Source organism: Pinus tabuliformis, chromosome 7 (assembly GCF_031772625.1).
Source record: "Pinus tabuliformis cultivar Carrire ecotype Pingquan chromosome 7, CPIR1, whole genome shotgun sequence".
NCBI lineage: Eukaryota > Viridiplantae > Streptophyta > Pinopsida > Pinales > Pinaceae > Pinus > Pinus tabuliformis.
Genome location: NC_142293.1, coordinates 1,666,197,180 through 1,666,269,268, shown reverse-complemented (window position 1 = coordinate 1,666,269,268; position 72,089 = coordinate 1,666,197,180). Strand labels below are relative to the sequence as shown.

The window sequence follows — 72,089 nt, the reverse complement described above, 5'->3', positions numbered from 1 at the left end:
AAAGAATATAGCTGAAAACCCCACACTATTTGTATATTAATGATTGAGAACATCTAACAATACATATTACAATACTCCTCACAAGTATCCAACACACTCTCCACCTGTTACACACAAAACTAGCTCAGATCCGAACAAGTCACAGGTTCAAATCTCCTCTGTTGCTTTGCCTGCCTCCACTGCACAATCATGCAAGAGAATCACGTGAGAACATGCTACAATTTCCTTGATATTGGCCCACACTGTGCAATCCTCATTGGAATTACTCAATCCATGCGTGTGCAAAGTCTCATGCACAACTGATAGTCACAACTCACCCTTTCACTTACCTCTAACACCTGTCTTTGTTGAATTGTCCATGCACTGAGTTAACTGATGTATTCTTTAGTTTCTTTATGAGTTAATAATTAGTGAATTAATTAATATTTAATTCACACAACTCATCACTAGTGTATTCTTTAGTTAGACTAAATACAACTAGTTCAACTAAGTCAAACTGAACACAACTCCATCAACTCCACATCCAACTCCATAGAACTCACATGCATGGGTTCTAACTGAAGTCCTCCATGCAATAGCTCAACTAACACATAAGAAACCACATGATTACTTTTTTCAGCTGCATGTGCCACATCCATAGCTCGAACTGAAGTGCTCCAAGAGAATAAGATAATGTTTAGATTCCAAATATTACTAAGGGCTAATAATATTTGATTGTTTCTATTTTTAGCCTGGCAGTCTAAAAATAGACTCTGATCACTCCGCTGTGAACCAAAAATAGAAGTCCATCTATTTTTCCCAACATGACCAATCATCCATAAATAGCATCCTGCAACTCATAGACCATGATCCATATGTCTAAAAATAGACTTTGCGCCAAAAATACCCTGTGGACCCACTTAGTGAAGGCAAATCATTTCCACTAAGCTCCATCATCTTGTTGCATTCTCAACAACAGGGAACAAATAAAGACTTGAAACAAATGGAATGGGCTCAAATGGGGTGAAGGGTAGTTAAGAAATCCTTCAACCTATTTAAAGAGGGAAATTGGATGATCACTGATAAAGAGCAGTGAAGTATTCTTTAACAAATAATCAACATGAAAGAATTAGGAAACATGAGCAATTAAGATTTCACTGCTTATCCTAATTCTGAAGAAAACACATAGAACAATAATGACTGAAAATAGAGTGCAATCAAGCATATTCTGAAATTAAAATTTTTCTTTATCATTCAGATTGTGAAACACAGATGATGGAATAAACTAAGAAAAATTTAAAACACAAGATATAGAGGACTTATTGATCTAGTGGTTGATTCAAGAGGTCTGTGACAAGTCCTCTGCTTCAATTCTTCATCTAGTAGGTCATGCAACAGTTGATTCCAACAACTCTTTATTCCAAAAAATCAAATTACAGCAAAGTCTAGGAATCCACCCCCAATACTCCAATTGAGGGGGTATTTATTTAGAAAATTATATAAGAAATATCTCATAACAGAGTGAGATAATATCTAGGATGAATAAAAATAGTTTCACAAGTAAATAGGAACAACTAGCCTTGAAAATAGGGAAAAGATAAAATGATGTTGTGTTGGTCTTGTTTTTGTTGAATGTGCTAGAGGCAGGCCCTATAATTTGGCTGGCAGCTGTCTTCTTCGGTAACTCTGTGTTGGCTGCCCTGTTCTTACGGATACTCTTTAACTACTTTGATACTCTTCGACCTGTTTTGACCCTTGCTCATCGCTGTTTGGTAAATTTCTCAATCTGGTAAACAGCTCCATCTGGTGGAAATTTCAGCCGAGAACGAAATTGCAGGGTTTCATGGCAAATTGGGTAAATATCTGCATAAAAGAAGAAAACCATACAAATGTAGGTCGAATGGCCGGTTGCAGAGCTCATGCTGTAGTTTTTCTGGTTGGGTGCCAATTTGAAACTAAACTACTAGCCTTGGTCGTTGTTCTGTATGAGAGCTCGGGGCACAGTGTATAATAATAAAAAATCTGTTTTGCCCATTTATTTCAAAAAAACAAAGGTTGGCGGGGTTTTTTGCATTTAATTAGGTGAATGACGTCAGTGGATGATGTGGGCGGATGATGTCGGCAGATGACATCAGCGGAGGGTGGATGACGTCAGTGGAAGGCGGTAAGCGGTTTGATCGCACCGCTTTTGGGGTCGGGGTGGTTTTGGACGGAGGGCGAGCGAGCACATTGGATGAGCGACGCGTGGCAGAGGTATGGGCGGAAAACCGCCGGTGATCGCGAGTTAACGCGCGGTCAAAAGGTGGTCGCGATATCGCCATCGACCGTTGAATGTGAAGGCGGAGATCAGACGACGGACGGACATGGAACATGGCAGAGAGTTAAGCAGCGGGGTCGTCACAATAAAATAATGTTTAATCATATCGAGCGCTATTTTGATTGATCAGGATTGGTTATTTAACTAACCCAAATGGTTAATCAATTCCTTTGTCGTGCAGCAGGGAGGTTATTAATAAACTACAGATTAGTTTATTAATCCTTGTTTAAATGTATGATTATGGTCGTAATCGACCGGGGGTGGGAAATGTATTATATCGGGGTTTTTAATATATTTATATAATACGGGATGGGTAGTAAGGCAGGATTTATATAATAAGAGTTAAAATTAATATGACTTCAAAACGAAAGCGCTAAGCTAAACTTACATTTAAACTTAGGCTTTGAAGGGGAAAAAGGGTTTATATGAGAATATTTGCCATTTTCCTAAGTAAAATAGGAATTCACTTAGGCAATCTTTATGAAATGGAATGAGTGGTTTTATGAGTGATATTAAGCACTTAGTCTTTTCACAGACCTGAATACTTAGGGGAAATTAGTGAATGATTAGGGAAAAGTATGAAGGGGAGTTAGTTATTTACCCTCGCCTTGTTTGAGTTGCATCAAGTATAATGTTTGTCGGGCACTTGTGATAGAGATAAAGATTAACATTTTTAGAGACATAATCTATCACAAGTATCATTCTGCAACACCATCTACCTACCCTACCTACTTTGGCCTAGCATTTTTTCTTCTTTATTTAGGTGCACTTAGACTGGCAAACCCTTATCAATCTTCTTTTTCTTTTCATAGCAAGCCTACCTAAGTCTGAACTTATTACATCCAAGGGCTCAGATTAAACTGTTGAGCTCCTTTTTATTTACTCTACCTATCTACTTATCTGCCAAGATTAAACAGTTGGGTCAGATTTTATTATGTATCTCTAAAACAGGAAATTCAAATATGAACTAGCCAAGATTAAGTTGTTTGGCCATTCATCAATTGTGGCATAAATTAACAAGCTGCACACAATGCTTATTACAAAAGATGAAAAATTAGTGGCATTTTGGACTAGCACACTTTCCTGGTCTATTATTCTTTGGGGTTCATTTCTTTCATTTTTTTGCCCATTTTATTTATTTTTTTACCCTTTTATTTTTCTTTTAAGGCATACCCTCTTTACATTTTTTACATTTTTTGATTTTTTGATAATATGGAAAACCATTGGAACATGGAAAGGAATGAACATATTACAGAGCTCATCAAGTCAATCATGAAATATGACACCTATTGGTATAGGAGTATAACAGTGTTGACATGGTTTGTGGGTCCGTGCCGCCCTCCTCTTCCTCTATTCCTGCCCATGAGAACGCAAATTTTGGTCCTTGCACGCCTTCTCGGCTACCTCCTATGCTGCTGCTATTGCTGCGGCCTTTTTCTGTTCTACTGTTGTCTACGCAGCATCTCGCACCTCCTGTGATTTTGCTGCCGCTACTTCTTGCCTTCTCTTCTTTGCCAACTATGCCATGTGCAGTTTGGCCTCCTCTTTCTTCTTCTGCGCCGTAGACTTCTTTACCGCCGCGATGTCTAGGGCACACCACTTCAGCGGCCATGTCTCTAGTACATCGAAAATTACATCATCTATGGCTATGAAGGGTAGCTCGATCCATTTCTTAGTCGGGTCCTTGCGCACTCTGATATATATGTTGTGGAGGTCCACATTAAATTTTGCAAAACTCTGCAGGCTGTTGTAGACAGTGGGTGATAACCAGAGCTTGCGATTAATCCCCATACTAATGTTCATTTCCATGAACACCCAGAATATCTTGCTGTCATGGATCCAGTTTGTGTCTTTCGTGGCCCACAACGAAGCATAATTGGCGGCCTCCGGTAGATCCCTGTCAATTGTGGGTAACTGACTATCCTCCGGCAATTCCCCTACCACGAGCACTATGGATAGCAAAAGCCATGCATAGTGGAATGTTTTTCCTTATTCCTAGGCCTCGCGAAAATTTTCCAAGAACTCTTTACATAAGAACTTAGACAAGTTAAACTAGACCCCCTTCATGCACTGCTCAACAAGGGCCACCATCGGCGTGGGTACCTCGTCTGCGTGACACTTGCACATAAATTTACTCGCCAGTATCTAGGTGCCACTTTAACTGCTTTGTTATTAATGATGGATATGGCCTAGCCCCTTTTCTTCTTCTCCAACTTGTATTTCTTCTTCATGGCCTCCGCGATGGCCAAGTCACTACTCTTCCCCTCTGATATGTCTGCGGGGTCCTCTCCTTTGCATGGGAGCCAGGTAATGTGGTGGATTAAGTGGTCTGTGATGGGGATGGGCTCCTCCAACCACAAACACCCACCATGCACCAGGCAGAGCAGCTACCCGATGACGAATATTGTTATTGGGGCACAGTGGAAATGCAAAACCCAGAGAAGCTTTAATAACCCTTCCTTTTCCACAATGCGTAACCACTCTCGCGTCTCCAATTCGATAACCCCTTCCGCGGTGCTATGCTTGGGCTTCATGAACTGCGTGGTCTCTAGATGAGTGAACTTCTCATGGTCATCAAGATCCCAATCTTCAAATTTCAAGTTAGGCACCCGCCCCAGGTGCGTGCCCTCAAAGATGATTTTGTCCGGGAGGAGCAGAGTCTGGAGAGAGCTCTTGCTCTTGTCGAGATCCTTTGGCACTTTTTCCTTCCCCTTCCACGGGGGGATATAGGCGGGAAACTTTGTTGGAGGGTGCACAGGATTAGTTTCTTTCTCCATGCCTTCGTCTTCATCTTCTTCAATTATAAGGTCCTCCAGGTCTTCCTCCTCCTCGTCGATTTCAAAGTTAATTGCTTTCCCTTTCTCCTCCATCTTTAACTTGGTGTGCAACGAGTTTCGAGGGGACACACGTACAGGAATAATCAGCTGTTTGTATTTCTTCAGCCTCAGCGTGCGCGGTGATTTAGGGATTTCGACCACAATCCTGGTGCCTTCAGGGGCATCCCCCACAGTCAGGGCCTATGCGGCCTCTTCAATGGTCATCTCTACAATTTCCCTAACTTCTTGTGACGCTTCCATCTTGTGGGTCCAAAAATATTTTAATCGCGGACTCAAGGGCTCAATCAACACTCTACACAGGGCAAACAGGTCTCGGCTCAGAATACACGGGGCATACAACAACTCTATTCACAAATGACCAAGTGTTGTTTGCTGGGCAACCCTTTGTAATCTATAACACCTTTTGAATTTGAATTCGACCGTTCCCCCCAAATCTGGTTCATTAATGCTCCCTTGGCGGTAGATTTTCCAAACTTTTGCCCATAAAGCATGTCTTAAATGCTTTTCACCCGCTCCATTTAGTCTCAAGTCGAGAATCACATCATGAATAGTGACTCCAACGACACTTTTTGGCCAACCCGCACGGCAGCGCAACCTCCCTTACGTGGTCACGGTCCTTGTGACACTTTTCTTTTACGTGCAGCTCCAACATTCCACAGCTTCCGGGCAGAGTATTTTATAGTCTCGCGCTTCCTTTCAACTACCTGGAGCGCTAAGACTGTACTTCCCACGGCTAGTCAGGTGGCTGTGCCACCTATATAGGGTTTCATCTAGTCATCCATTACTTTTCTTGGAAAATACCCTCCTTTTATTGTTAGTGGCTGCGTCACACACGTTATCATCTATAGCGCGCCACCATGGTTGACCCGTTTAGTAATATGTGGTCCAATCCAAGGCATCAGGCTGATCAATTCTCGACGATAGTCCCCAAATTCATTGATGTGATTGTGTGCTCCCTATTTTATCACCCTGGTCTTCTTATCAAGAAAATCTACCTTTATCTCATCCTCAAGCTTCTTAACTTTTGCTTCTACCAGATTGCTTTTCCCCCTTAATCACACCCTTTCTTTCATAAGTTCTTGGAGCCTAAAGTCACCCTGTCAGATTTCTTTGTTGGGTCCCAAGTGTTCTGCTTCATTCAGCTGCACTACCCCTTCTTCCAAGGTTCCGAAAATTTTCGTATCTGTCAGTGCTGCCATCCACGGACTAGGCATTTTATGCTCTATGAGGATTACAACGTTCGTTCCATCCTCTAGCCTCGGAGGTGCCTACGCCGTTAGTTTCTTGCACGTGGTTCTATAAGCCCATAGAATCGCTGGTACACGTAGGTCCCAATTAGTCTGCTGCGCATTATGTACCTTGTTCAGCGCTTCACATACTTCGTTAAAGGCTTCTGCACGGATAACCTTCTGTGCACTTGGTCTTTCCATACTTTGTGGTTCCAACTGGGGGGGTCATTCGCGCCATTGCCTTGCCCGCACTTTCTTACTAATCGTGTCTCCTAATGCGAAGATTGTGTGCATCTGCACAGGTTTTGTACCACATGCTTGTATCCATCTGAACAGGTGGGCGCACAGACCATTTCGTAGGGCAATGTTGTTTTTTAATCGCATCTGAGGCTTCCCAAACCGTATGTGCATTATTCTCCTGCATTCGCGCCAGTCCCTGAAGCTTCCTTGGTGCGTACCCCACCACCTCGCAAGCACAGCGTGCAGTACCCATTTCAAAGCTTCGAGACGTTATTGTTCTGACACCTCTTTTTCAAATCTATTTAGGAAGTCGTCTACCTCTCTTAACCCATCATACATAGGTAGATCCCTTACCTCCATTGATACACAACTCAATGATCTTATCGTCATGTTACAATTCAGCGTGGTTACCTCGTGTAATCAGTTCTGCCATCGTTTTATCTCCTTGTCAGAATCCGAGGTGCAGGAGCCTTCATGGTCCCATGAGATTCGTCCATCTACGGTTGGATTTAACTAGTCTTTCTCTCACGCGGTTATCTTGTAGATGCAGTCCAAGTCGTTGTCGCTTTCATAGTCGCACATTGGCTCTGTGTAGTGCGATCCTTCTGCAGGGTCCAAAGGTGCAACTACGTGCAAAGACTTTTTTCTCAAAAATCATCTTGCGCTTCTTTAGATTTATCATCCCATTCATGTCAGTGGTCCAATCTATTCCTAATAGCACGGGGTAGGGATTGCTGTCATCAACAATCTCTATCACTTCAAAATCTGCCAGCACACTCGCCCCTTCAATATCCACTGTAAGACTTCGTAAGTGTGAAACCCGTACGGATATTGGAGTCCCAGACAAATTAAAGCATAACGAGCGAAATGAAGTTTTGATAAAACACAAGTTCCAGACAGCGAGGATAGAGTGAATAAACACAGGTACTTCCTAAGTAATGGAACCTTTTTTCATTTATTCATAAAAAGAAATAATACAATCTCTATCAAATATAAATTACAGTTCATACGGAATTTAATGCTGTCCAAGTTCAACAAGTTCACAGTGGGAAACGGGTTGAAAAACCCTAACATGTAAACCCTACAGTCACAACTATAAACTGTAACAATGCAAGCCTCAGGCCTACAGTAACGCTACACAAAATGTAAGGATAGAGAACTATATGCCTAAACCTAACCAGGCCATCACTTAAGCCAATAACAACAGAAGTAACCAAAAAAGGCAAAGTTATCAAGGAGCGACCATACTAGGTCATGCCAGCATGCGTTGTAGGGTGAACTAGGGTCTTCAGAGCGAATCCACCTGCAATCATTCACCAGAATAGAGTGTAAGAACTACGTGGAGAAAAAAAAAGGACTGAAGGAACAAAACACCAGAAAGTCTAGGGTTTGGAACTTACCAGCAAAGAAACGGAGCTTCGAGGTCGTGGTCACCAAAGGGTTTCTCTGCTCACAAGGAGCAACTAAGTCAGTTAATGGAGTAAAAAGTAGGAGCTGATGATAGCATAGAATAGTGACTTACCTCGTTGTTGTGGACGGAGCTGAAGCCATAAACCCCGAGACCACAACTTGCAAATGCAACAGAGCAGCATAACCTGATAAATTTCAAGAGCAACTGAATGAAAGAGACTGAGGAAAAGAGCAATCACTAACATATAGGCGAAACAACCAGCTGAGAATGTATACAAAGGAACTGAAAGCCTCCACGACAAGCTCATTTTCCACAAAGTGATAGAGCTCGTCAAGCGCAGAGGCAGAGGAACAAAATAAGCACAAAACATCGAGCATACTTACCAACCAGTAGAGCCTAGCACGTACCCAGGCCAAGGTCGAACAAAAACAATAGTAACAACACATTCACATAGAGAAACCACACCAGAGGAAAAAAAGTAAAACCCTCAAGCCAACATAGAACAACGCACAAATGACCAAGTGAATAGGGTTTGTGAACATTAACCAAGGCGGGAGTGTGTTTACTGAGGAAGGGACACATGTCCATCATCCAACGACAAAGGTACAAGCAATAAAGACCAGAACCAAAATATCTGTGCAAATCATTGTAATCGCCCATTGATTAAACTAATCACACAATTAATCACCGTCAAAATCATTACATTAATCCATATCCATTTTATAAAGTTTGTTAAGGGTAAAGAGGGGGCTGGACCCATCAATCACTTAATTTGTTTGAATATTTCTATAATATTTGTATTTTTTGTTATATATATATATATATATATATATATATATATATATATATCTTAAAAATTCTACTCTCTATAAAAAGTAGCTTGAATAACATGCAATAACTTTGAAATGTATATGCAAATTCATCTTAACTTTATTCAATAACTTTGAAATGTATATGCAAATTCATCTTAACTTTATTCAATAACTTTGAAATGTATATGTGAATTCATCTTAACTTTAGATTTATAGTTGATTATTTTATGATAACATCATCTTAAACAATATCCTTATGGTTCAAATTAGCATGTTAATTGTTAGGAAAAAAATTCCCCCAACAACAAGCTAGAATCATTTAATGGCAAGTCCCCATTGGACTTGCTCTCATTTGGTATAGTTTCCACCTAAAATGTTGGAATAAATTTAATATCAATTAAATTAGAAAAATAACATTATAATTTATAAAATTTAACTATCTGTATATGTTAGAAATATTATGTCTAATTACCTATCCTAACTGGAAACATGTGCATTGAGATAAAACACAAGAAAAAAAATTAATTACAAAATTAAATTAAATAATTAATAAAATCAATAAAATATTGAGCACAAAAAATATATTAATATTTAAAAAACATATTTTTATTTAAAAAATCACATACATATTCTTGTATCCAATATGAAATATTAATTGAAAAATAAATTTATTGTGAAATATAAGAATATGGAAATCTTAAACCTTGATAGAAATACAAAATATATAACAACACATTGCCATAGAAGTCTTCTCCAAAGATATATGACGTTTCAATTTATCATTAAGAAATTTATCAGTAAGAGTTGATAAAATTATACAAGCCTCTCGAATCTAAATTTTCGATCTCCTTGTTTCTCAAAAGAACATCCTCTTAAATGGGATACTTAATAAAGTACATTTATTAAGAATTGATAAAATTATACAAACTTTGGAATCTAAATTTTCGTTCTCTTTGTTTCTGAAAAGAACTTCCTCTTAAATGACATAATTAATAAAGTACATTCAATTTTATCTTCTTTTTGTTACAACAAATTCCACTTTCGAAGTCTAATTTTAATATTTCTTATGAAAAATGTTTGATAAAAGCATACGATTGTTCCTTTCAAACAATGATGTCGATATAATTTTCCATTTTTAAAATTCTTATGGTTAGTAACACATTGTAATTTGTTATAAGGATATTTGTATTTGATTCAAGATTTTGAATATGTCATAGTGTTTATTTGTATGCAAGTAGGTTTTTTTCTCCTTATTTTTCTATTATTTATTTTATTCTCTTATTCTTTCTATTTTCTTTATCATTCAGATTATTTCGGTCTTGAAAAGATTTGCCAAATGTACAAAAGTAATAGCTAGTATGTTTTTTTTTTTTTGTAAGCTCGGGCGGGATTCTCTAATTTACATGTCCATTGTGTACCCCTCTACGGGGGAGGGGTAGCCCAAGATTTGAACCCAAGACTTCCGGTTCGGTGAGACATCATTTCCACGGCTCTTGCCGCTTGAGCTACCCCATGTGGACAAATAATAGCTAGTATGTTAATAGTTAAATAATTATATATTTACGCAAGTAATCATAAACAAATAATAGATTCCAATATTAATCCCATATTCATTGGGTGAAATGGTTACAAAGAGTTTATAAGTTATCCTTCACCTAACATAATTCATTTGCACAATATTATGCAATATGGGCTACAATGTATTCTTTTAATCTCAATCATATACTAGACTAGTATACAAAAATTTGGGATATGAAAATATGTAATGGATAGCAATACTATGGTAGATGACACGTCAGCAAAAGCATGCCAGTGTCTAGTAGATTCCATACATGATTATCTCTAATAATCCATTGGTTAGCCCACGAATAGCTGAGTAGTTTAATCTAACATGGAGAAGAACTTCACAAGTAACATGGACTAAACAAAACAATCTGAATGTGAGAAACAAAGTGGATACCTCGGTATCCATAAGACTTTTATAAGGCCTATAAAATTTAATCCATATATGTATTGTCAATATCCAAATACTTATATAAAATTCTTGATCCAGGTACTTGAAGTGGAAATGAATATTATGGAATTAGGAAGAATGAAGTGAGAAAATAAATGATCGGGATCCTTATACAAATAATACATATGAAAAAATTCAAAACAAATTCATAGTTCCATATAGTTAGATAGAAAATAAAATTTAGAATGCATAACACCACAATAAATTCCATTAAATCATTACTTATCCAGATACAATGAATTCATGAAATGTGAATACTTTTAACACCTATGTCAAAACTACCATGTCAATGTATATGTCATCATACCAAGTCATTAGTATGCTTAATAAATTAAATCAGTCATTGGCCATATGGGATGACATGTAATATGACATGTCAACATGGCATGTCATATTACATGTCATCATAAATGCACTAAAAATTTGGTAAGATTCATTTCATTGTCCACCATGTTATTTCAAATCTATGAAATATTAGGTGAAAGAAAGATTTGGATTTGGATATCTAGTATCAAGGATTTGGAAATTTCAAATAATGATATATTAAGTTTGATCCAAATCCTAATATATATGATCTAAGTTATGAAAGTTTTTTTTAAGACATAATTTATCTTATCCAGATCCAAATACAAATAATATATCAACAATTCCTCTATATCTAGATTTAAGGAATTGAGAGCTCATAAAATTATATTAGCAATGTGTATACATGATCCAGATTCAAATTTCTTGCATCTGAATTTAATCAAAATCTTTAAAAACACCCATATGATCAACGCTTTGAACTCTTTGATTTGGATCTCGTTACCAAGAATTTTTCAATAATTTTTTTGGCACTTTTATGAAATAATAGGAAACAAATTAGATCAAATGATATGAAAAATAAATAAATTTCGAATGGAAATAATTGTCATCAAATTAATTGGAAACTATGCATATACAATCAAATAAAACAAAATAAAAGATAAAAACATTTACAAACTATATCAAATCAATAATAAATTATATTGTAGAGAAAACAAAGGGAAATCTATAGGAGGGTGTGGCCATATAGAGGAGTTGTCTCGTTTAGTTCTATCGTCTCTATTAGGAAGTTCGTTAACACTAGGAGCGAGACATGTGTTGGTTGGAAACACTTGAATGGACCATAGTGGTTGTATAATACAGGAAGTGCAAGAAGTTGAATGAACCATGTACATGAAGGGACATCGTAATGAACCAAAGTACAATGGTTGGGTACCCATGAAATCTAGTGGATGGTTGTTTCTCTATCTAGATGTCATTTTAGCAATGTCTACATGATGGAGTTACAAAGTAAAAGCGTTGGTTTTGAATTGTGTGTAAGTAATTAGTATATGCTCCCCCATCTTAAGAATGTCTATTTATTTATCACATACATATAATTTTATACACAGTGGTGATATCAATATACATTCTTTAAAAAACATAATCTAAACACAAACCAAAGTCTATATTTCATAATGCTGATATAGTCTAATGTTTGTTATATGATATCTATGAATTCCCAACCTATATTCAAGTGGTCCATCTCTCCCTACTTATATTTTGTACTTGAACCCTATTCTTGAAATTTCTATATCAGTACTAAATCTCTATTTTCCCATCTTAACAAAGAATATTTCTTTATCACAATATCTATTTCTTTGGCACAATACATATACTTTTATACAACATTTATATCACTTGCATATTTTGTAAACTAAACACAAATCAAAATCTATATTCCGTAATGCTCATATACTCCAATATTTGTTGTAGGATATCTATAAATTTCCAACCTATATTCAAATTATCCATCCTCCCTACTTGTATTTTAAAGTTAAACACCATTAAAAAAAATTATAATATATTCATATTATTTAAAACAAATATACATTATAACCAAGTGCAAATTTCCGGCTCGTGCAAGTCAAGAGCAATCTATACATTAATAAACAAATAAATCCTATGATCACACATTCCCTATATGCTCACATATATAACACGATGGCACAGGATCTTCCGAGACTCTCATACACCATGTTCTTCTATGCTAATATCACTGCTATTTAAAAATAGAAGAATTTTCAATCTGCATATGGGATCTAAGATGTAAAAACAAGTCTTCAATCTGATTATAGGATTCAACAGGATGAAATGAAACAAAACAATTCTGGAGCCCAGAAGTACCAAAATTCATATATATTTCCATCGACTCAGATTTGCATATAGAATACAGACTTAGTAAAAGATATTACTAGCATAACTTTTTGAACTTAAGTCCGTGATTCCATGCTGATGCTGTGGATCTTAGCCAGGACTCCCACAAGAGGATCATTGATATAAGTTGTGGGCTCAAGCTTGCACGAATCGGCCCTGTTATGTCGATTATTCCATGATGTTGTTGTGGAGCTTAGCCAGGACTCCCACGAGAGGAGCATTGATATACGTCGTGGGCTCAAGCTTGGTGGAATCAGCCCTGCTATCCTCAAACCCGTCATAGCGATCAGGCCCTCCCACAACTGCACCTGTTAATTCATTTGGGTTTGGTGCTTCTCTGTTGAACCACAAAGTGAAACCTTCGGTACATGATATCTTTCTGGAATCCTCGTATATCGAAACTATGGAGGACCCTCTGTGGTGAGCTTGTTGTGGATATTTGTCACCAAAACCCACCATGAAAGACATACCAGCAGGATTCTTTCCCAAAATGTAATCCACCTGCAATTTACATATACAAAGTGGATTTGTTAGCTACTACTTTGCTGGTTTTTTCAAATTATGATATGAAAAAACAAATCAAATTTATTTAACTTTGAATCTCTTATACTCTGAGAAAGCTGGAATGGATATACAAGTGTGCTCAATTCTTCTCCTCATTAATTAAATATTTTGCAACACTTAAAAAATTATAATATGTATGTGTACTTGTTGTTTGGCAAATGCAATAAGAATGCTTGGTTCATATGTTTGATCGCCACATTGCAGGTATTGCTTATATCGTGACAGTAAGTCACTGTAAACTGATACAAGGAATGATGTGCCAGTAGCATATTGTGTATTTGCACCATCTCTGACAAACAACAAACCTCCTGTACAAGTGAAACAGATACAAACACTGTTAATGAGCTTAATTTTGAAACTCAATAGATACAAACACTGTTGATGAGCTTAATTTTGAAACTCGGAGCATGACAGGGAGAAACTTCCATTTACCTGGTGTGATGGAATTTTTGAATTGAGGACTTTGTGGAAGAACTGAGCAGAGGAACACTTCTGCTTGGCCTCTGAAAACTTCCAGGTTGGTTTCTCCGGAGAGATATAGCTGCCAGGTTTATTAATTTTTATGAAGATGTGGTCAGTTGAGGGTCAAGTGGTCAGTCTTAAACTTTTTCTAAATTGAACATTTGGTGATTCATATGTTTATGTGAATATGGACTTACACTAGACAGGTGGATTTGAACTCCTGCACATTTGAGATCCCAATTGAACTCATACTCATTGGAAGTACAAAAATTTTGGTGGAGTATGTATTTGGTATAATATGGCAATCCAGTTGCTCTATATAGCCACACCGCTGCCCATGCAAGCTCGTCCTGTAAGTTAGTTAGTAGAGGAATAATAAGAAGACTTCAAGAAGTTACTCACTCTGTAGTTTAAATAAATAATAGTGTGAAGTAAAAAAGGAAGTAAAATTAATAATGTTAAGGAAAGATACATCATAGCCCGAGACAGAGCAATAGAAAGGGCATTCTCCATGATATGTTCCCCGGTACTGGTCAGCGAAACGAAAGAGCTGTACTAAATGACATATTCAATTACATGAGTATCATAAAAAGTTGGAGAATAAAATTCATTAAATTAATTCTCAATTTTGAATCTAACACATGAACGAAAGAGCTGCACTAAATTAATATTCAATTATATGAGTATTTTAAAATGTTGGAGAAGACAATTCATTAAATTAATTTTCAATTTTGAATCTAAGACATGAATTTCATAGACATGTTAAAAATGGGCATTTTTGAAAGATTTTTGGAATATTTTGGAATCATAAAAAACGTAGGCAACCTCAAATAAGTAATCTCACCCGTATTTGTCTGATCCCAAAATATTCCAAAAATGGAGACATTAAATTAAATTTAAAATAAAAGTTATAAAAAAACATTCATCCACAAACAAATATGACCTATCATAAGTTGCTAAAGTTATCTAAATTGTAAATTCTAAGAATAGAATAAAACAGTGAAAAGAAATTGTTTCCTATCATATGTTTGTTTTAATTACTAAAGTTATCTGGACTGTAAATTCTAAAAATAGTATATAATAGTGAAAAGAAATTAAACCATTGACCTTTTTCCTAACAGTACAGTAGGATTCTAAAATATCTCAATATCTCTCAAATCTGCAATCGCTGTTCTAAACCAATAATACAGTATAAGTGATTTTAGAATACGCATAATCTTATACCAAAGTAGCTCTTTGGAGTAGGAGAATGGAATAAGGTTTGTCAATGGCTGCAAAGACGACGGAGGAAGCGGCCAATGCTGCAGCAGTCTCTGCTGCAATTTCTGTCCCGTGAGTGGATGTATCTATTCTGTACAAAGTCCTTGGAGTGTCCATCCTCTCTGGGTTCTCCCAACAGTTATGGTCTGCAGTTGGATCTCCCACCTAAAAACAAAACCATAACTAAATTCATAATTGCCATTTGTTGTGATCCTTAGTAAATTTTGTTGTGATCCATGAGTAATTGCCATTTGTTGTGATCCTTAGTAAATTTTGTTGTGATCCATGAGTAAATTTAGTTGGGATGGCAATTAATTCACCTGAACCCACAGCTGGTTTTCGGTGGCGCTTGCTTTGATGAAATAATCAGTTCCCCACTTAATGGCATCCCTAACGTTCTCCAACTCTCCCGCTGCTGCAAGTTCATCTCTGTACTGAAGGGCTCCCCATGCCAGCATGGTAACGGTGAAAGCCATCGGAAACCCATACTTCACATTATCCCCAGCGTCGTAGTAACCGCCCACCAAATCCACCTACATAAATACACAGTAAAAGCCATGTTGAACATCATTGTATCTTTCCAGACTTCTTGAAGATCTGGACCAAATAATCAATTCCTAATTTATATGGACAGAGAATGTTGATAGAAATCAAGCTGTTGCAAACTCATAACTCATAATACTGGAGTAAGAATTCACATTGTAGGTGGGTTGCGGGGGATCTTTATGTTAATAACTTAATTGTATATTCTCATAATATCCTGAAATCTGATAGTGCTGAGAAATCAATTCCGAGAGATCAATTGTTTGATCTAAATAAGTTGTGGGTGGAGTATCAATCGTTTTCGCCAAAATAGATACCCTCGTTATTTTCGCATTGATAAGATCAGCGTCGTTATTTTGCCGTTTTGGGTATGATTAACAACACTTCTAAAACATTCAGGAAACAACGTTTCTAAAACAATCCGGAACAGATGGCAATACCAAAATGAGAAAATATTGTTATTACATTTTGGATTTGTCCGTCTGTTAGACCAGAATCTCCTCTCCAGCTTATCCTGTTGCTACTGCTGGACAGTTTTCCTGAACGTTGAGCCTCCAGAAACAGAATAGATTTATGCAGAGCATCTTTGTAGTCAAACTCACCCAACACAAACTGATGATGAGCAGACAGCACAGTAGCAAGAATTATACACACAAACCTTTCCACGGTAACCCTGTAACCCATTTCTGCTGCAATTGATCAGTAAATGGGTACAAAAATAAATATCTGCAAAAGTTGATGCGTATATATATTTGTAGTCTCACGCAACCAACGTGTAATGAAGAATAGAAACATAAAGGGGATTCGGTCTCTTTGTTTGCATGCATGTTTGATGTGGGTATTGTAGAGGTTTTGCAGGACAAAGAAGTCTTGCATGCAGGTTTGATGCGGTGCTTATTTTGAAGGGTAGAGAAGTCTTGTGGGTGTCAGTTGGACATGAAACGACGGAAATTCCAGGAAAATATTAACTGAATGGTAAGTCAGTGTATAAGGTTGCCTCATCACCATTTCCTCACAGTACTATTAACGAGTAAATGTTAAAGTTTCAAGAAACACAAGGAAGATAACGAAGTTAGTTTTTCTACACAGACTAGAATATTTATTGAATATTTAATTTTTCCACACAAACGGAATATAAACTAACTACCGTTGCCTATTAGATCGGCACTGTGAGCGTTTCTATTAATATACGAAATATTAACTATTTCAAAACCCGTAAAATTAAAGAACAAATTTAAATGTATGTAATTAAAGTTATAATTTCGTAAATTAAAAAGATAACAAATTTAATTTTAAAATTTTAATGTATTTATTTTTAAAATTTAGAGTTCTAATATACATTCTATCAGTCTTATAAAGTTATAGAGAAGAGGTCTAAAGTTTAATTTCAAAACCGGAAGCTTTTATTTACATTCTACTAGTTTTTGCAAATGTGACAGAAAATGCAGATACCATGTAATATCTCATTCCATATTTTGTATAATGTTTTTTTTACAAATTTTTATTTAGTAAATTTTATAATTAAATCATTTTTAGGTTTGTATTTTAAGTAAAGTAATAAGTTGGAAGATATTTAACAAACACGGGTGGGACTGCTGCAAATGGATTCCAAACACCAAAACTCTTAAAACTCTTGGCATATTCATATAATTGTAAAAACAAGATGAATAACATAAAGTTTAATAACATATTATAGAAATAATTTCACTCAAAAAGAAGTTAGTAAAGCTTAACATTTGAATTTGAGTTGTAATTGTTTAATAATTAAAAGAAGAGAATATAACAAGTTATTATAGGTTTACAGAGATGTATTTTTTTAGACATGCCATAATCTGATATGATACAAGGATTATAAACAAGTAATTGCACCACATGTTGCAAACGAAACTCAGTAAAGGAAAGAGTAGTAGAGAAAAAATAAGTAAAATTTTTATGATTGCCATTTACCATGAACAAAATTAAGAACATGCCAATGGGTCAATTGTGAATACATAAATCCATTCTTCCACGGTACCAGTTTTCTCACCACATAGAATTCTTTATTAAAGAATGGTGTCGAGAGCTCAATTGCTCCATGAGTTTATGAGGCATATACCAAAACAAACTATATTGAAATATTGAAATGTGAGACAGCTCAGAGATCCAAGCTTTACCCAACCATAAACTCATCTTCCATCAACATGTGCATTAGGAATTGGTGCCACTTATTCATATAGATGAGCCACAATTGACCCATCACTTGACCCACCACTGATCATTCTTTTGCCTTGGACCTTTCCATCTCCCTAACAATCAATATAGTTGATCAATTCATCTGATAGTAAACTACGGAAATGATTACTAGAGGACCAACACGGATGTACACAAAATCCAAACTTCGGCCAGGAGAGAGAGACTTCATCCATTTAGGAAATAAATACAAGTTGTTGGCATTTGGTTTGGAGAGACCCCATACAAGACCATACAAATTCTAGAAAGAGAGTTGGAGAGATGTAATTGTCTTGTGGGGATATTTATTAGTGATGTACATAGCATATCTATAATGTTTTTCTTTCTATTATTCCAAGAACTTGTCTGCCTCTTCCAAATGGCCAAAATATTATTCTCTACAAAATGTGAGAAATAAATCATAATCAATATTGTCTTTTGTTGTTTGGCCAAACTTGAGTTTGTTCATTCTATGTCACACTGAAAAATTGAAGTTTTAACAACATTGTGGTAGCCAAAATTTAATCTTGGGAAATCTTACCCTGTGGGGAAGTTGCTACTCGAGAGCTCTTTTTGGGTGTAGGAGAGGGCTTTGGCTTAGGCTTTCTCTTCTGAGTTAGATCATGAGTTGGATCAGGGGATCATGAACCTGATCCAGGCTTAGGAATAACAACTAGAATAAGAAGCCATTAGAACACCACCCCTACCTTGCATTCTATGTCACACACAACAAAATTACAGTTTTAATAGCATTGTTGGACTATTTTTATGGATATTTTTGTCTATTTCAGTTAACTCCTAATGATAAACCCTACTTATCAGTTTTGAAAAGTAAACCATTTATGGAAAAATGTATTGTCCATGGATTACATTATTCATACAGTAATTACACAAAATACAAATTCATGCTGAAGACAACTATCAATCAAATGAGGTGAAAACAATGAAGCCATATGGCTACATGTTTTTTGGCTAGTGAATCTCAAGAGATCCAATCATTCCAGAGAATATTCTACTATTCATACAATAATTACACAAAATACAAATTCATGCTGAAGACAACTATCAATCAAATGAGGTGAAAACAATGAAGCCATATGGCTACATGTTTTTTGGCTAGTGAATCTCAAGAGATCCAATCATTCCAGAGAATACACAGTAGAAATTGTTTGATCACGCAGTTTAATCAAAACTAATCATGTTACAACACTAGTAAGAAAAATTTCACTTGGAGTGGCCATATGAAAATATCTATAATATGGTTTCAAAAGTTGAAATTGACTAGCCAAATGGACATCTCTAGAAAAAATTGAATATTTAAAAAAACTCTAAAAATGGGCTTCAAATATGAAGGTTATGTCATTAAAAAAAGGAAATAATGATAACAAATAACCAAATGGTAAGTAGAAGTTCACGTGTATGGTTGTAGATGATGTGAAAATTTAATAATAAAAAAACCCTCACTAACTTTACCTATAAGCTCACTTATACAAATACATTACTTTATGAAGTCACCTACTTTTATAAAACAAGTGATAAACACTTTTACAATGAAGTTACTTTATAAATGAAAGTTGCATGTAATATATATATATATAAAAGCAAAGTGCGTTTGATCATGCAGTTTAATCAAAACTAATCATGTTACAACACCAGTAAGGAAAAGTTCACTTGGAGTGGCCATATCAAAATATATATAATATGGTTTCAAAAGTTGAAATTGACTAGCTAAATGGACATCTCTAGAAAAAATTGAATATTTAAAAAAGCTCTAAAAATGGGCTTCAAATATGAAGGTTATGTCATTAAAAAAAAGGCAATAATGATAACAAATAACCAAATGGTAAGTAGAAGTTCACGTGTATGGTTGTAGATGATGTGAAAATTTAATAATAAAAAAACCCTCACTAACTTTACCTATAAGCTCACTTATACAAATACATTACTTTATGAAGTCACCTAGTTTTATAAAACAAGTGATAAACACTTTTATAATGAAGTTACTTTATAAACTAGAGTTGCATGTAATATATATATATATATATATATATATATATATATAGCAAAATGCACGTTACAATAAAGTTATGAAATAACTTAAGCTTATAAAGTTGCATGTAATATATATCTCTCTATATATATATAAAAGCAAAATGCACGTTACAATAAAGTTATAAAATAACTTAAGCTTACAAGAATTGTAAAATGTAACTTAAAAAGAGATTTGAACTCAAGACTTCTTACTATATAAAGTAACTTTTAACCAAGTGAGATAGTGCAAAACACATACTAATGGAGATTTGAACTCAAGACTTCTTACTATATAAAGTAATTTTTAACCAAGTGAGATAGTGCAAACCACATACTAATGGTAGTGGAGGATAGGATTGTTGGTGTTGGTGTTCTTGGATCTTTGCCTCAGAGTGCATGCTTACAAAAAAAAATACTTATCCAAAATCAAACAATTTTTTGTTAAAAACAAATAAAAAAATCTAATTCTCAACAACAATGGGGTTAAATATCAATTAACTTGCCTAAAAAATACAAGTTTTCCCTTTTTTATTTTTATTTTTTGAGATCACATAGAGCACTACAAAGAGAATATGTAGTTAAGAAAAATATTTTCAACACTGCTTCTAATTTGCCAAGATTTTATAGAGTGGGGGGAAACGGGAAAATGTAAATTATAAAGAGTATCAAACTAAAAATATGTAAATTATAAAGAGTATCAAACTAAGAATATAAACAGAAAAATGGAAAACGAACTCTATAATTATTATTTTAAAGTGTAATTAAATTGTATATCTCATGACATAATGAAAAAAATTGTATCTTGGGAAACTAGACACCTTTCTTTATGAAAGGAAAGGTGTTATTAAATAAAACCAATTCTCTAGACATAATGGAATAAATTGTTTAGGAAAAAAATGTATGGAAATAATTAATATTAGAAATGGCAACACAAGCTCAAGATATCGATCAACAAAAAGAGTAGCTATTTGAACATGCTATGATACATGTTCAGGATGATAATTCATTCCATATAAGACAAACACCTTCAATAACTACTCACACAACTAGATCAAATATCATAGCTCTTGTATTTTTATGTGGTTGAAACCCTCAAAGAGGGAAATACTCCACATCCCCAGTCAATGTGGCCACTAGAGGAAATTTAAGTGATGATAAAGGAAAGAACTTTACATAAGATATTTCTCATGAAATCATTATTAACAGTGACTCCCCATGCTCTTTAAATCGACATTATGGACCGATTGGGTGTTAAGTCATGGATCAATAGTCATTAATATCGAGTCTGGAGAATCTTCCGACAGGTAGGATCTTTTGCTGGTTCACCATTCGCAGTTGGATATGAGACCATTGCAGCGTAGGCCTCCCCATACGCTCCCATGTCTGCTTCGGCAGAACGTTCACGTCCGATCCTAGGTCCAAAATCACTTGGTCCATTTCATATTCTCCAATCTGCACGATCAATCTCATCTCCCTTCTCGTCCTTGTCACGTGCTTTTCGAGCTTCCGGACTACATGGGGTTGTCCTGGCGTGGTCCCATCGCATCTATTAATGAGTTCCTGCAGTCCCTTTACAGCCTTGCTGTCGCGCAGTAGCTTCATGCATGTTTCCAAGAGTGTCGTGAGCGTCGATGGGTCGACTTTTGGCTTCAGTCTATCTTTGCGTCCTGAAGTGGAGGCATAAAGAAGCTCTTCTTGGCTTCCATGAAGGTTTCCTTTGCGTGCTCCAAATCAAACTCTGGTTCTTTTGTCGGAGCCTTACGAACCAAAGTACTCTCTTCAGGCTGCTTGCCTTTGTCATCCCTTGTCGTAATTCCACTTCGGAGCACAATATTCACATTAGGGTCTTCCTCGCACAACTCAGACCTCATCATTTGCAAGTTCTGAGTTGGGGGAGGTTGGAGCGCTCCCTTGTCGCGTAACTGCGGTATTAGTGTGGGACAATCCTCCATCCCATGATCAAATAATGTACAATACAAGCATGATGGATGCATCAGAGTCGTATAATCGTGAGCATAGTGTCCCGGCCCTCCGTAATTGTAACATATCAGCTGTTTGTGACCTCTTCCAGGTCCTCCCCCACCTCGGCCTCGTCCACACCCCTGAAATCCGATTCGCACCATCCCTGCGTTCTGGTCAAGGGGCCATGTTTTGGCCTGAACTCTATAGGTAGGAGTCCTATCCATCATCAGCTCATAACTTCTATAGGTGCACTCATCATGTCCCACTGATCTACAAAAATTACAGAACAACTATTGTGGATTCTGTGTGTACTTCTGCAACAGATTGCAATTGTCCGGAGCATGCTTTTCTCCTATTTGACAAATTGCACACCACAATGCAGGTGCTACGCTAGGTCCTTCTTGTGCCTTTGGTCTCAGTGGAATTAGTCCTCCTCCCATGAGGTAATTTTCGAACACCGAGCAGTGGTCCTTGTCATGTCCCTGACCCTTGCACTTTATGCACCGTACCTCGTCGCGCACTTCTGGGTGAGTTATCCTGTCTTGTTTCAGACTCTGCATCTTAAGGCACAAGTTTTTCAACTGTGCGTGAATCTGCTAAACTCCCAAGTTGGGATCCTGTATTGGGGTCTCATGTAGTCTCATCGCGACCTCCAAGGCCTTGGCCTGAGTTGTTAGCCTCTGTTGTGACAACGTGTTCCTTAGATGCGGCGTTAATGATGCTACAAACCATTCGTGGTGTTGTCCATCCGTCAACGTCATGTTAGCTTCGCGAATTGTGCACTTCAGTCTCTAATCCAACTCCCAAGGGGTCTCGCTTGGTAGCATTGTGATTTCCTTGAACCCAATGATCGACTGCGCCTCTAACTTCGGCCTGCTAAATTATTTATTTAGCACAGTTTGGATATCCACGATCCCCACATTCGGATTGTCATTGGAATGCTTAATGCACCAGGTTAGCGTGTGATCCTGTAGAGCGCTGACCAACATTGCCTTCTTTATATTGTCATCTGTAACTCCCTACGCTTCCCATACAACTTTTATCACGAACCAAAACTGGTCCGGATCTTCATTTCCTACTCCCTTGAACACTGTCAACTTTATTGCGCTTGCCATATTGACTCGCGGTGGTGGCGGATGTTGAAAAATGTGCAACAAGAAATGTTAAATTTAGAATGTGCTAACAATAGACCTGCTAGAAATAACATGTCTAAAAATAGCAGTTTGGCCAGTGAGGTCACTGGCCACATTGGGTGAGAGGTGAAATTGGTAAAAACAGAAAGTTCTAAAAATAGCATTTCTGGGTCCCTTCCTATTTATAGCAGTCCCTAGTCTATCTATAGGAAGTAAAATTAATTTTGGTCTTAATAGCAGTTGGAAATATTAATTAATTAATTCAGTTGAGTTAATTAATTATGGAAAATTAAACTTGAAGCCTTTGTGAGATCATGCAATTGTTTTCTCTCTTGATTTAGGAATTTATCCCTTGATTAAAGGAGATAAGGTTCAGTTCTATAATGAGAGAATCAATTGACTTAGTTTAACTTAGTCAAGTCCAGTTAGATTATTTTAACAAGTTGTTAAAATAATAAAATATAGTTTTTTAATGCTTGCATGCATGTGACAACTATTATTTCAGATAACTGAGCATTCCCTCATGGATAACTGATGCATGTCAGTTCAGACAGAGACCCAGTTGAGATCATATGAGGGACAGTGTACTATCGGATGCTTGGATATTTCTAGTAAGTATTCCTTGCATGGAGAAGGATTTATTTCCAAGAGAAATACGTATTATAGGAGATTGGAGGAATTGTGGCCTATATATTGAGGCCTAGGTAGTCTATGATCTTCATCTTCTGATTACAGAGAGAGCAGGATAGCTATTGAGCTGATTCTTTTTGTATGTTGTTAAGGATCTCCACTTGATTGATAATACATGGTTGGGGTTTTATGCTGGTGCTTTCCCCTGGATATATCTTGTGTTATCTGTGATTATTTCTCTTGATCAATTATGCATGTTTCTACTTGATGTTGCTCATGAATTTGATTATGCTTCTACTTAATGTTTTGTAGAAGTTGTTAGTGTCGGTATCTTCATCCCTCCGTTAGAGTTCAAATCCTCTTGTTGCATTGCATATTAGGTGTCTCACTCAGTCAGCTGCATTCCATTAGGAGCATGGATCACCTGATGGTAGTGGCTTGTTGTACATTGTCCCTCATGTATTTTACCTGCTGACCCATTTTCATTCATCAAAATCATATGCAGTCACTTTTTGTCTTCGAATTTGCAAAAGTCCTTTTTTAGGGATTCAGTTGCATTAGGTCTAGGGTTTCATCAAAAAGGTCTCCAAAATGTCCAATAAGGCACTACGCATAGAGAATCAGGAGCGGCGCATAGAGGAAATTTGGCCCAATTTGACCAGGAATGCTCTGTTTTTCGCCCAACTTTTTCCAGTTTGACTTTTTCACATGCTTAATGTCAAATTTGTGATGTAATTTATTGTACATTGATGGATCATGATGTAAATATGTCAAATTTTCACTTATGGGGGTAGATTCATCTGTTAAAAGCTTGTTTGAAACTGAATGAATCAGTTCCCTTGTTTTTAGAGGCATGCTGTTTCAATGCCTAATTTCTAGTTCTCAGTTTAGAATTAGTTGAAATAGCTCCTAAACATGTGAGCTCGACCCCTAGAGGCTAGGATGAGCTATGGTTTGTCTATATTATGTTGTTTTTTAGTCATTAGCATGGTTGGACTTTTGAGAAAGCCTTGAGCTTCATTGTAGACTCATATCAACATTTTGGCTAAGGAATTGAGACCAGGATTTGTAGCACTCTTTGGGATCCATGTGGTAATTTGTCTTGGTACAGTACTTTTCTTTGTAATTGTGAATTTTCTTATATTTCATGTATGCAATTCTCTATCTTGTTTCTTCTGAACTAAACAAACAAGAGTGTAAGTAGAATCCATTGAAATTGCAGTGCTCTACTTGAAGTTTGCTTTAGTTTCTTGATGTTTTCAGCTGTTTGGGGAGGATCCATGATTGCCCTTGCCCTATTCAACACCTCACCTGTCTATTCCTTCCATCTCATTCAATTTTAAGTGCCAAAAACAATTTCCTACCTTGCCCCATTGAGATCTCTACAGGACTGAGCCTCAATCCCCGCACCCAAAATCTATCTTTTCATCTGAGCCAACAAAACATCATTTTATTAAATCAAACTCTCTTGCACTTATACCTAGCCTAAGATCAGTATTTCTATCAGTCATCTCAAGCCCTCATCAATCATTATTTGCTGAGATTGACTCGGAGAGATCCCTCTCCTGACTTGTTAGGGCTAGCTACCAGGCTGAGCGTGGTTTGATGTTGGCCCTGGATCCTACCTTTTCAGCCTGAGGTAAATCTAGGTGCTAACATAGTGGTGACCATACTAGGAACGAAAGTTTATTATCATTGTTTTGTCTTATAAACTATAGACGGAGTCTGAAGATTAGCCCGGTAGCCTTCCAAACTCTCTTGCTTTGCATTAGCGAAAGTAGATAAAAGCTGCTTCAGTCAATCTCCAGTCTAGTCTTATAAACGGAACATCTGATTTACAAATTGCCCCAGTACATGAATAAAGTTAGATCTGATTGTTGATGGTGGACAACAGTCAGACAAACAGGAAGGCTGAAATCATTCACCTGGCGATTCCAATGTCGAAGAATCCCAAGGTTCCGAATTTTTATGGCGACTTTACTCTTGAAGAATCAGTAGCCTGAAGAATTTCTTGGTCAATTCATTGTTATCAAAATGGATTTGCTTGCTCGACGGTATGCTCCCATGAGCCGAGATCACATTCCAGGTTTTCCAAATAAAATTCCAAAGGTAAATTGGCAAAGGAATTTTCCTATGTCTAAAGATGATAATAGGAATGGTGCTACTTTACATCTGGTTAGATTTCACATACATATTCGCAAGTTGAAGGTTGATTTTCCTGAAGATTGCTTGATGAAGATATTCATGGCCACTCTGGAAGGTGAAGCCCGATCTTGGTATGAAAGTTTGCCGCCTGCTTGTATTTACTGTTTAAAGGATTTTCATACCATGTTCTTTGAAATGTATAAAGAATCTTATCCATCATTAAATTTGGTTCAGAACAGTTGCAAACATGTTTATAGTTTTATTGAACATCTTGAGAAAGTTTGTGAAGATGATGACTTCATGGATGATGAGATCATGGAAGCCCTGTATGAAAATCCATTTCAGCAACATAAAGAGAGTGATACTTATCAAGATGACCAGGAAAATTTGAAGCAAGATCAAGATCTTAGTACGGTGGAAGATGATGAAAGAGAAGGTTTTATTTTAGATTTTTCCATAGAAGAAGATAGCATGCAGGAAAGTCAAGTTTCAATCTTAGAATGTGATAAAGTCAAGTCGGTTATTTTAGATCTAGATTCAGATCGTGATGATCAAGACAACCTTGTTCTGAATCTCATGAAGGAGAGCTCTACTGTTGAGATCATCTGGAATGAAGAAGACAGAGTTATTGAACAAAGCCTTCATGAGGAGGTAATCCAGTCATTTGATGAAAAACAAGATGAAACCTTTGTTCAAGTAAGTGAAAAATCTTCTTTTGATAACTCAGTGGTAAATGATAATTTGGATAATTTGATTGCCATGTCATATGAAGATGATCAACAATGTTTCCAAATTTCAGAATATCAGGACTGTCATTCAGATTTTTCATGTTTTGAAATGTTATTTCAAGAAGACAAAAATCACTTGAGCAAAACAAAACAGAAAGTATTATCTCCTCTGTCTGAAGATGAGATAGATCGACTCTTGAAAGGTCAGGTTACAACCAAAGCTAATGTAGGTCTGCAGTGTGCACATGGTCAAGACGGTGTTGGTGAGACTTCTTCTTCTTTTGAAAATGATGACACTCTTGACATTAGCATTATAGATCAACGAATAAACAATATTCTCTTTCATGAAAACGATAAGGCTGTCATGTTTGATAATCTTGAAGATTGTTTTCTGTTTAAGAATGACCTAGACCATGAAATTGAGGAATGTGAGTCTGAGAGACACAGTAAGCCATAATTCAAGTCAGTTACTATCAATCAGCAACCCACTGTTCTTTCATATCAGAATAAAGGGATTACTTGTATTTTTGCTGCTGGATCTCAAGATAAAATAGTGCTTCAGGATTATCAAGATTTCTTTGGCATTCTTTTGCAAGCATTAAAGAAGATAAATGTTGCTTGGTTTGTTATCATAAGCCTTGGTTTCAGTGGTTATTGTGAGTTTCCTACATGTACATCGTTCTGCCTTCTCGGGGAAAGTGAGAGAAGAATTTCATTGAGTAGCCATTTGTTGGATTGGTTACATTGGAAGGCTCACTACACATGGTTGTACATATTTCATCAGTAGGCAGGTGGTTGTCATCATGATTTGAAGTTATCAAATCTCGATGGTCTGTTGCCATTTAAAAGCTTTGTAAGTACTTGTTTCAGTTAAGTAAGTCTTGAGTCATTTTTTGTTTCAGTCAGTTTAAAGATAGTTTCAGTTGAGTGTCCAGTTTCAACTTTTGAGAGTCTTGTTTCAGTTTTGGATTAGTCAGTTCAACTATGAGTCTTGAGTCAAAGTTTCGTAGTAATTGGTTTTTGGGTGTTTTGAAGTTATTGACTCCATAGCCCAATGGACGAAGACACTGCCTGATTTCCTAGAGATCTGTAGTTCTTGGCACCTCCAAGGAGCTACCATCCCCATTGGAGCCAATGTTAGTGTCGGTATCTTCATCCCTCTGTTAGAGATCAAATCCTCTTATTGCATTGCATATTAGGTGTCTCGCTCAGTCAGCTGCATTCCATTAGGAGCATGGATCATCTGATGGTAGTGGCTTGTTGTACATTGTCCCTCATGTCTTTTACTTGCTGGCCCATTTTCATTCATCAAAATCATATGCAGTCACTTTTTGTCTTCGAATTTGCAAAATTCCTTTTTTAGGGTTTCAGTTGCATTAGGTCTAGGGTTTCATCAAAAAGGTCTCCAAAATTTCCAATAAGGCGCTACGCATAGAGAATTAGGTGCGGTGCATAGAGGAAATTTGGCCCAGTTTGAGCAGGAATGCTCTGTTTTTCGCCCATCTTTTGCTAGTTTGACTTTTTCACATGCTTAATGTAAAATTTGTGATGTAATTTAATGTACATTTATGGATCATGATGTAAACATGTCAAATTTTCACTTATGGGAGTAGATTCATCTGTTAAAATCTTGTTTGAAACTGAATGAATCAGTTCCCTTGTTTCTAGAGGCATGCTGTTTTAATGCCTGCTTTCTAGTTCTCAGTTTAGAATTAGTTGAAACAGCTCCTAAACATGTGAGCTCGACCCCTAGAGGCTAGGATGAGCTATGGTTTGTCTATATTATGTTTTTTTTTAGTCATTAGCATGGTTGGACTTTTGAGAAAGCCTTGAGCTTCATTGTACACTCATATCAGCATTTTGGCTAAGGAATTGAGACCAGGATTTGCAGCACTCTTTGGGATCCATGTGGCAATTTTTCTTGGACAGTACTTTTCTTTGTAATTGTGAATTTTCTTATATGTCATGTATGCCATTCTCTATCTTGTTTCTTCTAAAATAAAAAAACAAGAGTGTAAGTAGAATCCATTGAAATTGCAGTGCTCTACTTGAAGTTTTCTTTAGTTTCTTGATGTTTTCAACTGTTTGGGGAGGATCCATGATTGCCCTTGCCCTCTTCAACACCTCACCTATCTATTCCTTCCATATCATTCAATTTTAAGTGCCAAAAACAATTTCCTACCTTGCCTGTTGTGGGGAAAAGTATCCGATGCGGATGACACTAACCCTTCTAAAGGTGACAGTCTTTAGCAACAACTGAATGATAAAGTTTTCATGTTCCACTTTATGAAAGTACAGAGAGAATAGTAAGAAGGTCAACCAACCTGGTGTCTTGCGTTTAGTCGATCCTTTTCCTTCTCTCTTTGTATCCTGCTCCCAGCTCTTTGCTCTCCTAGCCGATCCAGCTACATACAGATCCTGCACAAAACAAGAGAGCGAACTACAAGATACATGTACTCATAACTGAAGCATGGATTAGGGTGCATCAAATATACATGTAAACACAAAGCATCTATGTAAAACAAGTATATAGGAGAACATGCAAACTTTATTGATAGAAAGTAACAGGGTTCCAGAGGAAGTTACAACCAATGATGTTGGATCCAATCCAGCAGCACCTCCTCGGCAGCAAGAACTCTCCTCTTCACCTCTAGTAAAACAATCACCCAATAATCCTGGCGGTATACCAACAGCACCTCCTTGCTTATACAAAATTCCAGCCTCCCTAGACCTCATAGAAGAGCTCTATATATAGGAGGGAAGAGGAAAGGATGAGTCAGCTGGAGGCTGGCATATAGCTGACTAGTGTCCTCTCCATCTTCAGTTAATCTTCAGTTCGTGAGTCCACTTGGAGATCCTTGGTTACACATGGTGATCAAGTACCTCTTACTCATCATAGGGCGAATCTTATGAACCAAGTGTCAGTTTGGAAGCTTCCTGGGCAGTTGACACCTTTCAGGATGACTGTGCCACTTGGCCAATCTCACCCAGCGCAGGTAGCCTTCATTACTTTTGACTTCCAGCGCAGGTATAGAGTGGGACAGTTGCATTACAGCGCAGAAGCTCAGTTAAGCAGCTGACATGATCCAAAATAAGCCTGTTTTGAAGTGTTTTCAGGTGGAGAACTGATTGGAAGTGCTGTTGTTTGATGATCTTGTTCTTTTAGGGGTAAGAACAACATGTTTAGGGACTGAGGATCCCTGTAATTATTGACATTCCATGCTCCATGATGCGAGGCACAAAAATGTCTATAACAGTTGCCCCCTAAAGTATGAGGCCGTTTATCGGGTGAAATGCTTTATCTAGAGGATCCGAAGTTCGTTCCAGTGCTGAGGAGAGTGCCCTGTAATACAATACAATACAATACATTATTTTTCATTCATCATTATTCTCATGATCTAGCTGAGGCGGGCATTCCCATGCTCAGCTTTTTATAAATACATTTTGGTACATATGACAGACGATCGTCTGAAGATAGACTGATAATTTTCTGCTGAAATTATCATCCTTTGAGTAGGATGATCATCTGCTGCAATGATGTACATGGCAAATGCTTTTATATTTCCTGAATATATATCGCAGCCCGGATGGATGAAACTAGATCTGGGGTCTTCAAACTCGTTCGATCTTCACTCTAAGTACAAGTCGATCCATGTGAGAATTGCGCTGAAGTCGAACATGGAAAGACATTGCTTGATTACCGGTCAATAATGAAAACCGTTAACAAGCGCGAGAGGAATCACCAATAATGACGATGACCCTCAAGGTACTGCAGTACAATTCACGTGGCGTGAATAAAGGACTTGGCGTCGAACGCCACGCAAAATCTTCTGGTCGAAGGTCATCGATGTATACCTGTCGCCGGAAGTGAGAAACTTGCCATTGAGGCATGCAAGCTTCAAAGTACTGATGGGGGTGTTCCTAGATCAACTTCTTGGATAATGAGCTGAAGTCGACAAGAAGCGATCCGTCAAAGGAGGGCCTTAATGAATCCCACATCAATGACACGGAACGGAGCTAATGACTTTAGTGGAGGTGAAAACAAACTGTGACATATGATTCAGGGTGGCGATCATGAATGGATGAAGGATAATGTATGGCAGTGGATGGGACACGGTTGACACTTTCAGAATGACCCCTCTTGAACATATAACGACACTGATGTGATGGATCGGTAGCATTACCCCAAATGTGGATGGTGTGGCGAGGACCATGGTGATGAGACCGGTGAATGAAACAACCCAACCCGATGTGATACGGAGGAAAAGTGTCATGTTCAAGAGTGACTCGCTACCATTAAACTTTGAATGTTCTCCCAATTTTTCCCCAGTCATTTCTGACCAGTACCTCTTTATTTTTGTCAAGCTTGAGGAGGATAACATATGCTTGTTCTATAACCTGCCCTTCGGGCAAGCCTATCGCTATGATTTAACGAGCCTAGCGATAGGGAAACTCGTTCTCGTCTAAAGACAAGTTTGTCGCTATTTAATCATTTTAACGAGTCTAACGACAAAGAAAACTCGGTCCTTTTCATTTTTAGAGAGTCTGAAAAGGTACAGAAAGTTAACTCCATGATTCCTTTTTCGTCAGCAAATCCCTTAAGTCCAAAAAAGTATAAAACAATACAGAAGGGATGGCTGTTCGGTACTTTTAACGAGCCGAACAAGACAAGCACTCGATCCTTTTGTGCAATAATCCCTCAGGTCCAAAAAGATTAAAATTTAGAGGAGGGATAGCGTTCCGGTCATTTAACGAGCTGGAAGGCCAAAACTCGGCAAACTTTTCATATTTTACGAGTCAGTGAAAAGAGCTGAAAGAAGACTCGTCTTTTGAGGAACGAGTGATAAACAAGGATAGCTACAGATTCCAGGTACAGGTTGGAATTTTCCAATCACGGCAGTGTCACAAGGATGGCTAGGTGAAATCACTCTTCGCAGCTGTTTCTCAAAAGAGGTAAACACACAAATGGAAGTGAATGATCGGCCAAATGAACAGTGGAGGTGGTGGATGAAAACACGATCAAGGTTCTTATGGCTGATGAATTTACGATCTCAAAAGGTTATTTATCGGTTCATTTTTTCCATGAGCTTGAACTCTGAGGGAAACTTTTGCTCACACTTTTCTATTTTTTAACGAGCATAAATTCAGTCCTAAAACTGCTCGGATTTGCGTTTATTTTTTTAACGAGCATGAACTATATGCTAAAACTGCTCGATTAATTTTACATGCCCCCAGCATAATAATGCAAACGAGGTGCATGCCCCCCAAGCTTCATTGCATTCAACTCGGTGGTTGGAATGAAGGTTTACCTTTGAGAAAGGGGATTTGTTTCATTTTTTAATGAGGTTGACATAGTAAAAGAACTATCCTCATGACTCCTTGTTTCATTTTTTAACGAGGTTGACACGAGATTAGAACCGTCCTCGGAGCCCACTGTATTTACAGTATTTTCATTAGGGCGATGATCCATGCTGACAAAATGTTCAGGAATCTTCCGAATCCATTAGATATAGAAGATTTCATATTGTAGGTTTCCACTGTGGCCACTTCCGCCAGATTTCTTGCAGGCGGTAGGGCAAAAGTACCCATTAAGGCAGGGTCTTTTAGGAGACCTACTCCAATATTTTGAAGCGAATGATCGCTTCCATGGATCATTGGAATGCTTCCCGTAACTTGTGAACTGTCGGGGAGGAAAGTTTGTTGGTCGACGACTGTAATCCCTCCTTGGAAGGGAAATGCAATCTTCCTGAAGTAGGTCGACACGACTGCGGCCATGGCATATATCCAGGGCCTTCCTAGTAGGATGTTGTAATCGAGGTTTCCATCAATTACTTCAACATCGACTTCTACTGTTTTGCCCCCCAGTTCAACTTGCAAGTTACTTATAATCCCGTAGGGAGTGTATGATCGTCCATCAAATGCTTTTAAGGTCGTTGACGATTTCGACAAGGGTGGTGAGCCTAAATTTTTCCAGCAACTCATCGACATAAGACATGTAGATGCCCCCTCATCAATAATTGTTCGATGAACAGTTTTGTTGAGGGCTTTCGCTTGAATAAGGAAAGCTAGTTGAGTTGGTAACTTAGGGTCATATCCTTTATGATCAAAGGCCACAAGATTGGAATCCATTGGGCCAATCCCACCTATTGCTGATAATAAAGTTTGCTCTTGGGAGGGGCAATTTTGCGGTACCTCAAGTGTCGACATAGCGGACGGTGATTGGGCCAGGTCCTCTATTATATTATAATTCTGTGCTATTTTGGCACGAGGATTAAATGTCGATTTGTGTACTACTCCCTTTGGCAACTTTACCATTGGTTCAGGAATGATGGGTGGCACAACTTTGGTCAAAGCTGTCGTCGAACTACTAGGTTGTTCATTAGCCTTGTTATTTGACAGCCATGGATTCCCGTAATCTTTATTCCTTGTCAAAGCATTATTCTGCTGCTTTGAGGTAGACAACATAAGCACTTGGGATCGGGAAGCATTTTGATTAGCAACCAGATTTCGACCAGGATTAGGAAACGGATCAGTCAACACAGCTGAGGTTTTCGGACTCTTAAAGAATCTTTTAAGCTCAGCTTTACATGGACAATCTGCTGTCCAATGATCCTCATCGCATATATGACACCCCGAAGGGGGTTTCCCTTTTCTCCCTTTCTTTTTCTTCTTGTCTCTTGGTTGCTTCAGTTGTTTGCCCTTGTCGTCCGACACGGCACTTACTTCCGAGGCAAGAAGTTCTTCATTTGCATTTTGATTCGAAGTCTTACGGGTTTTCTTAGACGAATCCCGTGTTGACTTTGCGTTTGCAGTGCCAATCACACCATCGCCGGCATGAGAGTCACTATTTGATCCAGGAGGGGGAGGAATTGAAAATTCCGGTCTAGGGGCGTCAGGTATCTTGTCATAGAGCGTGCCAGACTGAGTATATACTAAGTCTAAATACTGGGCACGAGCAATAACTTGCTCCTCTGTTACGACGCCTCCCTTGGCCACATCTTCTGTTATAGCAGGAAGAAGCGACTTTATAAACCACTCAGCTAAAAGCTGATCTGGAACATAAGTCTTTACCATTCTGCGACGACGACGCCACTCATGTATATGATCTGATATATGTGTGGCCGTTGTCTGCTTGAAATTGGTTAAGATCTCTGTTCCAGTTTCGTACCTTATAGGTAACTGAAAGTGTGTTAAGAAAGTTGTGGCTAGGGAACTAAAATTGTCGAAAGAGGCTCTAGGTAATTCAATATACCATTTAGCCGCCGGACCAGTCAATGTCCTCTGGAAAAGGCGAAGCCTAATCGAATCATCATTCAAGGTATTCGACGAACACCACAGATGGAAAGTCATCACATGATTCGACGGGTCTTCGCCAGGATTTCCATTGAATTTAGGAATGTCCGAAGGAAGTTTGTGAGGAATCGCTGGCCACCAATGGGCGTAGGCGATTGGATCGTTCGTTAATCGATGTAAATCTGGTAATTCTAGGGTCGCCACGAATGGCAACTGCTGATTCAGGTTTGGCGAGGCGTACCCAGGATACGATGGAATCGCCTGAGCAGTAGGCCTTTGCATACCAGCATAATGCAACTGATGTTGATATCACTGATACGGCTGGTGGGCTTGGCCACTGTAAAGTGGTTGATTTAACCCGTTCTGAATATAGGGTTGCCCACTATTCGCAAAAATCTGTTGCTCAGATCCCTGGTATACCTGTTGAAACTGAGGTTGTTGGTATTGCACCATCCATGGTTGTGAAGCCATGTTTTGCTGTGCGACACTAACCGACGGACCAAGATGCGGGGTTATGGTTCCCGTTTGTATCTGTGTCGTCCCGACAGTTGGCAATTGTGGTTGTGTTGCAGGGTCAATGGGCTGTTGCATTACAACTTGGGGTTGACATACAACAGGCATCGATTGAACTTGCGACACGGTTACAATTGCTGGCGTCGTCGGGATACTAGACATAGGTACACACTGTTGCATGGAATATACAACTCTTGGTTGTTGGGGTAACATAGGTACCCAACCACTCGTCGTTACTTCAGTCAAACCTGAATGTGGTTGAAAACTGCCGTATGGGTATCCCCCCGAAAGGGGAAGTGAAAGGGCATATTGCCCCCCATACGGTAACAATCCGGAGCTCAAGGGTATAGATGGCCTTTGAGGACTGGATGGCCCAAACTGATTCCCAAAGGGATCAATTTGTCTCGTTTCAACATAAGAATTACCTGGTATTATACCGGAAGAACAAACTGGAACAGACCAAGTTGTCATAATAGTCCCTGGGTGGACTCCTTCTAGCTGATGAGAGCTAGTCGGGACGGCTGGTATGCCGGCAAACATCGTTGGAATGGCAGCAGGAGCTTCTGCTGTCGCTGTGTCGTTTGGCACAGTCCTAGATGTCGACGGTTGTTCAGACATTTTAAGTCTATCCAATAAACTTCCTAACGATTCTTCAGGAACTTCCAGTGGCGATAGACAAACTTCTGATGCAGAAGGAAAAAGAGTGGTACCTACTCCAAAATGAATTGGAGTATTTGCTTGCTGGTCCTCTACGATTTCCTCTATTGCAATCAGACCAGGAGGAAGAGGCAGACCGTCAGGTCCGTAAAAGATTTCTGGTGCCGAAGAAGGGGTTGCTTCGACAGCGACAGTTGTTTGAACAACAAGACTCTGTGGACCGGTTTCAGATGGAACTGGTTCAGTTATGCAAGTACTTGTTTTCAGACTAGGATCAGTACAACTGTCCTTCTGTTGCTGTTGAACTTCTTCAATAGAGGCAGGGATTCCAGAAATATTGGGAGTGACCAGAATCTCGGATGTTGTTGGAACTTCCGTTCTAACTTTAAAAGGAGATTTTGACCTGGTCAAGCGAGTTCGCTTCGTCCGTACTACTCTCGGTTCCGGAGACAAAGGTGGTTGACTCGCAAGTCTCCCTGAACGACGGGGTTTTAATTGACTTTCCTCCACGGTTGCGGATTACTTGATCAACTAAAATACAAAAAGGGGATTATGTTTCCGTATTGAATGAATTTTATTAGACGCTTTTAGACACAACTTTGCTTTTTCATGTTTTAAGAGTCGAGAAAAAGCTAAAGATGACTCTAGTCGCCTTCGATGTATTAACGAGCCCGAAGTGACAAATGCTCGGTTGGACCTTTTCAATTATAGAGTTTGAAAAGAGCCAAAAGAAACTGCTCTGGAGATCTAGGCAGAGGGTGTGCCAAACCTTTCGCGAAACCACAGAATACGTTTTACGGTACGGGTGGTCGATCTTCGTGAATGCTGTGTTCACTGCATCGCGATCAGTAGGGCGGTCGACACGGCTTCCTAAGGATAAAGGATAATTGCCTATAGGGGTCTCCCAATATACGCGACGGTACGCGGGAGCTCAAATCCGTATTAGTGCTATCGTCCCTCAGGAGGAATCACCCACCTTCGTAGAGATCGACAGTCACTACGTTTAACGACGCCGGAACACGTCTCTACCTAGACCTCTATTGTGAGCGTTATGTTACAATGCGTTGTTAGATTCATTCAATATATTTTAAGTTGATCTTGTTTATCAGTTTGTCTTTCAGGATCACCACGAGATGTATTGGTACAAATTCCTAAATGCAGCTAAAATGATAAGCAAGCTTTCACAATCTTTTTAGCTTTGAAAATCCTAGCTACTGAAGGGAGAGAAAAACAATATCTTTCCACACAGAGCACAAAGCACAAACTAATGCACTTTCTCCTAGATCAGACACCCAAACTTATCAAAAATGCAAATGCAAGATGCATGTATTTCTTTTCTTTTCCTTTAATGTTGATGCTAACAAAAGGAAAACTGTTGTATGACTTTCGAATTCAATTTGAAGTGTAAACAAACAAGTATTGTCTAAATGAAAAGACGCTTTACAGGTACTTGTTTTACACTAAAAATGTATGAATTCAAACCATAAAGCGAAAAACAAACCAACTCAAACAGCCATGAACAGTAATAACACTAACTCATAAGATCGCAAAGATACTTTTACAGCTCAGGATCTAAGAGGCCACAGCTACTAGGTTCGCTTTTCACAATGGGAAATTGTAACTGAAACAAGAAATACTGAAAGAACGTTTACAATTTCATCACACAACTGAGGCGGAATAAAGTCAAGGAGAAGTGGCTTACAGCAAGTACAATAACCAGCAAGCAATCAGCCAAAAACAAGTGCAAACAGGGCCAAGACACAAAAGGAAGACTGAGCAAGACAAGGGCTAACTGGACCAGCGCAGGTTCTAGTCTGCCAATCTCACTCTCAGCGCAGTTCCCGAAGGGAGCACCTGCGCTGTAATGCAGGCTGCCTGTGTACAGCCTGCACTGACTCACGAGAGTTACGTCTGCTAAGAATTCCGGGTCATAAAAAGCTCAAAAATGCACTGTATTTGCTGAAATAAAAAGCTATAGGTCAAGTACAGGCTAAGGGATGATCAAGAGGATAAAGATCTATCACAAAGAGTAAAGATTCATCTGTAGATTAGCTCTTTAAATCTTGAATTTGCTCAGCAAAGGAGCAAGAGTAGCAGTCCCTCTACTTCGCTTTTGATATAGTCAAAAGCTTTTCGATTTGGTACTCTTTTCTTCAAGAAATGAATAGCAAAATACTACAAACAACAACAAGATACTAGGCTCCCCAGTGGAGTCGCCAGTTTGTTGTGGGGAAAAGTATCCGATGCGGATGACACTAACCCTTCTAAAGGTGACAGTCTTTAGCAACAACTGAATGATAAAGTTTTCATGTTCCACTTTATGAAAGTACAGAGAGAATAGTAAGAAGGTCAACCAACCTGGTGTCTTGCGTTTAGTCGATCCTTGTCCTTCTCTCTTTGTATCCTGCTCCCAGCTCTTTGCTCTCCTAGCCGATCCAGCTACATACAGATCCTGCACAAAACAAGAGAGCAAACTACAAGATACATGTACTCATAACTGAAGCATGGATTAGGGTGCATCAAATATACATGTAAACACAAAGCATCTATGTAAAACAAGTATATAGGAGAACATGCAAACTTTATTGATAGAAAGTAACAGGGTTCCAGAGGAAGTTACAACCAATGATGTTGGATCCAATCCAGCAGCACCTCCTCGGCAGCAAGAACTCTCCTCTTCACCTCTAGTAAAACAATCACCCAATAATCCTGGCGGTATACCAACAGCACCTCCTTGCTTATACAAAATTCCAGCCTCCCTAGACCTCATAGAAGAGCTCTATATATAGGAGGGAAGAGGAAAGGATGAGTCAGCTGGAGGCTGGCATATAGCTGACTAGTGTCCTCTCCATCTTCAGTTAATCTTCAGTTCGTGAGTCCACTTGGAGATCCTTGGTTACACATGGTGATCAAGTACCTCTTACTCATCATAGGGCGAATCTTATGAACCAAGTGTCAGTTTGGAAGCTTCCTGGGCAGTTGACACCTTGCAGGATGACTGTGCCACTTGGCCAATCTCACCCAGCGCAGGTAGCCTTCATTACTTTTGACTTCCAGCGCAGGTACAGAGTGGGATAGTTGCATTACAGCGCAGAAGCTCAGTTAAGCAGTTGACATGATCCAAAATAAGCCTGTTTTGAAGTGTTTTCAGGTGGAGAACTGATTGGAAGTGCTGTTGTTTGATGACCTTGTTCTTTTAGGGGTAAGAACAACATGTTTAGGGACTGAGGATCCCTGTAATTATTGACATTCCATGCTCCATGATGCGAGGCACAAAAATGTCTATAACATTGCCCCATTGAGATCTCTACAGGACTGAGCCTCAATCCCCGCACCCAAAATCTATCTTTCCATCTGAGCCAACAAAACATCATTTTATTAAATCAAACTCTCTTGCACTTATACCTAGCCTAAGATCAATATTTATATCAGTCATCTCAAGCCCTCATCGATCATTATTTGCTGAGATTGACCCGGAGAGAGCCCTCTCCTGACTTGGTAGGGCTAGCTACCAGGTTGAGCGTGGTTTGATGTTGGCCCTGGATCCTACCTTTTTAGCCTGAGGTAAATCTAGGCGCTAACAAAAGTAGAACAAGTATTATGCTTTAGGACCTTGCATATATCAATTTTTTCTACAGGTGAAATTTCTACATGGTATTAGAGCACAGGTGATCAAGCAAGAACAGTATACTAGCAAGAGAAATTCGAAGTTTATTATTCGAGATATAGATCTCAAGTTCTTATCACATCTATTTCATTGATGGCATTCTATGGTTTGAGGCTTGAGTATGCCCTTGATGGCAGCTCAAACTATATAGCTTGGAAGGATCACATGGAGGTAGTTTTGGAAGATAATCGCCTTAAGGATTTCATTGATCAAGAAATCCCTAATCCTACTGACAAGACTGAGCAGGTGGAATGGAGGAAGTGTGTGGCTAGAGCTAGGAAAATTCTCTTGGAGGGAGTGTGAGATCTCATTGTCTCGAGCCTCCATGGGAAGGAGACTTCGCATGCAATGTGGAAAACATTGAAAGATTTATATTAGAATAGCAGTGATCAGAGGAAGCTGGCACTGAAGGACAGACTTCGAAAGATCAAGTGTGAAAGGGATGAGACAATCTCTATGTATCTAACCAAGCTCATCACATGCAGGGATGAGCTTGCAAGTGTAAGGGTCGTGACATCGGATGAGGATATGGTGAGTCTAGCACTCCTTGGCCTTCCTAAGAGTTGGCATAGCTACCAGGACTCGGTGAATGGAAGAGAGAAACTGCTAGATTGGGAATAACTATGGTCGGATTTGATGCAGGAGGAGATCGGACGAAGCACCAAAGACAATTCTTCATCCATGCATGATGAGGAGAACTGTGCCTTAGCGAGTAAGGTGAAGAAGGGGAAGGAGAAGGTTTCTCTTTCTGAATCCAGTTCTTCCAATGATGGGAAGAAGGTTGACAAATTGAAGGTGCGATGCTTTCGTTGTCATGAGGTGGGCCATTATGTTGTAAATTGTCCACGGAGGAAATCCAAGAAGGGATCTGGGGAAGGATTTGAAGGTGAGGCACTTGCTTCATAGTTTGAGTTGGATTTCACACTCTTTGCATGCATGGTTTCATCCATGGTGAGAAGTGGTTGGTTTCTTGACAGTGGAGCTTCTTTCCACATGACTGACAACAAGAGTTTTTTCAATACTTTGGAGGAGAAAGATCTCCAGATACTCATAGCGATGGGTAATGATGAGAAGTATAGTATCTCAGGTGTAGGCACGATTATTTTTTAGAGGGAGCATGGATCTCACCTTACCTTGACTGATGTCAAGTATGTACTAGGACTGAAGAGAAACTTGGTGTCGATCGTGATGCTGGAAGACAGAGGCTATGATGTAGTCTTCAGTAAGGAAAAGGTTTTCCTTAGACACATCATCACTAGACAGGTGAAGCAGATTGGTTCACGAGTCAAGAACCTGTATGCTCTTGAGGTTCAAGATGCATGCAAAGCATTGAGCAGCAAGGCAACTGATGGAGACTTGGTGGTTGAGAGGGAGGGTATATTACCTCTCAGCATGCAGCGCCAGAAGAAGTCTCAGACGATTGTGGAGGAGCCACGATTGGTGCAGCAGCTTCAGGAGGTTATGGAGCAGCCACAACAAGGGAAGCTGAGAGGAGATCGAGTAGAGACATCTACTCACGCAGGAACCTCCAGTAGGGGGAAATGTCAAGCCAGGTGCGCAGAGGGATCACATGTAGCCATACCTCCAGGTAGGAGGTGGGGCGATATAGATTGATCGTCCCAAGGAGGAGGGGCAGGATCCTTGAGGTACCCAACCTCTAGGATGAGACCTTGCTATGGGAGCCCCAATGTGGAGTAGCAGGAACTGACTGATTGGGTAGAGACAGATGCGGATGGAGCGGCAGAGAGAGCGACAGTGCAGGGAATCCCAGGACAACGCATAGCTAGTAGGCTGCAGCAATGCGAGAGGCACAAGTGTTTTGCACAGTGCTAGGTGGCACAGAGAGGTGTGCAATGGTGCAAGATGCATGGAGATGTTGCAGTAGCGCAGATATCAGAGAGGGAGAACTTGTCAGCATTAGGTAGAGCTTCAAAAATAGAGTATGTTCCTAGCCCAACAAAGTGGTCAGTTGGGAGTGTTTTTGTTCCAAGTGTTGTTGGAGCAAGTGGACCAAGTAGATGTGTTGCATGCAGAACATTCCAGAGTTATAGGATCGGGTTCGAGAGGAAGCCATTCTTGTTGAGAGGGAGTGTTCAAAAATGTGCAACAAGAAATGTTAAATTTAAAATGTGCTAAAAATAGACCTGCTAAAAATAGCATGTCTAAAAATAGCAGTTTGGCCAGTGAGGTCATTGGCCACATTGGGTGAGAGGTGAAACTGCTAAAAATAGAAAGTTCCAAAAATAGCATTTCTGGGTCCCTTCCTATTTATAGCAGTCCCTAGTCTATTATAGGAAGTAAAATTAATTCTGGTCTTAACAGCAGTTGGAAATATTAATTAATTAATTAATTCAGTTGAGTTAATTAATTATGGAAAAGTAAACTTGAAGTCTTTGTGAGATCATGCAATTGTTTTCTCTCTTGATTTAGGAATTTATCCCTTGATTAAAGGAGATAAGGTTCAGTTCTATAATGAGAGAATCAGTTGACTTAGTTTAACTTAGTCAAGTCCAGTTAGATTATTTTAACAAGTTGTTAAAATAATAAAATATATTTTGTTAATTCTTGCATGCATGTGACAACTATTATTTCAGATAACTGAGCATTCCCTCATGGATAACTGATGCATGTTAGTTCAGACAGGGACCCATTTGAGATCATATGAGGGACAATGTACTATCAGATGCTTGGATATGTCTAGTAAGTATTCCTTGCATGGAGAAGGATCTATTTCCAAGAGAAATATGTATTATAGGAGGTTGGAGGACTTGTGGTCTATATATTGAGGCTTAGGTAGTTTATGATATTCATCTTCTGATTACAGAGAAATCAGGATAGCTATTGAGCTGATTCTTTTTGTATGTTGTTGAGGATCTCCACTTGATTGATAATACATGGTTGGGGTTTTATGCTGGTGCTTTCCCCTGGATATATCTTGTGTTATGTGTGATTATTTCTCTTGATCAATTATGCATGTTTCTACTTGATGTTGCTCATGAATTCGATTATGCTTCCGCTTAATGTTTTGTAGAAGTAGAACAAGTATTATGCTTTAGGACATTGCATATATCAGTTTTTTCTACAGGTGAAATTTATACAGTGGAGGTGGTATGGGCAAAGATGGGGGTGAAGACAATGAAACTAGCGGTGGTGTGGCTGGGGATGGTATGTGCAGAATCCTTTGCCTTATCAAATTGATCACACTTCTTGGTGAGACCTTTGCGAGCTATTCCCCGTCCCCTCGCGAAGGTGAAATCAAGGGGCTAATTTCTAGTTCTGCACTACCTTTGTTTCTATAGATTCTCCCACTTCGCATAGCCTCAAACATCAATTTATTCGCATAACCCACTTTTCAAATAGTAGAATTTTAATCCAAGTGTTGGGATCCAGGTATGAATAATCTGTTCACCCTATTCCTACATTAATTTATCAATCCAGGTGCGTATCCTTTCAAGGCAACACCGAACGTATATGTAGGGGCAAGAGTACAATCCGTTCTGACCAAGGGTTCGCGATTAAGATTCAAAACATTGCTGTAAAACTAAACTAAATACATAACTCCAGGAAAATCAATTACAAGAATTAAAGAGCTGTAATAGCCAACATAAAATAACAAACAACACACACAGAAAGATGCAACACCTGGTCAGAAGAGCGGGCCCAACTCCCTAATCAGGGCTACATTAGTCACAACAAAGATTGGAGCAACAAAAGAGATGATATTTTATTAATTTGAAAAGGGCTATTACAATGTCAATGGGGCGTCCCCCAACTATAGGAATAATCTTTCTTTTATACACAACGAGGGAGAACGACATCTTTCCCTAAAACTTGGTAACCGTATTCCCAGAAATGTACATTAGTTTGGAACGACACCAACACCAGATAGACAGGATCAACAGAAGGTCCAAGAATGGTTCGGGGATTAGCGACTCTAGCTGCGTGGCCTCCTTATGGTTGGTTGTTGCTGTGAATTGCGGATCTGCTGCAGGATGCTGAAGCATTGGTTCTTGTTCTCCAGAAGCTGCGGTCAAACATACGTTTTAGTGCTACGAATAGGCAAAACCCCGTGAATTTACTTCATTAATAAAATATTCCAATAGACAAGACATGAGTATTTACCTTATAGATTTAGCATAGTAAACATAGGTAAATAAGTGCAAAAAGGTCAAAAAGGGTGATGGAAATGCAACAGAAAGATAGCCCGATTTTGTGCCCAACATCTCCCCCCAACTAGCCTTCTCCATGCCCTCATGTAGTTCGCCGCCTCTGTAGGTATGGATTTTGTAGACTGTTGGCTTTCTGAAGCTGGGCAAGATCACATTCTCTGGCCATCTCTGTCCCTGGAACTTTAAAACCGTCTGAAAGGAGGACTTCCTTCCACCAATCTCCCGAAACAATATACGCTGGAGTGTAATTTTCTATTGGCAACCAAATAGTGGGAAATTGAAACTGGATCCCCATCCACCGGACCCCACATGTTCGGACACATGCCACATACCTAGGCACTCTGGGGAGCGCTCGTGCAAAATTTGGTGCCCCAAAAGGTTCCCTGTTCCGGATAGTTGTAGGTGACATCATCCACCTTCTCTGACAGCAATCAAGGGCCTCATCTTGAAATGTGAGTAATTACCTAACACAAAGGTTAAGGCACTAGTTCTGTGTCCTTAGCATTCTTTCTCTATTCCCCTCAATTCCCAAAAAGGTGTTGTGTTTAGTGAATGTGGTGATTGACCTTTCATGCTCTCCTCTTACTATAAATGGCTTTGTAACCTGATTGGATTCAAATGTGTTAAAAGACTTCTGCCAACTGATCTGATTGAAAGTGTAAGAGGTGAAAGCCCTTAAATGAATGTCCCCCATGTATGGGACCGGGTTGAATTCTCTGTCCGGGCATAGTAGATACCCGTGCATGTAAAACTCACACATCAAATGCTGAGTTGGCATGTCATGGCTCCTCATTATTTGGAGGAATTGTACACCATCCTCCATTTCATAACTAATCTTGATTTGATGCTCTCCATGTAGAATAAAAGAAAACGTTCATGCAAGAATAAAGAATAACAAGAAGTAGGGGGATGACATGCCATCACCTCTTGCACCAAATTAAACATCTTCTCCTTATCAGGTTTCAGCTCTACCACTTGCTTTTCCAGTTGCTTCATCTTGAGTTGCTACTTCGCATGTATTAATCTCATGACGTCTATGCGCTCCACATATTCAAAAATGGTTGTGGAGGCTCATTCTTGAGTTCTTCTGACCTCATTTTGATATCGAGCTGTAGTATATTTCCATTTCAGCCGTTAAGGCATACTCACGGTCTTCAAACAATTGCTCGACCGGATCTATTTGAGTGGCAGCAGAAGTTGTGGCTATCTGGTGCACCTGAGTCTTTGCTTCTACTCCTATGGCCCTGGACTTTTTAGCTTGCCACTTGTATTTCTTCATCCGCTTCTGTATTTTGTGTACTTTCTTCCTTAGTTTCCTGACCTCCATCTTAAGCCACATTGTCTCTTTAAATTGCAGCTAGTATTTTTGCTTGACAGGGATTCTTCGCTGTTCACACAACTCTACCCATTCTTGTTTAACCAAAACTTCCTCAGTTTCAGCAGCTGGAGGTAAGTCTCCTAGGACAGCTTCTGCCATGTCGACTGTTGGGTTTTCCTCCACTGCCCGTTCTTCTTCGATTACCTCTTGCTTCATGACCTTATTGCTTGGCTTTTCGACTAGCTCATTCATCGGGACCGCTTCACTTTGTCCCTACTCTTCGCCAATGGCTACTTCCCTTTGTTGCATGCTCATCACGACTGGTGGTGCCCTTGAAAGATGCTCTCCTATTAATGCGTCTACTGGAGTCCTTACCAATTCCCCAGCCTCAGGGGCCTCTGCCTCTTCTCTCCTTTTAGGCTTCGAAGTGCCTGTCACCTGAGTAGCATCCGCCCCACATGGTTGTGGCCTTTGTGATAAATTCAAAGCTAGAGGAATGGTGATATCTTCTTCTATGCACCGAGGAGAATGAGATACCCTTGCTCCTCTTGGGATAGAGGAGAAAAAGGAGAACTTGCAGGGATCTTCAATGTTCGGTCCTGAGTTCGATGCTGGTTCTTGTGGGTCAGCGCCAACCTCATGCCCTAGTTCTCCCAAAGCTTCCTCCACAGGTTCCATGGCTTCCCTAGCTCTGAGCCCTTCTTGTCCTTGTTCCTCCTCTTCCATTGGTTCTATGGTCGGGGTGGTCATAACCTCTTATTCATTCGGGTTGTCCTCCTCCATCAGCTCCACAACTGTAGGAGGTCCTTATGGGGTACCCTCAGTCACAATATCGACCCATTCAACCATTCTTGCTTGTTGTGGTACTGCCTCTGTGGTTGTCATGCTATCAATTTGTTCTACTAGTTCCATAGTTGAGGTTGGTTCTTGTGGATTAGCCTTGGCCGTGGTAATAGTGGGCCTTTCTGTGTTGACTCCTGCATCTTCCATTGATTCCATAGTTTTGGCTTGCTCTTGGGGAGCAACCTCTTCTTCAAATTCTTCAACTTCCATCTCCATCTCTCCTGGTTCCTCCTGGTCAACATAATCATCTTCTCTTGCATTTTCTTCCTCCATGGATTTTGGTTCATCTTCCCTAGCGGCCACAGTGGCTGCTACCTCTTCCTCTGTGGAATCCCGAAACAGTTCCCACAGGATCTGGATTCGTCTGATGGCATTCATCACTAACAGCTGAACCAGCCCATGATGGGTGATGACTGCCAATACTTGTCGTGACCCTTGAGCCAAATGTGCCATCAGGTGAAGGCTTCTCAGTAAGAAATAAGGCATATTTAGTGAAAAGGCTTCTGCTTAGGGAAATCGCAGGTGAGCTAATATTCAGAGATGGTATTTGAATATAGCGGAGTATCTCCCCTCACAAGTTATATACTTTATGACAAACTATACTACCCCTCCCCATGGGTGTGGTAACGAGTTTCGGTCGTATCCTCGACCCTTCTGTGTGATGCTTTCTCCTTCCTGCAAAAAGGCTTCGGGAAACTCCGAAAGGGAAGTCCTTCTTGAGAACCATCGCTGTCCATTTTGAGGGAGCCCGCTAACTTTTGTAATGACTTCCTCCATAACAGGGACCTCTATCCTGCGGACCCGAGAGATTTCTTCTCCCACGTTGAGTGCAAATTCTGCCACAATTTCCTCGTTCGACCCTCTCAACTAGTCAAAGTAAACATTCCAACTTGTGTTCTTAAAGACCTGCCATACCTCCTGATTGTTTCGAACTCTCGTTGTATCTTCCAGCTCATGCCGCACAGACCATCCACCCATTGCTGTAGAGGTGGGATTAGCATGTTGAACGCAGTTAGCCGGTAGGGGAAAATGATAGGGATCCAAACCATTAGCAACTGTAATAACATCATGGTTGCTTTGGGAACAATAGATGAAACAATACTGGTACATTTGAGAATGATGGCGGGTTATGGCGGTACTGTTAGATCTTTTAGTGATTTAATGCAGTGCGTTGGGGAGGTGATTGGTTATGGCTCTGCATGTGCGAATACACATTCCAACGTCTCAAGGTTATGAATACGAAGTACCGTAATCATTAAATTCTGTTTGGTGAGGATCGTGTGACATGAATGCTTTTTCGTGGTACGCTGTCGTTTATTATGATGGTTCCCCCCCAACTTAATTACGACTGTCCACAACACATTTTAATGTCTTTTTGGAATATTTTAATTAAATCTATAAAAATTAGCAGAGACGTACCTGGGGACCTACCTTGTGGTGGAGTAACAACAATAGGGAGTAACAAAAACGACGAAGTAATGGAAACGACAGAGTAACAGAAATGATGGAGTAGCGACAGTTACGAAGTAACAACACCAGCAGATTAACGACCGTTACAGAGTAACAACACTGTCGGAGTAACAACAATTGCAGAGTAACAGCACCGACGGAGTAGCGATAGTTGCGGAGTAACAATACCGACGGAGTAATGGAAGTGGCAGAGTAACAACACCGACAGAGTAACGGTAGTTGCGGAGTAACAACACTGGCGGAGTAACGACAGTTGCGGAGTAATAGCACCGGCAGAGTAACAACACCGACAGAGTAACGGCCGTTGTAGAGTAACAACACCAGTGGAGTAACAACAACATCTTAATAGCAGCACCGGTGGAGTAACAACACTGATTGTTACATTTCTCCTGGCCATATTATTTTGTTATTCCTGCAAAATACAAACAAGTGAGTAATAACAGTATATATATATATATATATATATATATATATATATATATATATATATATATATATATATATATATATAGATATATATTTTTTATTTTTATTGATTTATTTTTTTTATTTTTTTAAAGCAGAGTGAGAGTGTCCTTTATTCCAACAACCATTAAATCATATGAACCAGAAAGGTGTTTGAAAAGGGCATCTCTAGAGGCTGGAAGGTGGTATATTTTTAGACGGTGTGTGTTTACTAAGAACAAGTTATGATTCTCATCTATTGTAACTAGTCTAACCATTCCATTTTCAAACACTACATCCACTTGATATGGTCCCATCCATCGAGTGTGAAGCTTGCCTTTGAAATCCTTAAATTGAGAGTCATAACGTAATGCCCAATCCCCCACATGAAACACCTTACCTTTGATAAATTTATCATGCCATTTCATTCTCTGCTATTTAACAACAGTAGTCTTCTGGACAGCTACTGATTGAATCTCGTCCAACTCATTCAGCTATTCTAGTCAGTGTTTTTGTGGTTCTGATAGGTCTAGGCCTACTTCTAGAGATGTTCTGAGTGTACCAATCTCAAATTCTACCGGAAACAAGGGGGATTTCCCATAGACTAATTCAAATGGAGAAAATCCAGTTGTATTCTGCCATGTTGTTCTATATGCCCATAAAGCTTCTGGAAGTTTCTGTGCCCAGTCCCGGCGATGACTTGCTACTGTTTTTGTCAAGATATTTTCCAATATCTTGTTTGTGCTTTCTACTTGTCCATTCACCTGGGGGTGATAGGGGGTTGTCACTCTATGTTTGACCCCATATTTCTACATCAGCTTCCCTATCATGTGAGATGTGAACTGTGATCCTCCATCCGACACAATTTCCCTTGGAGTACCATATCGGGCAAAGATTTCTTCAAAAAGGAAGTCTGCCACTACTTGCTTTGTTGCTTTTGTGACAGCTTTGGCTTCCACCCATTTGGTCACATAATCGGTGTAGACCAAGATGTAAGCTTTCTGATGAGAAGGTGGGTTGAAGGGTCCAACAAAATCAATGGCCCATTTCTCGAACGGTTCAAGGACTATCTGCAAAACCCTGGCTTTCCTTGCCTTCAATTGCAGAAATAGATGCACAATATACAATAAAGCTTCCTTACACAAGAGTCCAACCATCAAAATGAGAAAGAGAAGGCATAATATAGAAGGTCAAACCTCTTCCCCCACCTCTAGGGGTCGAGCTCAGCTTCCTAGGAGCTGTTACAACTAATTCTAAATCAGTCACTAGATAATAGGCCAGCACAACAACTTGCCTCTAAAAGTTAGGAAGCCTATCCATGCATTAAATATTAACTATTTACATCAAAGAAGCTTCTAGAAGAGTAAAGAAAGATAAAGCCTATCAAAGTGCCATGAAAATATTACATTCATCCATCATCTACCAGTAAAAATGGTCAACCATAGTCAAAACAGTGTTTTTTGACCGAAAATGGCAATTCTGGCAAATCTGGAAGTTCTGGTCGCGCCCCTTTACAGCTGTTTTTGAGTGGGTTCCACTGGTCCAAATCAGGTGCAAGATGGCTCATTGGAAACAAGGGGGATTTCCCATAGACTAATTCAAATGGAGAAAATCCAGTTGTATTCTGCCATGTTGTTCTATATGCCCATAAAGCTTCTGGAAGTTTCTGTGCCCAATCCCGGCGATGACTTGCTACTGTTTTTGTCAAGATATTTTCCAATATCTTGTTTGTGCTTTCTACTTGTCCATTCACCTGGGGGTGATAGGGGGTTGTCACTCTATGTTTGACCCCATATTTCTACATCAGCTTCCCTATCATGTGAGATGTGAACTGTGATCCTCCATCCGACACAATTTCCCTTGGAGTACCATATCGGGCAAAGATTTCTTCAAAAAGAAAGTCTGCCACTACTTGCTTTGTTGCTCTTGTGACCGCTTTGGCTTCCACCCATTTGGTCACATAATCGGTGTAGACCAAGATGTAAGCTTTCTGATGAGAAGGTGGGTTGAAGGGTCCAACAAAATCAATGGCCCATTTCTCGAATGGTTCAAGGACTATCTGGGGCTGTAGAGGCATTTCATTTGCTTTCCCAGGTTGTCCCATCCATTGGCAACTATCACACCTTCGAACATAATCCCAAGCATCATGAAAGATGGAAGGCCAGTAATATCCCATTTGCAACACTTTGTGACCTGTTCTTTTATCTACAAAATGTCCTCCATAGGGTCCATCATGTGCAACCTTAATATCTCATAGATATCATCTTTTGTTCACAACGCCGAATCTGTTGGTCAACCCCTGTATGAAAGAGATATCCTTCCATCCATGAATATCAAGTACTTTGATGAATAATCTTCCTTTGCTCCTTATATGATAGATGTCGAGGCACCTTTCTTGTAGCAAGATAATTAGCAATATCTGCATACCACGGAGTGTTAGCAGAAACTGCAAAAAGATGTTCATCTGGAAAATTATCTTCAATTGGTGTATTCTTACCATCATTTTCTATCCTAGACAAGAAATATGCAACCAAATTGTCCTTCCCTGGTTTATCTACTATAGTAATATCAAATTTCTGTAGTAGCAAAGATGTCTGTAAAACCCTGGCTTTCCTTGCCTTCAATTGCAGAAATAGATGCACAATATACAATAAAGCTTCCTTACACAAGAGTCCAACCATCAAAATGAGAAAGAGAAGGCATAATATAGAAGGTCAAACCTCTTCCCCCACCTCTAGGGGTCGAGCTCAGCTTCCTAGGAGCTGTTACAACTAATTCTAAATCAGTCACTAGATAATAGGCCAGCACAACAACTTGCCTCTAAAAGTTAGGAAGCCTATCCATGCATTAAATATTAACTATTTACATCAAAGAAGCTTCTAGAAGAGTAAAGAAAGATAAAGCCTATCAAAGTGCCATGAAAATATTACATTCATCCATCATCTACCAGTAAAAATGGTCAACCATAGTCAAAACAGTGTTTTTTGACCGAAAATGGCAATTCTGGCAAATCTGGAAGTTCTGGTCGCGCCCCTTTACAGCTGTTTTTGAGTGGGTTCCACTGGTCCAAATCAGGTGCAAGATGGCTCATTGGAAACAAGGGGGATTTCCCATAGACTAATTCAAATGGAGAAAATCCAGTTGTATTCTGCCATGTTGTTCTATATGCCCATAAAGCTTCTGGAAGTTTCTGTGCCCAATCCCGGCGATGACTTGCTACTGTTTTTGTCAAGATATTTTCCAATATCTTGTTTGTGCTTTCTACTTGTCCATTCACCTGGGGGTGATAGGGGGTTGTCACTCTATGTTTGACCCCATATTTCTACATCAGCTTCCCTATCATGTGAGATGTGAACTGTGATCCTCCATCCGACACAATTTCCCTTGGAGTACCATATCAGGCAAAGATTTCTTCAAAAAGGAAGTCTGACACTACTTGCTTTGTTGCTTTTGTGATAGCTTTGGCTTCCACCCATTTGGTCACATAATCGGTGTAGACCAAGATGTAAGCTTTCTGATGAGAAGGTGGGTTGAAGGGTCCAACAAAATCAATGGCCCATTTCTCGAACGGTTCAAGGACTATCTGGGGCTGTAGAGGCATTTCATTTGCTTTCCCAGGTTGTCCCATCCATTGGCAACTATCACACCTTCGAACATAATCCCAAGCATCATGAAAGATGGAAGGCCAGTAATATCCCATTTGCAACACTTTGTGACCTGTTCTTTTATCTACAAAATGTCCTCCATAGGGTCCATCATGTGCAACCTTAATATCTCATAGATATCATCTTTTGTTCACAACGCCGAATCTGTTGGTCAACCCCTGTATGAAAGAGATATCCTTCCATCCATGAATATCAAGTACTTTGATGAATAATCTTCCTTTGCTCCTTATATGATAGATGTCGAGGCACCTTTCTTGTAGCAAGATAATTAGCAATATTTGCATACCACGGAGTGTTAGCAGAAACTGCAAAAAGATGTTCATCTGGAAAATTATCTTCAATTGGTGTATTCTTACCATCATTTTCTATCCTAGACAAGAAATCTGCAACCAAATTGTCCTTCCCTGGTTTATCTACTATAGTAATATCAAATTTCTGTAGTAGCAAAATCCATCTTGTAATCCGACCAGGGGTAATAGGTTTATTCATTAAATACCTGATAGCTGCATGATCAGTATGCACAAAGGTAGGATACCCGGTAATGTAGTGCCGTAATTTGTTGATGGCATAGATGACAACAAGGAACTCTTTTTTAGTCATTGTGTAGTTTAATTCAGCAGGAGCCAAATTCTTACTAACATAGTAAACTGCATATGGTACTCTGTCCTCTTGCTATCCTAGTACTGCACCAATCGCTGTTTGAGAAGCATCTGTGTGAATATGGAAAGGTAATGCCAAGTTCGGCTTTCTAAGGATTGGAGCGCTACAAACTAATTCCTTAATTTTCATAAAGGCTGCATCACAGTCACCTGTCCACACAAATCTGAATCTTCTGTTAGAAATTGAAAAAGTGGATGTGCTACTTTCGCAAAATTTTCTATAAAACGCCTGTAATAACCAACAAAACCAATAAAGCTGCTACCTGCGTGGGCGTTTTGGGTGTTGGGAAGTGTAGAATTACCTTTATCTTGGCTAGGTCCATCCAGATTCCTTCAGCCGAGAGAAAATGTCCCAGAACAATTCCCTCCTGCATCATCATATGGAATTTTACCATACTCAAAGAGACACGTGCCTGTATACATCTTCAAGAACTTTCTCTAAATTTTTCAGCCCTTCTACAAATGAATCCCCATATGGAGTAAAGTCATCCATGTAAATTTCAACACTATCATCCACCAAATGAGAGAAGATCCCTAAACTTGCCCTCTAGAACATTGCAGGTGCATTGCACAGGCCAAAAGGAAGGACCCGGTATGCGAATGTTCCCCAGGGGCATGTGAAAGTGGTTTTGTCCTGATGTTTAGGAGATATCTGGATCTGGTTGTACCCACTAAATCCGTCTAGGAAGGAAAATAACTTTTTGCCAGCCGATGTGTCCAAAACTTGGTCAATAAATGGTAAACGAAAATGATCTTTCTGCGTCGCCTTATGTAATTCTTGATAATCTACGCATATCCGCCATTTACCATTTTTCTTGGGGACCATTAATAATGGGGAAACCCATTGGCTATCTGAGATGGGGTAAATAAAACCTACGTCTATTAATTTCTGAATTTCTTCTTTCACAACATTTTTCAATGCAGGGTTCATTCTTCTCTGAGGTTGCCTCACAGGACGATAATCTTCCTTAATGTATATATGATGGGTACATAAATCAGCAGGAATCCCCTTCATGTCTGAGTAATCCCAAGCGAAAGCTTCTTTATGTTTCCGAAGGACATCTATAAGTTGCTTCTTCTGGGATTCTTACAGGTTTGGATTAATATCCAGGGTTTTTCCATTGGGACACTTCCATGGGGTGCATCAGCAGGTAGCTTCTCTGATCCTTCTGCTGTTTTAATAGTTTCCTGAGTCTCACAGCTTAGGATAGATTCTAGGATTTGTTGATTTGGCTATGAAACAGAGTAATGATCATCCATAAAGGAGGTGATTACATAATCTTCTGATTCCATTTTCAACTGAAGGGTCTGTCTAATAGTGAGGACTGGTCTCAACTCCTCATTTTCCATTTCAGCTCTTTCCTAGATAAAAGTTTCTTGCCACCTACTAGTTTTATGGATGGGTTTGGTCTGCAGGTGGGTATAATACTAAGTTCTTAGTGTTGTGCCCATTTGAAATAACCATGTGCCCTGAGCAACACCCAATGTAAGCATCCGCAGTAGCCAACCATGGTCTACCTAAAATCAAAGGATGGCCACCGACCGAAGATTGCATATGTAAGACAAGGAAATATATGGGATAGTTTCATGAATTCACTGAAATTGTTACATCTTCCGACTTCCCTACAGGTTTTATTGTAGATTGGTCTACTAGTTTCAACACTATAGGTGTATGTTTCAAGTTATGAAGACCTAATGCATGCATGGTTTCAGTGGTAATAACGTTGATGGCAGCGCCGAGGTCTACCAGCACATTTGGAATCTCTACCCCATTAATTTGTACTGCCAGAATTGGGTTCCTTGGATCTCCATACTTTACAGGCATTGACTTTCCCATCATGAAATCTAATAATTTTCCCGTAACATGAATAGTAAGGGGGTCTTTGGATTTCTTTGCAGGTTTCTTTGAACAGTATTCCCTCAGAGTCTTTGCATAAACCAGAACATCCTTTATAGTTTGTAACAGGGGAATTTTGACAAATAAGTTATGCAATTCTCCTAATAAATCGAATTCAGCTTGAGGGCTTGATTTACTCAAAGTTAGTCTCTTCGGGTAAGGTGGTTTAGATTGATGTTGTTTTGTAGGAGGCACTTGGTTTCTATCAGTATGTTTTGCCTCTTTACTAATTATTTCTAATTCCTTACCTTCACTATCAAGTTGTTCAATGATAACTGAGGAAGGTTGAACATTGACTATCTGCCCCGATCGCAGATTCATTTCATACAATTCTACAGTAGAGATGCTATGCGAAGGTAGGTTAAGAATGTCAGCTTGATGAACTCCCTTATTATTAGGATTCAGGTTAGGTTGGATTGGAAGCTGAGGATGGGTAGGTTGATTACCAGGAGGCACATTAGAGGGTAGTTGGAGTTGCTGTAGTGGCATTGGCTGAGGAAACTTCCTAGGAGAGGATGCTCGCCAAGTCGGAGCCCATGGGGAGCTCGAACTGGCTTGAGAATTCCACTGCTGCCAAGGTGGAAACTAGTATTACGGCTGTTAGCGCTTGGAATTCACCTAGGCTGAGATAGACAAACTCTCAAGGTTACATCAAACCATTTCACCTCGTAGCTAGCCCTACGAGGTATGAGAAGGCTCTCTCGGGTCAGATTCGATAGATCTTTCAATATGATTAGGCTGACCAATTAATAATAAAGATTTTAGGCTAGTAAATTGATAAGGGGGTTGATTTAATGATTTTTTGGGGTTTTTGGTGGCAATTGGTGGAAGTGCAATTCAAGGTGCGGGGATTGAGCACAGTTTTCACAGGGGGATCTAAGGGGCAAGGTAGGAATGAGTGCTGATGTCTTAATCTGAGATGGATGATCAGAGATGATAGAGGAGAAGCTAAAGAGGGCAAACACACAATTCGAATCCTCTCTAGACAGTAGAAAACATTAAAATTGAACAAACTAAAAAGCTGAGCATGTCAAAACATGAGTTCAAACTTTACCACTTCATCTGTCCAATTTAGAAGCATAAGAGAGACGTGAAACACATAAACAAACTTACAAGAACATGTAGAGAACACACCATCAACAATCATATCCACAAGAATCCTCAAAGATGTCTGTAAAACCCTGGCTTTCCTTGCCTTCAATTGCAGAAATAGATGCACAATATACAATAAAGCTTCCTTACACAAGAGTCCAACCATCAAAATGAGAAAGAGAAGGCATAATATAGAAGGTCAAACCTCTTCCCCCACCTCTAAGGGTCGAGCTCAGCTTCCTAGGAGCTGTTACAACTAATTCTAAATCAGTCACTAGATAATAGGCCAGCACAACAACTTGCCTCTAAAAGTTAGGAAGCCTATCCATGCATTAAATATTAACTATTTACATCAAAGAAGCTTCTAGAAGAGTAAAGAAAGATAAAGCCTATCAAAGTGCCATGAAAATATTACATTCATCCATCATCTACCAGTAAAAATGGTCAACCATAGTCAAAACAGTGTTTTTTGACCGAAAATGGCAATTCTGGCAAATCTGGAAGTTCTGGTCGCGCCCCTGGAAGTTCTGGTCGCGCCCTTTACAGCTGTTTTTGAGTGGGTTCCACTGGTCCAAATCAGGTGCAAGATGGCTCATTGGAAAGCGTGGCCTGTCTACTTTCCATCCCAAGTGGAATTTCTGAATTTGGTGTTGATTTGACCCCTCAAAAACCATTTCTCCCAAGGTCACTTTCTGCAACTCAAAAAGTGGGTAGAAAGTCATTTTTTAGGTGTATTTTGAGCTTTTGGAGGCTCAAAACTCAAAATCAGGCTTCTCCCAAGTATTGGTAATTTTTCTTTTTGAATTCCCTTTCCAAAAATGCCAAGTTTTCAAAATTCCGAGCAGCCCTTCAAACTGGTCTCACCCGGGGTGAGACCAGTTCTTGGGAAAAACCTGTAATTTTCACAAAAAATTCACAAATGACAAAATTTTCTCCAAATTTCTTGAAATTTGGGCTGGGAGACCCCAATCAAGTACCATGCTCAGTCAAAGAGGCTTTGACCAAAATTTGGAGTGGATCGGGCGTTTTCCTTCGTTTTTGTACTTTGGCCAACCATCCTTGGAACACCTTCGTTCTCGCCGGTATTTTTGACATTTTTCTCAAACCATGACACCTGTGTAAAAAGTGAAGGAGGTTTTTCTTCCTTGGCATGTTGTGGACAAAAACCTCTCTCAGTTTTGAAAAATTCATCTTTGATTGCTCAGAAACAGCTTTTGAGTGCAACTTGTCCCGATGTGTGAAACAAGGGATTTTGTCGAAATGAAGCGGAATGAAGGGGACAGAAGGCTTCTAAATTCTTGGGGAAATTTTTGGGAGTGGGGAGGGATGTTAGGAAGCAGGGGAAAGTGGAATCTCAGAGATTGAGCGAGGGGAAGGGGTTCAAAAGGGCAAAACACAGGCCCAACCTAGAAAATTGCCAGGTTGTAGCTAGAAACTAGGGTTTGTGCAAAACTGAGGAATTTGGGGGATCTGAGTGTTGGGAAGTGTTTGATAAGGTACATTAAGGATAGGGGAAGGTGTATGAACATCAGGAAACAAGTTTTTCCGATGATTTGGCCGCCCAAGAGAAATTAGCTTTCAAAACCCTAGGAGAGGGAAATGAGCTTTCCTAGGCACAACTGAAGCATGAACATGGTGTAAAATGACCCATTAGACACTGACATGATAATGACAACCCTCTGAATGATGATAGGCTCAGCTGAATGATGACATGGACTGACATTTGGGCAAACCCTAGACCTAATGCCTAGTGACCAAATTTTGGCTTAAAAACTCACTGAAATGACAAAATTTGACCTTGACACTTCAAAATCACTTTGTAAGAGCACATTTGATCACTGGAGGAAGGCTGGAAAGGCTGACACTAACATTGGCTCCAATGGGGATGGTAGCTCCTTGGAGGTGCCAAGAACCTTAGACCTCTGGGAGAGCAGACCAGTGCTTTCAACCATTGGGCGATGGAGTCATTATTTACACCTTTGACACAAAAATTTGACACATTTATTGAATGAAAACTTGACTGAAACCTAACTGAAACTTGACTCAAACCGACTCGATGGCAAACTGAAATAACTTGAAAAAACTCACTCAATAGACCAAACACAAATGACTCATGACCGACTTAAAACAGAACTTTACAAAGCTTTTTGAAGGGCAGCAGTCCATCAAGATTTGAAATCATGATGACAACCACCGGTGTTTCTTACAAGACTATATACATCAAACTATATCATAATGCCAATGTAACCAATCAAGCAAATGCCTTCTTGACTGTTTCTCCCAATCAGATCTCATGATCAACAATAGATACTGGTAACCGGGCATCCAAAAACATAGCTGACCATGATCTCCTTCATCACTGAAGACTGCAATAAACACTATCACTGCTGGCTGCAACAAACTTGCTAGAGGATCGTGAAAAACATGAGGATTTGCCATTGCCACCTCCTGCTGAAAGAACAAGGTTTCCTTTGCTTCAAATTCTGATCTACCTTCATCATGTGCTTCAGTAAAAGTATGCTCATGGGTTTCAAAAAATTCTGAACAAGTAGGTGAGCAAATCTCCTCTTGAAATAACATTTCAACACATGAGACATATGAAGAATCTGAAATGGAATCCTGAATGCTATGATCTTCGGTAGTTTGACAATATGGTAGGTCATCTTCAAATGATATGACAGCTAGATTATCATCTTTGTGAAGGAAAACATTATCTATTTGCTGATCTACAAGACAATCATCTTTTTCAACAAAGGAAGAAGTTTCCCCAACACTTTCCTGACTATGTAGGCATTGCAAATCTGCTGTAGCTTGGGATGTAACAAAACCTTTCAAAAGCTGATCTATCTCCTCTTCAGACAAAGGAGATAATGCATTTTGTTTTCTTCTGCTCAAACAGTGATTGTCTTCATTGATTTCAAGTGAAGGAGTATACAGATTTTCCTCATACTGCTGATCCATTTCATGCAATTTCTGTTGATTGTCAAGAGGCGAAATTTTTTCATTTTCCACCATACTAAGATCTTGGTCCTGCTGCAAATTTTCATGATCGTCTCTATGGGAATCCTCTAGGTTCTCTTCATGTTGCTGAAATGGATTCTCATACAAAGCCTCCATGATCTCTTCATCCATGAAATTATCATCTTCATAAAACTTCTCAAGGCTTTCAATAAAACTATAGGCATGCTTGCAACAGTCTTGAACTAAATTTAATGATGGATAAGAGTCCTTATATCTTTCAATGAACAAGGCATGAAAATCCTTTAAACAATAAATACAAGCAGGCGGCAAACTTTCATACCATATTTGGGCTTTACCTTCCAGAGTGGCCAAGAATATCTTCATCAAGCAATCTTCAGGAAAATCGATCTTGAATTTGCGAATATGCATATGAAATCTTACCAGATGTAGAGCAGCATCCTTCTTACCATCATCATTAAATATAGGCAAATTCCTTGACCAATCTACCTTCGGAATTTTATTCGGAAAACCTGGAATGTGATCTCGGCTCAAGGGAGCATACCTTCTTGTAATCTGATCCATCTTGACAAATCTCAAAGCTACCGATCTCTCTGCAGTGAAGTCACCATGAAGCACAGGTTGCTGGATTCTTCAGTGAAAGGAGTCGCCAGTGAATGATTTCAGCCTTTCAAGTGTCTGATCGTTGTCCACTATCAACAATCAGATCTAAACTTGATACATGTACTGGGGTAAAGTGTCAATGAAGCGCTATGTTCACAAATCCCACGGAGATAGACTGAAGCAGCGTTTATCTACTTGCGCTGATGTAAAACAAGAGCGTTTTCGAAGGCTTCTGGCGTAACTTCAGGCTCCGTCTAAGACTTATGAAATAACACGACAATGAGCAAACGATTAATATGTTCTCCCCAGTATGGTCGCCAATATGTTAGCGCTTGGAATTCACCTAGGCTGAGATAGACAAACTCTCAAGGCTACATCAAACCATTTCACCTCGTAGCTAGCCCTACGAGGTATGAGAAGGCTCTCTCGGGTCAGATTCGATAGATCTTTCAATATGATTAGGCTGACCAATTAATAATAAAGATTTTAGGCTAGTAAATTGATAAGGGGGTTGATTTAATGATTTTTTGGGGTTTTTGGTGGCAATTGGTGGAAGTGCAATTCAAGGTGCGGGGATTGAGCACAGTTTTCACAGGGGGATCTAAGGGGCAAGGTAGGAATGAGTGCTGATGTCTTAATCTGAGATGGATGATCAGAGATGAAAGAGGAGAAGCTAAAGAGGGCAAACACACAATTCGAATCCTCTCTAGACAGTAGAAAACATTAAAATTGAACAAACTAAAAAGCTGAGCATGTCAAAACATGAGTTCAAACTTTACCACTTCATCTGTCCAATTTAGAAGCATAAGAGAGATGTGAAACACATAAACAAACTTACAAGAACATGTAGAGAACACACCATCAACAATCATATCCACAAGAATCCTCAAAGATGTCTGTAAAACCCTGGCTTTCCTTGCCTTCAATTGCAGAAATAGATGCACAATATACAATAAAGCTTCCTTACACAAGAATCCAACCATCAAAATGAGAAAGAGAAGGCATAATATAGAAGGTCAAACCTCTTCCCCCACCTCTAGGGGTCGAGCTCAGCTTCCTAGGAGCTGTTACAACTAATTCTAAATCAGTCACTAGATAATAGGCCAGCACAACAACTTGCCTCTAAAAGTTAGGAAGCCTATCCATGCATTAAATATTAACTATTTACATCAAAGAAGCTTCTAGAAGAGTAAAGAAAGATAAAGCCTATCAAAGTGCCATGAAAATATTACATTCATCCATCATCTACCAGTAAAAATGGTCAACCATAGTCAAAACAGTGTTTTTTGACCGAAAATGGCAATTCTGGCAAATCTGGAAGTTCTGGTCGCGCCCCTTTACAGCTGTTTTTGAGTGGGTTACACTGGTCCAAATCAGGTGCAAGATGGCTCATTGGAAAGCTTGTCCTGTCTACTTTCCATCCCAAGTGGAATTTCTGAATTTGGTGTTGATTTGACCCCTCAAAAACCATTTCTCTTAAGGTCACTTTCTGCAACTCAAAAAGTGGGCAGAAAGTCATTTTTTAGGTGTATTTTGAGCTTTTGGAGGCTCAAAACTCAAAATCAGGCTTCTCCCAAGTATTGGTAATTTTTCTTTTTGAATGCCCTTTCCAAAAATGCCAAGTTTTCAAAATTCCGAGCAGCCCTTCAAACTGGTCTCACCCGGGGTGAGACCAGTTCTTGGGAAAAACCTGTAATTTTCACAAAAAATTCACAAATGACAAAATTTTCTCCAAATTTCTTGAAATTTGGGCTGGGAGACCCCATCAAGTACCATGCTCAGTCAAAGAGGCTTTGACCAGAATTTGGAGTGGATCGGGCGTTTTCCTTCGTTTTTGTACTTTGGCCAACCATCCTTGGAACACCTTCGTTCTCGCCGGTATTTTTGACATTTTTCTCAAACCATGACACCTGTGTAAAAAGTGAAGGAGGTTTTTCTTCCCTGGAATGTTGTGGACAAAAACCTCTCTCAGTTTTGAAAAATTCATCTTTGATTGCTCAGAAACAGCTTTTGAGTGCAACTTGTCCCGATGTGTGAAACAAGGGATTTTGTCGAAATGAAGCGGAATGAAGGGGACAGAAGGCTTCTAAATTCTTGGGGAAATTTTTGGGAGTGGGGAGGGATGTTAGGAAGCAGGGGAAAGTGGAATCTCAGAGATTGAGCGAGGGGAAGGGGTTCAAAAGGGAAAAACACAGGCCCAACCTAGAAAATTGCCAGGTTGTAGCTAGAAACTAGGGTTTGTGCAAAACTGAGGAATTTGGGGGATCTGAGTGTTGGGAAGTGTTTGATAAGGTACATTAAGGATAGGGGAAGGTGTATGAACATCAGGAAACAAGTTTTGCCGATGATTTGGCCGCCCAAGAGAAATTAGCTTTCAAAACCCTAGGAGAGGGAAATGAGCTTTCCTAGGCACAACTGAAGCATGAACATGGTGTAAAATGACCCATTAGACAATGACATGATAATGACAACCCTCTGAATGATGATAGGCTCAGCTGAATGATGACATGGACTGACATTTGGGCAAACCCTAGACCTAATGCCTAGTGACCAAATTTTGGCTTAAAAACTCACTGAAATGACAAAATTTGACCTTGACACTTCAAAATCACTTTGTAAGAGCACATTTGATCACTGGAGGAAGGCTGGAAAGGCTGACACTAACATTGGCTCCAATGGGGATGGTAGCTCCTTGGAGGTGCCAAGAACCTTAGACCTCTGGGAGAGCAGACCCGTGCTTTCAACCATTGGGCGATGGAGTCATTATTTACACCTTTGACACAAAAATTTGACACATTTATTGAATGAAAACTTGACTGAAACCTAACTGAAACTTGACTCAAACCGACTCGATGGCAAACTGAAATAACTTGAAAAAACTCACTCAATAGACCAAACACAAATGACTCATGACCGACTTAAAACAGAACTTTACAAAGCTTTTTGAAGGGCAGCAGTCCATCAAGATTTGAAATCATGATGACAACCACCGGTGTTTCTTACAAGACTATATACATCAAACTATATCATAATGCCAATGTAACCAATCAAGCAAATGCCTTCTTGACTGTTTCTCCCAATCAGATCTCATGATCAACAATAGATACTGGTAACCGGGCATCCAAAAACATAGCTGACCATGATCTCCTTCATCACTGAAGACTGCAATAAACACTATCACTGCTGGCTGCAACAAACTTGCTAGAGGATCGTGAAAAACATGAGGATTTGCCATTGCCACCTCCTGCTGAAAGAACAAGGTTTCCTTTGCTTCAAATTCTGATCTACCTTCATCATGTGCTTCAGTAAAAGTATGCTCATGGGTTTCAAAAAATTCTGAACAAGTAGGTGAGCAAATCTCCTCTTGAAATAACATTTCAACACATGAGACATATGAAGAATCTGAAATGGAATCCTGAATGCTATGATCTTCGGTAGTTTGACAATATGGTAGGTCATCTTCAAATGATATGACAGCTAGATTATCATCTTTGTGAAGGAAAACATTATCTATTTGCTGATCTACAAGACAATCATCTTTTTCAACAAAGGAAGAAGTTTCCCCAACACTTTCCTGACTATGTAGGCATTGCAAATCTGCTGTAGCTTGGGATGTAACAAAACCTTTCAAAAGTTGATCTATCTCCTCTTCAGACAAAGGAGATAATGCATTTTGTTTTCTTCTGCTCAAACAGTGATTGTCTTCATTGATTTCAAGTGAAGGAGTATACAGATTTTCCTCATACTGCTGATCCATTTCATGCAATTTCTGTTGATTGTCAAGAGGCGAAATTTTTTCATTTTCCACCATACTAAGATCTTGGTCATGCTGCAAATTTTCATGATCGTCTCTATGGGAATCCTCTAGGTTCTCTTCATGTTGCTGAAATGGATTCTCATACAAAGCCTCCATGATCTCTTCATCCATTAAATTATCATCTTCATAAAACTTCTCAAGGCTTTCAATAAAACTATAGGCATGCTTGCAACAGTCTTGAACTAAATTTAATGATGGATAAGAGTCCTTATATCTTTCAATGAACAAGGCATGAAAATCCTTTAAACAATAAATACAAGCAGGCGGCAAACTTTCATACCATATTTGGGCTTTACCTTCCAGAGTGGCCAAGAATATCTTCATCAAGCAATCTTCAGGAAAATCGATCTTGAATTTGCGAATATGCATATGAAATCTTACCAGATGTAGAGCAACATCCTTCTTACCATCATCATTAAATATAGGCAAATTCCTTGACCAATCTACCTTCGGAATTTTATTCGGAAAACCTGGAATGTGATCTCGGCTCAAGGGAGCATACCTTCTTGTAATCTGATCCATCTTGACAAATCTCAAAGCTACCGATCTCTCTGCAGTGAAGTCACCATGAAGCACAGGTTGCTGGATTCTTCAGTGAAAGGAGTCGCCAGTGAATGATTTCAGCCTTTCAAGTGTCTGATCGTTGTCCACTATCAACAATCAGATCTAAACTTGATACATGTACTGGGGTAAAGTGTCAATGAAGCGCTATGTTCACAAATCCCACGGAGATAGACTGAAGCAGCGTTTATCTACTTGCGCTGATGTAAAACAAGAGCGTTTTCGAAGGCTTCTGGCGTAACTTCAGGCTCCGTCTAAGACTTATGAAGTAACACGACAATGAGCAAATGATTAATATGTTCTCCCCAGTATGGTCGCCAATATGTTAGCGCTTGGAATTCACCTAGGCTGAGATAGACAAACTCTCAAGGCTACATCAAACCATTTCACCTCGTAGCTAGCCCTATGAGGTATGAGAAGGCTCTCTCGGGTCAGATTCGATAGATCTTTCAATATGATTAGGCTGACCAATTAATAATAAAGATTTTAGGCTAGTAAATTGATAAGGGGGTTGATTTAATGATTTTTTGGGGTTTTTGGTGGCAATTGGTGGAAGTGCAATTCAAGGTGCGGGGATTGAGCACAGTTTTCACAGGGGGATCTAAGGGGCAAGGTAGGAATGAGTGCTGATGTCTTAATCTGAGATGGATGATCAGAGATGATAGAGGAGAAGCTAAAGAGGGCAAACACACAATTCAAATCCTCTCTAGACAGTAGAAAACATTAAAATTGAACAAACTAAAAAGCTGAGCATGTCAAAACATGAGTTCAAACTTTACCACTTCATCTGTCCAATTTAGAAGCATAAGAGAGATGTGAAACACATAAACAAACTTACAAGAACATGTAGAGAACACACCATCAACAATCATATCCACAAGAATCCTCAAAGATGTCTGTAAAACCCTGGCTTTCCTTGCCTTCAATTGCAGAAATAGATGCACAATATACAATAAAGCTTCCTTACACAAGAGTCCAACCATCAAAATGAGAAAGAGAAGGCATAATATAGAAGGTCAAACCTCTTCCCCCACCTCTAAGGGTCGAGCTCAGCTTCCTAGGAGCTGTTACAACTAATTCTAAATCAGTCACTAGATAATAGGCCAGCACAACAACTTGCCTCTAAAAGTTAGGAAGCCTATCCATGCATTAAATATTAACTATTTACATCAAAGAAGCTTCTAGAAGAGTAAAGAAAGATAAATCCTATCAAAGTGCCATGAAAATATTACATTCATCCATCATCTACCAGTAAAAATGGTCAACCATAGTCAAAACAGTGTTTTTTGACCGAAAATGGCAATTCTGGCAAATCTAGAAGTTCTGGTCGCGCCCCTGGAAGTTCTGGTCGCGCCCCTTTACAACTGTTTTTGAGTGGGTTCCACTGGTCCAAATTAGGTGCAAGATGGCTCATTGGAAAGCTTGGCCTGTCTACTTTCCATCCCAAGTGGAATTTCTGATCTTGGTGTTGATTTGACCCCTCAAAAACCATTTCTCCCAAGGTCACTTTCTGCAACTCAAAAAGTGGGCAGAAAGTCATTTTTTAGGTGTATTTTGAGCTTTTGGAGGCTCAAAACTCAAAATCAGGCTTCTCCCAAGTATTGGTAATTTTTATTTTTGAATGCCCTTTCCAAAAATGCCAAGTTTTCAAAATTCCGAGCAGCCCTTCAAACTGGTCTCACCCGGGGTGAGACCAGTTCTTGGGAAAAACCTGTAATTTTCACAAAAAATTCACAAATGACAAAATTTTCTCCAAATTTCTTGAAATTTGGGCTGGGAGACCCCAATCAAGTACCATGCTCAGTCAAAGAGGCTTTGACCAAAATTTGGAGTGGATCGGGCGTTTTCCTTCGTTTTTGTACTTTGGCCAACCATCCTTGGAACACCTTCGTTCTCGCCGGTATTTTTGACATTTTTCTCAAACCATGACACCTGTGTAAAAAGTGAAGGAGGTTTTTCTTCCTTGGCATGTTGTGGACAAAAACCTCTCTCAGTTTTGAAAAATGCATCTTTGATTGCTCAGAAACAGCTTTTGAGTGCAACTTGTCCCGATGTGTGAAACAAGGGATTTTGTCGAAATGAAGCGGAATGAAGGGGACAGAAGGCTTCTAAATTCTTGGGAAAATTTTTGGGAGTGGGGAGGGATGTTAGGAAGTAGGGGAAAGTGGAATCTCAGAGATTGAGCGAGGGGAAGGGGTTCAAAAGGGCAAAACACAGGCCCAACCTAGAAAATTGCCAGGTTGTAGCTAGAAACTAGGGTTTGTGCAAAACTGAGGAATTTGGGGGATCTGAGTGTTGGGAAGTGTTTGATAAGGTACATTAAGGATAGGGGAAGGTGTATGAACATCAGGAAACAAGTTTTGCCGATGATTTGGCCGCCCAAGAGAAATTAGCTTTCAAAACCCTAGGAGAGGGAAATGAGCTTTCCTAGGCACAACTGAAGCATGAACATGGTGTAAAATGACCCATTAGACACTGACATGATAATGACAACCCTCTGAATGATGATAGGCTCAGCTGAATGATGACATGGACTGACATTTGGGCAAACCCTAGACCTAATGCCTAGTGACCAAATTTTGGCTTAAAAACTCACTGAAATGACAAAATTTGACCTTGACACTTCAAAATCACTTTGTAAGAGCACATTTGATCACTGGAGGAAGGCTGGAAAGGCTGACACTAACAACGGCCACATGGGAGAATAGGGCATGGATTGAGGATTCACATTGAAATTATTGAAATATTGATATGGATCTGAGTACATACTTTGATTTCCCATTTATGGTTGAGGCTGCTATGTTTTCCTAGACCCCATGAGGTACAGTTGCTCTGTGTCTTCCCCTATCCCTTGAAATACTGCTTTCAGGCTTGGCAAGGAGGGCATGAGCTTGTTGCATGATTCAGTTCACAGATTTCACATTCCTCTATGGATTTTAGTGGACATTCCCTCTTTGGATGCTTCTTTCTACACTTTGGGCAGAATATAGCCATGGTCCTGTCCAATTCCAGTTCCTTCTGTTTTACTTGTAGCGTATGCATATGTGCCGACGGAGTACTGAGAATATCCATTCTCAAGTTGTCTAGCAGGTTTTCGATTTCTTCCTTCATAACACCCTCGCTAGACCCCTTTGCTGAGAAAATCCCTTGTCTATTTCTTGCAAGCCCCCTTGAACACTGAAAGCATAGTTCGCAGGTAACTTCAAAGCTTTCCTTAGAGATGTCTCCCTTTCCCACAATGTTCAATAGTTCCATCGAGTCCTCACAAAAAGACCAGAGGAGGATAATTTTTAAAATTTCCTTATCTAGGTTGGAGTGACTTGACCTCTGTAAGGTGTACTTGAATCGTTCCACACAATCTTCCAAGTTCTCATCTTATTTTTGTGTGAACTTAAAAAGTTCCTCCTTGACGTTCCAGGATTTGCAGTAATCCTGGTATTTTTCCAGAAAAGCTATCTGCATATCATCCCATGTGGAAATAGAGCTTCCTCCAAGGCCCATGAACCATCATAGAGCCATCCCTTTTAATGTAGCAGGGAAAATTTTTAACTTTTTGGCATCTGTTATATAGTCATACCCCTGGCACACTATGTCAAATTCGAATAAGAATGTGTCGGGGTATTTTGAAACTAGCCCATGAAAGCTTAGTAAGGCTGCTAATGGAATAGGCTTTGTGGGCGCACTAGCTCTCAGATCCTTGATTGGAAACTCGATGGTGGAGGTTGTGGGAGTCATAAATATCCTTTAATAACCACTGGGTATTTCAACAGGGTCTCTGGAAGATGGCTGAGGATTCCTTACCACTCGGATTCGAGTTGCTTTAACAGTAATTCCCTGGTCCCATGGTGATGCAAGTACCCCTTCGTTTCCTTCTCCTGCGTCTTGATGACTTGATCCCTTGGCTACGGCCTCCTTTCCCTTGCTGGAGTGGTCTAACCCTGTCAATGTTTTGCTTGCGACCTCTTCCCCTTCTATTACCAGTGTAAGGTTTCCTTGGTCAAGTATACTGCTAGATGTTTCCTCAACTACTGGAGGGACCTACTGTGTTGAATCAACAAAGAATGATATAGACAACACTGGTTGATATACTGATTGTCACTTAGAATTTACTCTCCATGCACCTGGTCTCACGATTGTGCGAGAGGATGCTTCTGATTTAGCCTTTGCTATAATTTGCTGGATATAGGTCTTTCTTCCCAAGTCTGGTCCTCCTCTCTTTGGGGCTCTTCCTCTGGCCCTCTTATTTGGTTCTTTGTTCATACAAAAGTTGGTATCTTGGTATCAACCTACAATGCTTTAGTCTTGAAGTAAGGTGTCAAAGGACCATTCCTTCCCCAAGAAGAAAGAACTCACAAAAAGAGAGACAACTAAAAAAAAAGCAGTAGTCTAGGTTTTAGGGCCTGGAGTAGGGTGTCAAAGGACTCCTCCCTCCCCAGGACAAGAACCAGGAACAAACACACACCTCCGAGAATACCTAATACTTCCAGATCTGAAACAGGGCATCAAAAGACTCCTCCCTCACTAGGGTAGAAGCTAGGGTTTCCCGAAATTAAAACACACAAGGGTTTGAAAGAAATAAATCTAACTCAGGGCCTCGAACAAGGCGTCAAAATACTCCTCCCTCCCCAGGACAAGAGAGTGGCCCGATTAAAATAGGAAAGAAAAATAAAAAAAAGTAGAATGAACACCTACGCTCAAGACCTTGAGCAGAGTGAGAAAACTCATTCTCTCCCCAGGACGAGAGATTGACCCTCTGGTTGGTCCAAATCGTGTCTCGCACCTTGTTAGCCTCCCCAGTAACGGCGCAAAAATTTTGGGTTCCAGGTATGAACAATCTATTCACCCTATTCCTACATTAATTTATCAATCCAAGTGCGTATCCTTTCAAGGCAATGCACAAGGTATATGCAGGGGCAAGAGTACAATCCGTATTGACCAAGGGTTCACAGTTAAGATTCAAAAAATTGCTATAAAACTAAACTAAATACAGAACTCCAGGAAAAGAAATTACAAGAATTCAAGAGCTATAATAGCAAGCATAAAATAACAAATAGAACACACATAAAGATGTAGCACCTGATCAGAAGAGTGGGCCCAGCTCTTTAATCAGGGCTGCGTTAGTCACAGCAAAGATTGGAGCAACAAAAGAGATGATATTTTATTAATTTGAAAAGGGCTATTACAATATCAATGGGGCATCCCCCAATTACATGAATGATTTGTCTTCTATACAGAGTGAGGGAGAACGAAATCTTTCCCCAAAACCTGGTAACCGTATTCCCATAAATGTACATTAGTTTGGAATGACACCAACACCAGATAGACAGGATCAGTAGAAGGTCCAAGAATGGTTCGGGGATCTACAACTCCAGCTGCGTGGCCTCCTTATGGCTGGTCATTGTTGTGACTTGTGGATCTGGTGCAGGATGCTGAAGCATTGGTTCCTGTTCTTCAGAATATGTGGTCAAACATACGTTTTAGTGCTGCGAATAGGCAAAACCCCGCGACCTTACTTCATTAATAAAATATTCCAATAGATAAGACATGGGTATTTACCTTACAGATTTAGCATAGTAAACATAGGTAAATAAGTGCAAAAAGGTAAAAAAGGGTGATGGAAATGCAACAGAAAGATAACCCGATTTGGTGCCCAACACCAAGTGTTCAAATACTTAACGTAATTACGTCGCGGTCCTTTAAGGAAGCGTCGCTCTGCCTCGCTATAGCCAACTGAAGTATCTACCACGAACCCAATGATGAATCCTCCTATTATTTGATCGAGCTAGTGATCAACAACGTGTGTGATCTTATCCTCCGATGCTTCCAATCTCTGCACCAATTCTAGGGTCCACCCAATAGGTCTGTCGAGCTTGCACCTTCCTTGGCTATTTGCTAGCTTCACGATCCACTCGTATAAATTAGTAGGGAAGGATGCGAAGAAAATTTCGTGGATCTCTGTGTATAAGTAGCAGCATAACCACTCTTCTTTTGATAGTCATGGATTCCTGTTCTCCTGTGCCCTACACTCGTGAGTATTCCTATCCAACCAATCCTTAATTCATTTCCTAGTTGGATTCTAGTGATACAACATCAGACATCTCTATGCAGATCCCGGTCCTGACAACGGAACCATTTGTTCGCTTGTTGGGGCCTGACCCAGGTTCGAAGTTAATTAGCCAAACAAATCCCTCTACTACTAGCCCTTTCAGCAATAGTCCACGGAGCGTAGACTAAGGTTGATCTGATATGATCATATATTAAATACTGATGTAGAGTTGATTAGCCATTAGTGAATTGAATGAAAACTGAAAGCATGGAAAACGAGGAAAACTACTAGAGCAGAACACTTTATGACAGCTAATAAACCATAAGAAAGATGCAAAACAGAAGTATAAACAACAAAAACATAGATATATGAGACAACGATATTGATTACGGAGTTCGTCCCTGATGGACTACGTCTTCGGGTCCGCGTTCAAGATGGGCAACCGTTTTATGAGGAATGAGAAAGAAGAAGTGGATTACATAGTGACTTAGTCAGACTAAACTTGCACACAGGAAATTCCGACCTCCATCATCATATGGCTCTCTGAACCAGCTTTCCAACGCCGCTTACGGTTTCCAAATCCGACTCCCGATGCTCCCGAAATCCTGAAAACAAAACAGCCTATATCCCTCCAGAACCTGCACATGAAAATTGTAAACTCTCCTCGTCTTCAATGAAGAATTCTTCCTTTATAGGCCTGCAAGTTCATAAAAACCACCTTTGTTCATCTTTGGAATGAATCAACTATCTTGAAGGGTCGAATTGGTTGATTTTAATGGCAAATTGTCACCTTAGGGTCATAGTCATGGTTATTTGATTAATTAAAAACTAATTTCCAACCAAAGAAACCCAACAAAACTTTATAAAATGCTTGAAAATTGTTGGTGGTTATACTAACGACGTGCTAGAAAAACATTCACATATGAACAGGTAATTCTTCCGGCAGTTACGCTGATGGTTACGCTAGCTGTCCGCTAACTGCGCGGTCTCCCATTAGGCGGTCACATGTTTGGTGGTTTCCACGTGGCTTGAGCTGGTGGTTAGGTGCCCGACTGTCTTCCCAACAGTTTATTCGCAGCGTTCACATGCATCGGCTCTAACACGGTTACATCTTTTGCATGGTCAGAGGTTGTGGTTTATGTAAACTCCGACGGTTAATTGTCATGTGGTCACATGTCCTTAGTTGCGGTTTCCAACCCATTCAGTTAGGACTGTGATTTATTTTTAATTTTAATGTTTTAACAATACAAATAGGCTGAGGGTTATATGCATAGGTTTATAGCATTAGGGTTTAGGATTTTCAATGTGGTTTAGGCATCAGGTAATGGATTAATACATAGATATAATGTATTAGGGCTTTTAATACATGGATGTGAAGTATAGGATTTTGAACATGGTTTAGAAATAGGTAAGAATTATTTAGGATTCTTAGGGTAACAAGATGAATAAAATAGCTTAGGCATTAGGGTTTAGGTCTAGGCTTAGATTTAGAGTTTCGTTTAACTGTTCAAGACCCATGTCAACTCTACACAACAACATTGGCGAAATTGAAGCCTTTACTGGATGATCGACCCTGAAACATCCTTGTGGTCTCCGTGCGACATTCGTCAACATTTGCACGATGACGACCACCACATATTCGAAACTGACACTGGTGACAACGACAAGACTATGTCGTTGACCAGGTACTTTAACTCGAACCCTTTTTACACAATCAACTATATCAAGCTTAAATCCTACAAAGTCGAATGGCAAAACACATGTCGTCGACCAAACCCTGGCAGAACTGTTGATGACATAAGTCGACAGCCATGTACAACACCACATCAACTGAACGCCATGAAATCATAACATTACCTAAAAACCTGATCATAACCAACATTGTCGATCTGTCGAAGCTGAACTAAAGCGATGACGACACTGAACGACACATAAATACTTGTGTATTTGGATCGATGGATCCTCCTGGATCATTCGTCTCCACTTGAAAGCTTTTGGACCACAAAATTTTGACTAATTAAATAGTCGATGAGGGTAGAATTCCCTCTCTTTCCATATTGACCTGACGATGTACCAATACATTCGATCAATCATCTACTTGTAATGACCGTGATGATGTTCACCATGATACATTTTGGTTTGGTGACCTGTTTCTTCCATCCACAGTATGTACAATTTGCGTCGATGGGTAAACAACCTGTTATCAACATGGCGATTGGATCCTTTCCACAAAGAATTATGAGTTAGTGATTCAGAAACATCTTTGAAAATAGTATTTGTAGAAATTTGTTCAATACATATGATGGGTATTAACAATCTACTTTTCGGAATAACTAAAATATTCAAAGACTCCTTTGATTTTGATTTCATATCAATTACTTGACTTGATTTACTTTCCTGTTGACTGATTACTAAATGAATTTTCTGCCCATAACTCATCCAGCTATGATGTAAAGACTGTTGCAACTTAGTTTGATTCTGAAAGTATCTAAGTAATTGTTGATTTAGTTGAATCACTATGTCTATTAATTGAAATTTCCATTGACTTACACTTTTAGTTAATGCATTATTTTTCAAATCTTGGTAAGGAAACTTTAGATCTTCTTTTGAAAATTCTTTTTTCATGAAAATTGTAGACTTCCTCTCCACTTGAAGAGAGGTTTCATTACTTTTAAAAGCATGAAATGATGATGCAATACTAAAGAAATGTGACACTGATTTTCCCCAATATTGACCTGCACCCCTGAAACTGAAAAGAAACATACCATCTGAAACAAGTCTCTGATTAAACTCACATGTACCATTCCCTGCAATACACTGCTAATGATGATAGCTTCTATAATTCAGTTGAATGAATGAATTGAGATTCATTCTGTCTTTAAGAAGATGTTCGTATGACATTAAATGTATCTCATGTTGCTTATCCTATTCATGAATAAGGCTTCTTGGAAAATAATTAACCACCTTAACCAATTGATCTATAAACTGAATCTCTCATTTTGAACAATCAACCTTATGTTGTTCCCTAATAACCATGACTACATACTTACTTGAAATTATAAACTACTTAACTTGATTTGAAACAGTTAAATCCATGTTTGATATGAATTTGTGTGCCCTAACAATAAATTCAACCCCTTCTTTCTTTAGGTGATATTTATATTCTCTTCTGTAAAAGACTGCATCTCTATCATAAAGATAAGGAATCCCTAAGACAACTGCAAAAATGTCTACTGGGACCACATCTAACTCCACTTCATCAATGTACTTAGATGTAATTGCAAATTTTAACCGACACTGCTTTGTGACACGTATCTGAGTTGATTTATTAATCCAACCTAATGGGTATGGTCTTGGATGATTCCATGTTTCCAATCCCAATTGATTAACTATATGTTTAGATATTAAATTTGCTTGCGATCCACTGTCAAACATTGTGTCAATCTTTGTATGCTTAGCAGTTATCCTTATGTGGAAGAGTTCAACTCATTTATCCTCATGTGGAGGACTTATGTTTGAAGAAGATACATTATATTTTGAACTTGAACAAGTATCAGAAGTTTTACCTGTCGTAACCATGGCGGTTATTTTCCATTCATCACTCGAATTTGAACCGAGGTCTTGCTGGATTGCTGCATTAGCCTTCTTTTCATCCTTCTCCTTAAGGAACT

At 39.4% G+C, this 72,089-nt stretch overlaps 1 protein-coding gene across 1 annotated transcript; it reads right to left on the bottom strand.

Annotated features, from left to right (window-relative positions):
* Positions 1-13,227: 13,227 nt before the first annotated feature.
* LOC149254844 (endoglucanase 16-like) lies at positions 13,228-44,363 on the bottom strand. Its single transcript, XM_089454853.1, has 9 exons — positions 44,174-44,363; positions 16,354-16,577; positions 15,666-15,878; positions 15,310-15,510; positions 14,558-14,635; positions 14,283-14,435; positions 14,056-14,164; positions 13,768-13,931; positions 13,228-13,560 (listed from the first exon to the last, which is right to left on the bottom strand). The coding sequence occupies exons 1-9, from the start codon at positions 44,361-44,363 to the stop codon at positions 13,228-13,230; spliced, it is 1,665 nt and encodes a 554-aa protein (XP_089310979.1).
* Between the last annotated feature and the right edge of the window lie 27,726 nt (positions 44,364-72,089).

Coding starts and splice junctions, on each gene's coding strand:
- LOC149254844 (XM_089454853.1), bottom strand. CDS start 44,363: ATGTGGCTTAAGATGGAGGTCAGGAAACTAAGGAAGAAAGTACACAAA. Junction 14,165..14,282: donor TTCAAATCCACCTGTCTAGT/GTAAGTCCATAT, acceptor TAAACCTGGCAG/CTATATCTCTCCGGAGAAAC. Junction 13,932..14,055: donor CAAAAATTCCATCACACCAG/GTAAATGGAAGT, acceptor TCACTTGTACAG/GAGGTTTGTTGTTTGTCAGA.